General features: G+C 43.0%; 3 protein-coding genes across 6 annotated transcripts; 1 reads left to right on the top strand and 2 right to left on the bottom strand.

Annotated features, from left to right (window-relative positions):
* Positions 1-36,969: 36,969 nt before the first annotated feature.
* On the top strand, positions 36,970-41,779 carry LOC125545740 (putative auxin efflux carrier component 5a). The gene is made up of 5 exons (XM_048709771.2): positions 36,970-37,899; positions 38,171-38,256; positions 38,749-38,906; positions 41,236-41,312; positions 41,415-41,779. The coding sequence occupies exons 1-5, from the start codon at positions 37,160-37,162 to the stop codon at positions 41,485-41,487; spliced, it is 1,134 nt and encodes a 377-aa protein (XP_048565728.1). The 5' UTR covers positions 36,970-37,159; the 3' UTR covers positions 41,488-41,779.
* On the bottom strand, positions 39,883-45,044 carry LOC125545741 (alpha/beta-Hydrolases superfamily protein). Of its 3 annotated transcripts, XM_048709772.2 has the most exons (15): positions 44,873-45,043; positions 44,744-44,792; positions 44,581-44,642; positions 44,042-44,142; positions 43,867-43,936; positions 43,722-43,791; positions 43,265-43,321; positions 43,117-43,184; positions 42,960-43,040; positions 42,712-42,789; positions 42,474-42,629; positions 42,187-42,339; positions 41,886-41,950; positions 40,278-40,327; positions 39,883-40,166 (listed from the first exon to the last, which is right to left on the bottom strand). In XM_048709772.2, exons 1-14 carry the CDS (start codon positions 44,984-44,986, stop codon positions 40,321-40,323), a joined length of 1,131 nt encoding a protein of 376 aa, XP_048565729.2. In that variant the 5' UTR covers positions 44,987-45,043; the 3' UTR covers positions 39,883-40,166; positions 40,278-40,320. The 3 variants fall into 3 exon arrangements, with proteins under 3 accessions (XP_048565729.2, XP_048565730.2, XP_087369910.1); XM_048709773.2 differs by lacking the exons at positions 39,883-40,166; positions 40,278-40,327 and adding an exon at positions 40,363-40,723 and having other exon boundaries at positions 44,873-45,044; XM_087513784.1 differs by lacking the exons at positions 39,883-40,166; positions 40,278-40,327 and having other exon boundaries at positions 41,882-41,950; positions 44,873-45,044.
* Positions 45,045-48,177: 3,133 nt separating this feature from the next.
* LOC125545739 (uncharacterized) lies at positions 48,178-51,311 on the bottom strand. 2 transcript variants are annotated; one of them, XM_048709770.2, is made up of 5 exons: positions 51,087-51,311; positions 49,884-49,997; positions 49,494-49,748; positions 49,237-49,428; positions 48,178-49,148 (listed from the first exon to the last, which is right to left on the bottom strand). In XM_048709770.2, the coding sequence occupies exons 1-5, from the start codon at positions 51,087-51,089 to the stop codon at positions 48,357-48,359; spliced, it is 1,356 nt and encodes a 451-aa protein (XP_048565727.2). In that variant the 5' UTR covers positions 51,090-51,311; the 3' UTR covers positions 48,178-48,356. The 2 variants fall into 2 exon arrangements, with proteins under 2 accessions (XP_048565727.2, XP_048565726.2); XM_048709769.2 differs by having other exon boundaries at positions 49,884-50,279; positions 51,087-51,300.
* Between the last annotated feature and the right edge of the window lie 20,778 nt (positions 51,312-72,089).

The raw sequence follows: 72,089 nt of genomic DNA, 5'->3' as shown, positions 1-72,089 counted from the left end.
GGCACAACCAAAATGATGTGTGTGAGTCACATCAAAGCACTTGAGAAGACTAGTATAAGGATGAGAATTAAGCATCAACATAGTCTTGAGTAAATGAGGTACAAGGTGCAAGACATGTACTTCCCACACACACGAAGTTAAGAAGGTCACGCACACATCAAACAAATGGGTTCACAAGCTCACTAATAGCAAATTAAAAAAATCAAAGCTTGTGACAACCCATGTGAAGATAGGAAATAATGGGCTTGTCAAGACAAGCATGAGGACAACAATCTTCACCAAACATGAGTGCACTAAGATGCAAAGAGGTAAGACATACACTCATACAACAAATGCTTCCATGGAGCCACCAAAGATATAAAAAGTGATTGAAATGGTGGACATGAAAGAATAGGGATATCAACTAGAGATGTAACTTCTCTCACGTGTATAAGATTCTAGGTAGATGATATCCACAAAGAAGGATGTACACATAAAATAGTTACAAAAGGAAAGAATAAGATATCCAAACGGGAGTCATAAAATATACCAATGAGGTCTTTGCTTGAAAGCATAGCACATGGCTTAATATAATCTTATTATATATTAATGAACTCCAAACACACAACCATCAAAGACATCACAACTAGCAACAAGAGATCATTGAGATCATTGTTGGGATGCTTTGAGAAAGGAAACAAGTATCACAGGAATGAGTCAAGAAATTCATGCCATGATGCAACCTACACAAGGTTGACCCCATTTCTATATATATGAATGAAGTAAATACTTGTTACCGAGATAGCATTGGTATGAAGTCGTAGATCAATAAATTGTCCAAGCTTGGCTCTAATTTCCTCATAGTGCCACCACCTTCATGAATAAGCCAAGCACCCAATGCTTCTCAAATGTACCTAAAACATTTTAAGTACAATATGGTCCCCAAACTTATTGGGTCCGAAGTAGTTAGCATAACTACAACACATAGGGTAAAACCACTTAAATATGTGCATATTGATATGAATTTGAATTTCATGCACATCTTAGCTATTAAGAATTTGATGGATTTACCATATATATATTGGATTAAATAAAGCAAACAAGGCATGTGAATTTACACATAGTAAATATGCATGCACAAGCCTACCAAAATCCAGGGATATACAAATTGGACAAATGAACACATAACCGTTAATACTTCCAATAGCATCACTGGTCATTCATGTTGTCCAAAATGAATCAAAGTGACAAATCAACATATGATAGCACACAACGTTCAACATATGAACCAAGGAAAACCCAATGAGCATATAAGATATGCATTGCACACATACTCATAGGAATATCTTACTCAAGTAGATATAGGGCACTATAAACAATGAGATAACAAACTCTCATATAGAGCAATAAGATGAATATGAACAAAATGGTATTTCGGGTTATCATTCGGTGTAGAAACCGAATAAGTACATGATCATCTATACTAACACAAGCATAACATGAGAGTTTAGAAATAAACACAATGCTTGGATAGCATATTATTAACATTCCAACTAGATAGATCATCATGCAAAGCAACAATTGGAATGGCGTTAATCAAACGATTTTCCAAATAAGATTTTAAAGATAATCATGGGCAAAACTGCACAAGAATGCCATACGTAAACAAGGAATTGCATGCCACAGAGATATAAGATAATCTCAAATATAAATTCTAAGTGGCATCCCTGAATTGTTCATATTAACAAGGATTATGATATGCACAAAGCATATCACTCCCCCATAATGTGATGATCCATGTATTATACATAAGAGGCATATGAAATCCAGCCAAAGATAATCAATGGATGAGAATTTGAGTTTCGAATGAACTTGACATACCACATAGTGACTAGATAATTAATCTTGCACTATAAATACTAGGTGGTATCCCATATATATACACATTTTAGGTTTGTGATGTGCGTAGAGCATAACACTCCCCCATAATGTGATAATCCATTAATATCTCAAAAAAAAGCCAAGGAAGATTCAACTAATGAAGCAATAAAGGCTGGAGACTACACACACAAATATATGACATGCATTGCAACCTACACATGCTAGATAACACAAATCAAGCATATTAGGAGACACAACATATAAAAACACATGCTAGGTACAAAACTTAAACATGCATGGGGCTAGTAACTTTCAATGTAGATAATACAAATACAAGTTACCGCCACGAGGAGCATTGGAATGACAAATATGATGATAATTCACTTGACTTGGTTTGAACCATAATGAATGGTGAGAATAATTTTTCTTCATGAACAAGCCACGTCTCCAATGCCCTCCACACACCTATTGATCAAGTTTGAGCTCGATGGTCCCCAACCACGTTGGGTCCTAAGAAGTTAGTAACAATAGGCTTGGCAACCCAAATGGTCTTATCCACTTTCAAACCACTTTGGGCACCAACATACTTGGCAAACGTATTACCATCAACATACTTCCTAAGTGAATAACGATCATTGATAATTGGAGGCTTAGACACATTACCGTTGGGACATGATGAAGATATGTGTCCCTTGTCACGACAAATATATCAACATGTGCTCCCCTTTCTCTTCTTCTTTACTTTCTCAACTTGGAGAACATTATCTTGGTTAAGCATGGGGAGAGGCCTTTCATTATCTTGAGATTGAACTTGAGGCCACTTCCTTTGATGCTTCACACTTGAAGCCTTCTTCTTCAATGGACAAGATCTCACATGGTGTCCAACATTCTTGCACTTGAAGCAAATAATGTTGGCCGGATTCTTGACTTGATCTTGTCCCTTCTTCTTGTTCTTGGACTTCATCTTGTTGGAGATGAAATCAAGTCCTTGTCTTGAGGGTCCTTTTGCACACTCAAGGTATTATCAGAACATTTTTCCAAGTCTTTCTTCAAACTAGTGACTTGGGCCTTGAGCTCTTTATTTTCCTCACAAGGTTAGTATTAACAAAAGAACTAGAGGAAATAGAAGCTTCATTGTTAGAGCAACAAGGCATGGTGAGCAATTCATCACAAGATGTATCAATATCATGTAGAGAGGAATTGCAAGGACTAGCACATGGCAATAAGGTATTTCGAGTAGAAGGTGTGATAATATCCACATGAGGCTCACACGATTTTACCTTGGTGACCATAGCCTCATGAGCTAACTTTAGCTCATCATGAGAGATTAGAAGATCCTCGTGAGTGCCCTAGAGCTTTTCACGACTTTCTTCCAATTTCCCATAATTGCTAGTTAGCAAATCAAGTTGAGTCCTAAGCTCAACATTTTCTTTTAATATCGATGCTTCACACAAGATAGAGCTAGTAGCACAAGCATAATTATCAATATGAGATGAGGATGTAGAAACTAGAGACTCCGCATGAGTAGCTTGAAGTTCCCCATGAGACTTACAAAGTTTGGTGAGCTCTCCTTTGACATTCTTGTAGCCAAGGTCAAGGTGCTCAAAATCCTCTTTAAGTTTACAATGAGTAACTTCAATCTCTTCTTTTAAAGACCTCAAATAACTAAGACATTGATGAGCCTTAGCAAGTTCATGTTCAAGTTGTTCACTTTTTGCTTGCTCATTAAGAAATAAGTCATTACGTTTTTGAAAGCAAGCAAGAACATCTTGGAACCTTTTATAAGTGTTATTTTTAGCTCTATGAAGAGTTTTCCCAATCTCATAGAGATTTTGAGTCAAGCCATCATCATCATCCTCATTACAACTATCATCATTATCACTAAGAGAAGATGATACCTCGTCATTACCTCTTGCCATTAGGCACATGTGAACAAAGGGGGTTGATGATGATTCTTTTGGAGAAGAGGGTTCTTCATCAATCAATCATGCCTCATCTTTCTTGATTTCCTCTACATGGTTAGTCATAGGACAACTAGAGGAAACCAAAGCATTTCTATCATGGCAACATGGGAGATCAAGCATATCATCACACGATATTTCTTCACTCACCCTGTCGTTACCTTGTGCCATGCCACATGTTGGTGAAGTGGAAGATATTGAAGTGTCCAAGTAATTGGAGGTGGAAGCAATAGAGAGTTCTTCATGATTTAAAAATGTGGAGAACTCCTCCATTAACTCCCCGAAAAGAATATTGTCTTCGTCAAGATTGGACCCACCATATATATCTTTAAGTTTGGTCCAAGCCTCATGAGCCAACTTGCAATTTGACATTTCCTTAAACACTTCGAACGATATAGCTTGGTCAATGGCACTCAAAACTTGACTATCAAGATGCATATCCTCAAGTGATGGAGATTGTCCATACTTTAGATTTGAATCCCCTATAACAACAATCCGCAAAGCATTTGGACCCATGGCCCGAAAGTGACAAAGCATGCGCAATCTCCACATAATGTAATTTGTGCCATTAAAACAAAATGTGCCATCGTGCACTAGTTCACTAGTCGACATCGTTACTCTCTAGGCGGTGAAGCCTGATAAGGAGAGATCGGGCTCTGATACCAATTAAAAGGACCACGGTGTCGCCTAGAGAGGGGTGAATAGGCGTTTTAAAATCTTTTATGAATTTGGCTATATCCTAATGCGGAAATAAACTAAGCGGATACTTTTCAAGCACAAATCCTAAATATACTAGGCTCACTAAGTGCACCAACAACTTAGCATAAACAAGATGAGACTAACGAGGATATGAGTAAGCACAAGTAAGTCACACAAACTTACTCAATGTATATCACGAGATATGGAAATGAATAATACACACAACCACCAGTAAGCAAGACAAGCTTACACAAATTGTATCACAATATATGGAATTTAATGATACAAGCAAACTCAAGTAAGTTACACAAATTTACTTGAGCAATATCACAATATATGGAAGTGTATGACACAAGTTAGTAATTCACACTAATCACAAAGTATATCAATAGTAGCAAGTATGAATTGCGGAATATGAAGTGTAGGCCTAAATAATCTCTACAAGGAAATGGCCAACACAATACAATAAACCACCACAATATAATGATGATGACAATATATAGTGAATGCACGGTCAAATGACCAAAGTAAACCACAAGTGAGGAGTTAGGGTTAGGGATAACCAAAGTCACGGAGACGAGGATGTATCCCAATGTTCACTTCCTTGGAGGGAAGCTAGTCACCGTTAGAGAGGTGGATGTTACCACGAAGGCACACCAACGCCACGAAGGCTCACCCTATTCTCCTTGAGATATCACCACGAAGGTGATTCCCAACCACTGGTGGTAGACCTTGAGGCGGCCTCCAAACCTTCACAAACTTTCCGGGGGACAAATCACAAGTTTATTCCTCACCGGAGCACTCCTACCGCCTAGGAGTCTCCAACCTCCAAGAGTAACAAGATAAAGGGGGAAATGCTCAAGACTTGCTCAAATCACAAATTGCTTTGGTCAAAAGAGAGAGGAGGAGTGGGTGTATGCTGAAGGAAATATGCCCTAGAGGCAATAATAAAGTTATTATTTATTTCCTTATAATCATGATAAATGTTTATTATTCATGCTAGAATTGTATTAACCAGAAACATAATACATGTGTGAATACATAGACAAACAAAGTGTCACTAGTATGCCTCTACTTGACTAGCTCATTAATCAAAGATGGTTATGTTTCCTGACCATGAACAATGAGTTGTTATTTGATTAACGAGGTCACATCGTTAGTTGAATGATCTGATTGACATGACCCATTCCATTAGCTTAGCACCCGATCGTTTAGTATGTTGCTATTGCTTTCTTCATGACTTATACATGTTCCTATGACTATGAGATTATGCAACTCCCGTTTGCCGGAGGAACACTTTGGGTGCTACCAAACGTCACAACGTAACTGGGTGATTATAAAGGAGCATTACAGGTGTCTCCAAAGGTAGATGTTGGGTTGGCGTATTTCGAGATTAGGATTTGTCACTCCGATTGTCGGAGAGGTATCTCTGGGCCCTCTCGGTAATACACATCACATAAGCCTTGCAAGCATTACAACCAATATGTTAGTTGTGAGATGATGTATTACGGAACGAGTAAAGAGACTTGCCGGTAACGAGATTGAACTAGGTATTGGATACCGACGATCGAAACTCGGGCAAGTAACATACCGATGACAAAGGGAACAACGTATGTTGTTATGCGGTCTGACCGATAAAGATCTTCGTAGAATATGTAGGAGCCAATATGGGCATCCAGGTCCCGCTATTGGTTATTGACCAGAGACGTGTCTCGGTCATGTCTACATTGTTCTCGAACCGTAGGGTCCGCACGCTTAACGTTACGATGACAGTTATTATGAGTTTATGCATTTTGATGTACCGAAGGTTGTTCGGAGTCCCGGATGTGATCACGGACATGACGAGGAGTCTCGAAATGGTCGAGACATAAAGATTGATATATTGGAAGCCTATGTTTGGACATCGGAAGTGTTCCGGGTGAAATCGGGATTTTACCGGAGTACCGGGAGGTTACCGGAACCCCCCGAGAATCATATGGGCCTTAGTGGAAAGGTGAAAGGGCTTCCCATAAGGGCTGCGCGCCTCCCCCCCTCCCCTAGTCCTATTAGGACTAGGAGAGGTGGCCGGCCACCCCTCTCCCTCTTTCCCCCTTGGGAATCCTAGTTGGAATAGGATTGGGGGGGGAGTGCTACTCCCGGTAGGAGTAGGACTCCTCCTGCGCCTCCATAGGGCTGGCCGCACCCCTCCCCCTTGGCTCCTTTATATACGGAGGCAGGGGGCACCTCTAGACAAACACAAGTTGATCATTGAGATCGTTCCTTAGCTGTGTGCGGTGCCCCTTGCCACCATATTCCACCTCGATCATATCGTTGTAGTGCTTAGACGAAGCCCTGCGTCGGTACAACATCAAGATCGTCACCACGCCGTCGTGCTGACGGAACTCCTCCCTGAAGCTTTGCTGGATCGGAGCCCGGGGATCGTCATCGAGCTGTACGTGTGCTAAGAACTCGGAGGTGACGGAGTAACGGTGCTTGGATCAATCGGATCGGGAAGAAGACGTACGACTACTTCCTCTACGTTGTGTCAACGCTTCCGTTGCAATCTACAAGGGTATGTAGATCAGACTCTCCCCCTCGTTGCTATGCATCACCATGATCTTGCGTGTGCATAGGAAATTTTTTGAAATTACTACGTTCACCCAACAGTGGCATCCGAGCCTAGGTTTTATGGTTTGATGTTATTTGCACGAGTAGAACACAAGTGAGTTGTGGGCGATACAAGTCATACTGCCTACCGGCATGTCATACTTTGGTTCGGCGGTATTGTTGGACGAGACGACCCGGACCAACCTTACGTGTACGCTTACGCGAGACCGGTTCCCCCGACGTGCTTTGCACACAGGTGGCTTGCGGGCGACTGTCTCTCCAACTTTAGTTGAACCGAGTGTGGCTACGCCCGGTCCTTGCGAAGGTTAAAACGGAGTCTATTTGACGAACTATCGTTGTGGTTTTGATGCGTAGGTGAGATTGGTTCTTACTTAAGCCCGTAGCAGCCACGTAAAACTTGCAACAACAAAGTAGAGGACGTCTAACTTGTTTTTGCAGGGCATGTTGTGATGTGATATGGTCAAGGCATGATGCTGAATTTTATTGTATGAGATTATCATGTTTTGTAACCGAGTTATCAGCAACTGGCAGGAGCCATATGGTTGTCGCTTTATTGTATGCAATGAAATCGCGATGTAATGCTTTACTTTATTACTAAGCGGTAGTGATAGTCGTGGAAGCATAAGATTGGCGAGACGACAACGATGCTACGATGGAGATCAAGGTGTCGCGCCGGTGACGATGGTGATCATAACGGTGCTTCGGAGATGGAGATCACAAGCACAAGATGATGATGGCCATATCATATCACTTATATTGATTGCATGTGATGTTTATCTTTTTATGCATCTTATCTTGCTTTGATTGACGGTAGCATTATAAGATGATCTCTCACTAAATTATCAAGAAGTGTTCTCCCTGAGTATGCACCGTTGCCAAAGTTCGTCGTGCCCAGACACCACGTGATGATCGGGTGTGATAAGCTCTACGTCCATCTACAACGGGTGCAAGGCAGTTTTGCACAAGCAGAATACTCAGGTTAAACTTGACGAGCCTAGCATATGCAGATATGGCCTCGGAACACGGAGACCGAAAGGTCGAGCGTGAATCATATAGTAGATATGATCAACATAAACGATGTTCACCATTGAAAACTACTCCATCTCACGTGATGATCGGTTATGGTTTAGTTGATTTGGATCACGTAATCACTTAGAAGATTAGAGGGATGTCTATCTAAGTGGGAGTTCTTTAGTAATATGATTAATTGAACTTAAATTCATCATGAACTTAGTCCCTGATAGTATCTTGCTTGTTTATGTTGATTGTAGATAGATGGCTCGTGCTGTTGTTTCGTTGAATTTTAATGCGTTCCTTGAGAAAGCAAAGTTGAAAGATGATGGTAGCAATTACACGGACTGGGTCCGTAACTTGAGGATTATCCTCATTGCTGCTCAGAAGAATTATGTCCTGGAAGCACCGCTGGGTGCCAGGCCTGCTGCTGGAGCAACACCAGATGTTATGAACGTCTGGCAGAGCAAAGCTGATGACTACTCGATAGTTCAGTGTGCCATGCTTTATGGCTTAGAATCGGGACTTCAACGACGTTTTGAACGTCATGGAGCATATGAGATGTTCCAGGAGTTGAAGTTAATATTTCAAGCAAATGCCCGGATTGAGAGATATGAAGTCTCCAATAAGTTCTATAGCTGCAAGATGGAGGAGAACAGTTCTGTCAGTGAGCATATACTCAAAATGTCTAGGTATAATAATCACTTGATTCAATTGGGAGTTAATCTTCCGGATGATTGCGTCATTGACAGAATTCTCCAATCACTGCCACCAAGCTACAAGAGCTTCGTGATGAACTATAATATGCAAGGGATGAACAAGACTATTCCCGAGCTCTTCGCAATGCTGAAAGCTGCGGAGGTAGAAATCAAGAAGGAGCATCAAGTGTTGATGGTTAACAAGACCACTAGTTTCAAGAAAAAGGGCAAAGGGAAGAAGAAGGGGAACTTCAAGAAGAATGGCAAGCAAGTTGCTGCTCAGGAGAAGATACCCAAGTCTGGACCTAAGCCTGAAACTGAGTGCTTCTACTGCAAGCAGACTGGTCACTGGAAGCGGAACTGCCCCAAGTATTTGGCGGATAAGAAGGATGGCAAGGTGAACAAAGGTATATGTGATATACATGTTATTGATGTGTACCTTACTAGAGCTCGCAGTAGCACCTGGGTATTTGATACTGGTTCTGTTGCTAATATTTGCAACTCGAAACAGGGACTACGGAATAAGCGGGCACTGGCAAAGGACGAGGTGACGATGCGCGTGGGAAACGGTTCCAAAGTCGATGTGATCGCGGTCGGCACGCTACCTCTACATCTACCTTCGGGATTAATATTAGACCTAAATAATTGTTATTTGGTGCCAGTGTTGAGCATGAACATTATATCTGGATCTTGTTTAATGCGAGACTGTTATTCATTTAAATCAGAGAATAATGGTTGTTCTATTTATATGAGTAATATCTTTTATGGTCATGCACCCTTGAAGAGTGGTCTATTTTTATTGAATCTCGATAGTAGTAATACACATATTCATAATGTTGAAGCCAAAAGATGCAAAGTTGATAATGAAAGTGCAACTTATTTGTGGCAATGTCGTTTAGGTCATATCGGTGTAAAGCGCATGAAGAAACTCCATACTGATGGACTTTTGGAACCACTTGATTATGAATCACTTGGTACTTGCGAACCGTGCCTCATGGGCAAGATGACTAAAACACCGTTCTCCGGTACTATGGAGAGAGCAAAAGATTTGTTGGAAATCATACATACCGATGTATGTGGTCCGATGAATATTGAGGCTCCTGGCGGATATCGTTATTTTCTCACCTTCACAGATGATTTAAGCAGATATGGATATATCTACTTAATGAAACATAAGTCTGAAACATTTGAAAAGTTCAAAGAATTTCAGAGTGAAGTTGAAAATCATCGTAACAAGAAAATAAAGTTTCTACGATCTGATCGTGGAGGAGAATATTTGAGTTACGAGTTTGGTGTATATTTGAAAAACTGTGGAATAGTTTCGCAACTCACACCACCCGGAACACCACAGCGTAATGGTGTGTCCAAACGTCGTAATCGTACTTTACTAGATATGGTGCGATCTATGATGTCTCTTACTGATTTACCGCTATCGTTTTGGGGTTATGCTCTAGAGACGGCTGCATTCACGTTAAATAGGGCACCATCAAAATCCGTTGAGACGACGCCTTATGAACTGTGGTTTGGCAAGAAACCAAAGTTGTCGTTTCTTAAAGTTTGGGGCTGCGATGCTTATGTGAAAAAGCTTCAACCTGATAAGCTCGTACCCAAATCGGAGAAATGTGTCTTCATAGGATACCCAAAGGAAACTGTTGGGTACACCTTCTATCACAGATCCGAAGGCAAGACATTCGTTGCTAAGAATGGATCCTTTCTAGAGAAGGAGTTTCTCTCGAAAGAAGTGAGTGGGAGGAAAGTAGAACTTGACGAGGTAACTATACCTGCTCCCTTACTGGAAAGTAGTTCATCACAGAAAGCTGTTTCAGTGACACCTACACCAGTTAGTGAGGAAGCCAATGATAATGATCATGAAACTTCAGATCAAGATACTACTGAACCTCGTAGATCAACCAGAGTAAGATCCGCACCAGAGTGGTACGGTAATCCTGTTCTGGAAGTCATGCTACTAGATCATGATGAACCTACGAACTATGAAGAAGCGATGGTGAGCCCAGATTCCGCAAAGTGGCTTGAAGCCATGAAATCTGAGATGGGATCCATGTATGAGAACAAAGTATGGACTTTGGTTGAATTGCCCAATGATCGGCAAGCAATTGAGAATAAATGGATCTTTAAGAAGAAGACTGACGCTGATGGTAATGTTACTGTCTGCAAAGCTCGACTTGTCGCAAAAGGTTTTTGGCAAGTTCAAGGGATTGACTACGATGAGACCTTCTCACCCGTAGCGATGCTTAAGTCCGTCCGAATCATGTTAGCAATTGCCGCATTTTATGATTATGAAATTTGGCAGATGGATGTCAAAACTGCATTCCTGAATGGATTTCTGGAAGAAGAGTTGTATATGATGCAACCGGAAGGTTTTGTCGATCCAAAGGGAGCTAACAAAGTGTGCAAGCTCCAGCGATCCATTTATGGACTGGTGCAAGCCTCTCGGAGTTGGAATAAACGTTTTGATAGTGTGATCAAAGCATTTGGTTTTATACAGACTTTCGGAGAAGCCTGTATTTACAAGAAAGTGAGTGGGAGCTCTGTAGCATTTCTAATATTATATGTGGATGACATATTGGAAATGATATAGAATTTCTGGATAGTATAAAGGGATACTTGAATAAAAGTTTTTCAATGAAAGACCTCGGTGAAGCTGCTTACATATTAGGCATTATGATCTATAGAGATAGATCAAGACGCTTAATTGGACTTTCACAAAGCACATACCTTGACAAAATTTTGAAGAAGTTCAAAATGGATCAAGCAAAGAAAGGGTTCCTGCCTGTGTTACAAGGTGTGAAGTTGAGTAAGACTCAATGCCCGACCACTGCAGAAGATAGAGAGAATATGAAAGATGTTCCCTATGCATCAGCCATAGGATCTATCATGTATGCAATGCTGTGTACCAGACCTGATGTGTGCCTTGCTATAAGTTTAGCAGGGAGGTACCAAAGTAATCCAGGAGTGGATCACTGGACAGCGGTCAAGAACATCCTGAAATACCTAAAAAGGACTAAGGATATGTTTCTCGTATATGGAGGTGACAAAGAGCTCACCGTAAAAGGTTACGTTGATGCAAGCTTTGACACTGATCCGGACGATTCTAAATCACAAACCAGATACGTGTTTACATTAAACGGTGGAGCTGTCAGTTGGTGCAGTTCTAAACAAAGCGTCGTAGCGGGATCTACATGTGAAGCGGAGTACATAGCTGCTTCGGAAGCAGCGAACGAAGGAGTCTGGATGAAGGAGTTCATATCCGATCTAGGTGTCATACCTAATGCATCGGGTCCAATGAAAATCTTTTGTGACAATACTGGTGCAATTGCCTTGGCAAAGGAATCCAGATTTCACAAAAGGACCAAACACATCAAGAGACGCTTCAACTCCATCCGGGATCTAGTCCAGGTGGGAGACATAGAGATTTGCAAGATACATACGGATCTGAATGTTGCAGACCCGTTGACTAAGCCTCTTCCACGAGCAAAACATGATCAGCACCAAGGCTCCATGGGTGTTAGAATCATTACAGTGTAATCTAGATTATTGACTCTAGTGCAAGTGGGAGACTGAAGGGAATATGCCCTAGAGGCAATAATAATGTTATTATTTATTTCCTTATAATCATGATAAATGTTTATTATTCATGCTAGAATTGTATTAACCGGAAACATAATACATGTGTGAATACATAGACAAACAAAGTGTCACTAGTATGCCTCTACTTGACTAGCTCGTTAATCAAAGATGGTTATGTTTCCTGACCATGAACAATGAGTTGTTATTTGATTAACGAGGTCACATCATTAGTTGAATGATCTGATTGACATGACCCATTCCATTAGCTTAGCACCCGATCGTTTAGTATGTTGCTATTGCTTTCTTCATGCCTTATACATGTTCCTATGACTATGAGATTATGCAACTCCCGTTTGCCGGAGGAACACTTTGGGTGCTACCAAACGTCACAACGTAACTGGGTGATTATAAAGGAGCATTACAGGTGTCTCCAAAGGTAGATGTTGGGTTGGCGTATTTCGAGATTAGGATTTGTCACTCCGATTGTCGGAGAGGTATCTCTGGGCCCTCTCGGTAATACACATCACATAAGCCTTGCAAGCATTACAACCAATATGTTAGTCGTGAGATGATGTATTACGGAACGAGTAAAGAGACTTGCCGGTAATGAGATTGAACTAGGTATTGGATACCGACGATCGAAACTCGGGCAAGTAACATACCGATGACAAAGGGAACAACGTATGTTGTTATGCGGTCTGACCGATAAAGATCTTCGTAGAATATGTAGGAGCCAATATGGGCATCCAGGTCCCGCTATTGGTTATTGACCGGAGACGTGTCTCGGTCATGTCTACATTGTTCTCGAACCATAGGGTCCGCACGCTTAATGTTACGATGACAGTTATTATGAGTTTATGCATTTTGATGTACCGAAGGTTGTTCGGAGTCCCGGATGTGATCACGGACATGACGAGGAGTCTCGAAATGGTCGAGACATAAAGATTGATATATTGGAAGCCTATGTTTGGACATCGGAAGTGTTCCGGGTGAAATCGGGATTTTACCGGAGTACTGGGAGGTTACCGGAACCCCCCGAGAATCATATGGGCCTTAGTGGGCCTTAGTGGAAAGGTGAAAGGGCTGCCCATAAGGGCTGCGCGCCTCCCCCCCTCCCCTAGTCCTATTAGGACTAGGAGAGGTGGCCGGCCACCCCTCTCCCTCTTTCCCCCTTGGGAATCCTAGTTGGAATAGGATTGGGGGGGGGAGTCCTACTCCCGGTAGGAGTAGGACTCCTCCTGCGCCTCCATAGGGCTGGCCGCACCCCTCCCCCTTGGCTCCTTTATATACGGAGGCAGGGGGCACCTCTAGACAAACACAAGTTGATCATTGAGATCGTTCCTTAGCCGTGTGCGGTGCCCCTTGCCACCATATTCCACCTCGATCATATCGTTGTAGTGCTTAGACGAAGCCCTGCGTCGGTAGAACATCAAGATCGTCACCACGCCGTCGTGCTGACGGAACTCCTCCCCGAAGCTTTGCTGGATCGGAGCCCGGGGATCGTAATCGAGCTGTACGTGTGCTAAGAACTCGGAGGTGCCGGAGTAACGGTGCTTGGATCGGTCGGATCGGGAAGAAGACGTACGACTACTTCCTCTACGTTGTGTCAACGCTTCCGTTGCAATCTACAAGGGTATGTAGATCAGACTCTCCCCCTCGTTGCTATGCATCACCATGATCTTGCGTGTGCGTAGGAAATTTTTTGAAATTACTACGTTCACCCAACATATGCTTGGATGAAATCTCTCTCAGGAACTCTCACAAATCTCTTCGGGGTCTAGCACGAGAAGGCTTAAATCCCTCTCTCTCTCAAATCCCACCAAAAGCAACTAATGATATGGAGGGCTGGGAGAGGAGAGGAACAATGGAGGAGGTCAACAAATGAACCCTAGATCCATGGGATAGTTTTCCCTCAAATGGATTGGAGTTTTGAGGCTCGGGGGAGGAGGATAGAGCTCAAAAGAATGGGGAAATCTCAGATCGAAAAGCCCTAACTCGATGGGGAAGAAGGGTGCCTTATATAGTGCCCCATCAAATCTGCCCGTTACGCACAGAAAAACGCAACCCGGAACTTCTGGGCAAGCCCCGAACTTCCGGGCTCCCTTTGGAACAGATATGTGCAAACTCTCTGGTTAACCCGGAGCTTTCCCGGAACTTGCCCGGAACTTCCGGCCCCCGAAACTTCCGGGCTGCCCGGAACTTCCGTCCCCGCAGAAAACAGCCAGCATGCCGAAAGTAAAACATGCATAACTTTTTCATACGAACTCCGATTTTGATGATCTTGGGCTCATTTTGAAGCTATGAAAAAACCCCAGGTCCTCACATAGAGAACCATCCAAGATCAACCAAAATGGAGGATGCCAAATATGCATAGGTGTTATCATATATTTGGGAAACCTATTTGGCTTTGGATTTTGTTTGGTATATAGGATAGGAGTGGAATTGTGTAGAGAAGATGTTGACTTGAGAAAATCCATCACAAACCCCTTTGATCCCTCTTAATAGTGCGGGATCCCTATAACTCAAGAATCATAAAAGAGCTACACTACATAGCTATCGAGAATCCATTCTTGAGTGTATATGTTTCTTTGGTGGTCATCACTCCACAACACTAACGTCAAAGGAACTAATACCTTTGACACGAGCCATTCACTTGAGATTGATGTTGATGTTTCTTCTTGGCTAAAGATGAAGGCAAGACATTGGTGAAGTCTTCAAGACTCTCCCCCATACACAATGTGGGAAGCTTTTCTTTGTATTCATCTTCACTTGTCCATCATGTGATCATCCACAAGCTTCAAGCATGTAATCCTTTGGGATGGTTATCTTGAACTTGCCCTTAACAACCATGATCACCAACACTTGTTGTCATCCTCTCATAGACATTTGAAATCTCTCTCTCGATGCGAGCCCATGAGAATCACCTAACCCTTAAAAATATAGACAACACATAGTATGGGTTAGTACACAGAGTGTAATTGATAATTTCTTATCATACCACAAGATCCTATGTGGTGCATCGTTTGCGCTCATGTGTTGACCATTTAGAGTTCGATCTTTGAGCTTCATCTTGGTCAACCTATATCTCTACTCCATGTTTAATCTTGACGTCTTGAAGGGTATATTGAATTCTTCACTTGAATAGCTTGCTTGAATACTTGATAAATCATGACACAACACATGACTCCATTATGATCATATCTTTGAGCCACTCCTAGAATTCATCATTCAAATCATCCTTTTAAGATCTTGATCCATTATGGCTCAAACCATAGCTCTAAGCATGGCAACCCTTAATATACTCCAATGAACTTCATTTTGATCATCTCAATGTAATTGTTGCTTCAAAGGAGTTGTCTTCCATTATTCTTCAATCATTTCCAATGGGACTAACCTTCAAATGTATATCTCAATGCAAACATTAGTCCATAATGATTGTCATTAATTACCAAAACCACACATGGGGACTACATGTACTTTCAAGTAGGGGCAGCAAGGCACGTATTGTATTGTTGCCATCGAGGATAACAAGATGGGGTTTTCAACATATTGCATGAGTTTATCCCTCTACATCATGTCATATTGCTTAAGGCGTTACTCTGTTTTCATTAACTTAATACTCTAGATGCATGCTGGATAGCGGGCGATGAGTGGAGTAATAGTAGTAGATGCAGGCAGGAGTCGGTCTACTTGTCTCGGACGTGATGCCTATATACATGATCATACCTAGATATTCTCATAACTATGCTCAATTCTATCAATTGCTCAACAGTAATTCGTTCACCCACCGTAGAATACTTATGCTCTTGAGAGAAGCCACTAGTGAAACCTATGGCCCCCGGGTCTATCTTCATCATATTAATCTTCCAATACTTAGTTATTTCCTTTGCTTTCTACTTTGCTTTTATTTTACTTTGCATATTTATCATAAATATACCAAAAATATTATCTTATCATATCTATCAGATCTCACTCTCGTAAGTGGCCGTGTAGGGATTGACAACCCCTTATCGCGTTGGTTGCGATGATTTATTTGTTTTGTGCAGGTACGAGGGACTCGCGCTTAGCCTCCTACTGGATTAATACCTTGGTTCTCAAAAACTGAGGGAAATACTTCCGCTATTTTTCTGCATCATCCCTTCCTCTTCGGGGAAAAACCAACGCAGTGCTCAAGAGGTAGCAAGCAGGATTTCTAGCGCCGTTGCCAGGGAGTCTACGCAAAAGTCAACATACCAAGTACCCATCACAATCCCTATCTCCCGCATTACATTATTTGCCATTGCCTCTCGTTTTCCTCTCCCCCACTTCACCCTTGCCGTTTTATTCGCCCTCTCTCTCTATCCTCCCTCTCTTTCTCTATTTGCCTCTTTTTGCCCGCTTGCTTTTTGTTTGCTTGTGTGTTAGTTTGCTTGCTTGTCATTATGGCTAGTCCCTTATCTTCTCCGTTGTCTCCCGAGAATGAAATTCTAAATTTTAAGCAAAGTGAGGGAGAAAATCTAAAAGATGCTTAGTATAGAATTTGCAATTCTCAAAATAGATCTACCAGGAAGCAATCTACTTCCGTTCTTCTTCGCAATTTTTATGTAGGCATAACTCCCTGGCACAGATATATCCTTGATACTATTACCAGAGGGAACTTCTTGGGTAGCCATACTTTTGATTCTTATAATGCTATGATAGATTTGTTTGGCTCACCCCCTCTTTTGGTTAACGGAACTGTATTAACTTTGGAGCATGTAATGCAAAGGCTTGAAATTATTGAAAATAAGGTTGCTACCATAGAGTTAATTGAAAAATTGGATAAAAAGATCCACAACCGAATCTCTCAATATAGATCTAAAGTAGGAGTCACTTTGAAAAATATTAAAGAAGAGGAACCCATAGTTAATGAGAAATTAAATCACGATTCCACTAGGATCGGTAAACTTGAGGATATTATTACCAACTTGGGAACCGCTTTTTATTATGTAAAGAATACTCCAAGTCCTCCCACTAAAATTACCAAGCTTATGTATGTTCCTAAAAATAAGGGTGAATCCTCTAATAAGGAAACTGCGGATCTCAAATCTATAAGTATTCATCCCAATCTTTTTGCTATCATTAAGGAACCATTTGTTACAAATGAATTTTTCGATCTTGTACCTAAAATTTTGATAATAAGTAAAAAGAAAGAAATTCCTAAAGATGGTAGATGCCTCATTGAAGAATTACCATCCAAAGATGGCAATACCTAGATCTATCCTTGCTTTTTATGCCTAGCTAGGGGCGTTAAACGATAGCGCTTGTTGGGAGGCAACCCAATTTTATTTTTATTCCTTGATTTTTGCTACTGTTTAGTAATAAATAATTTATCTAGCCTCTGTTTTGGTTGTGTTTTTTGTGTGTTTAATTAGTGTTTGTGCCAAGTAGAACCGTTGGGAAGACTTGGGGAAAGTATTGTTAATCTTACTGTAAAAACAGAAACTTTAGCGCACACGAGAACTGCTGCCATTTTTATTTGGAAAGTGATATTTAGTTAATTATTTTTTCAGATGATTAATAGATATATTACTCACGTCCAGAAATTTATTTTAGAATTTTTGGGGTTCCAGATCTTGCGCTAGATACAGATTACTACAGACTGTTCTGTTTTTGACAGATTCTGTTTTTCGTGTGTTGTTTGCTTATTTTGATGAATCTATGGCTAGTAAAATAGTTTATAAACCATAGAGAAGTTGGAATACAGTAGGTTTAACACCAATATAAATAAAGAATGAGTTCATTATAGTACCTTGAAGTGGTCTTTTATTTTCTTTCGCTAACGGAGCTCACGAGATTTTCTACTTTAAGTTTTGTGTTGTGAAGTTTTCAAGTTTTGGATAAAGATTTGATGGATTATGGAACAAGGAGTGGCAAGAGCCTAAGCATGGGGATTCCCATGGCACCCCCAAGATAATATAAGGACACCTAAAAGCCAAAGCTTGGGGATGCCCCGGAAGGCATCCCCTCTTTTCGTCTACTTCTATCGGTAACTTTACTTGGAGCTATATTTTTATCCACCGCATGATATGCGTTTTGCTTGGAGCGTCTTGTATGATTTGAGTCTTTATTTTTTAGTTTACCACAATCATCCTTGCTGTACACACCTTTTGAGAGAGCCATACATGATTTGGAATTTGTTAGAATACTCTATGTGCTTCACTTATATCATTTGAGTTATATAGTTTTGCTCTAGTACTTCACTTATATCTTTTTAGAGCACGGTGGTGGATTTGTTTTATAGAAACTATTGATCTCTCATGATCCACTCAGATTATTTTGGGAGTCTTAAATAGCATGGTAATTTACTTAAATAATCCCAATATGCTTGGTATACAAGAATAATAAAAGAACTTCCTTATGAGTGTGTTGAATGTTATGAGAAGTTTGATACTTGATAATTGTTTTGAGATATGAAGATGGTGATATTAAAGTTATGCTAGTTGAGTAGTTGTGAATTTGAGAAATACTTGTGTTAAAGTTTGTGATTCCCGTAGCATGCACGTATGGTGAACCGTTATGTGATGAAGTCGGAGCATGATTTATTTTTTGATTGTCTTCCTTATGAGTGGCGGTCGGGGACGAGCGATGGTCTTTTCCTACCAATCTATCCCCCTAGGAGCATGTGCGTAATACTTTGCTTTGATAACTTGTAGATTTTTGCAATAAGTATATGAGTTCTTTATGACTAATGTTGAGTCCATGGATTATACGCACTTTTCTCACCCTTCCACCTTTGCTAGCCTCTCTAATACCGCGCACCTTTCGCCGGTATAATACACCCACCATATACCTTCCTCAAAATAGCCACCATACCTACCTATTATGGCATTTCCATAACCATTCCGAGATATATTTCCATGCAACTTTCCACTGTTCCGTGTATTATGACACACTCCATCATTGTCATATTGCTTAGCATGATCATGTAGTTGACATCGTATTTGTGGCAAAGCCACCATTCATAATTCTTTCATACGTGTCACTCTTGATTCATTGCATATCCCGGTACACCGCCGAAGGCATTCATATAGAGTCATATTTTATTCTACGTATCGAGTTGTAATTGTTGAGTTGTAAGAAAAATAAAAGTGTGATGATCATCATTATTAGAGCATTGTCTCAGTGAGGAAAGGATGATGGAGACTATGATTCCCCCACAAGTCGGGATGAGACTCTGGATGAAAAAAAAGAGAAAGAAAAGAGGCCATAAAAAAAGAAGAGAAAAGGCCCAAATAAAAAAAGAGAAAAAGAGAGAAGGGACAATGTTACTATCCTTTTACCACACTTGTGCTTCAAAGTAGCACCATGATATTCATGATAGAGAGTCTCCTATGTTATCACTTTCATATACTAGTGGGAATTTTTCATTATAGAACTTAGCTTGTATATTCCAATGATGGGCTTCCTCAAAATGCCCTAGGTCTTCATTAGCAAGCAAGTTGGATGCACACCCACTTAGTTTCTTTTGTTGAGCTTTCATATACTTATAGCTCTAGTGCATCCGTTGCATGGCAATCCCTACTCACTCACATTGATATCTATTGATGGGCATCTCCATAGCCCGTTGATACGCCTAGTTGATGTGAGACTATCTTCTCCCTTTTTGTCTTCCCCACAACCACCATTCTATTCCACTTATAGTGCTATATCCATGGCTCACACTCATGTATTGCGTGAAGATTGAAAAAATTTGAGAACACCAAAAGTATGAAATAATTGCTTGGCTTGTCATCAGGGTTGTGCATGATTTAAATATTTTGTGTGGTGAAGATAGAGCATAGCCAGACTGTATGATTTTGTAGGGATAACTTTCTTTAGCCATGTTATTTTGAGAAGACATGATTGCTTTATTAGTATGCTTGAAGTATTATTATTTTTATGTCAATATTAAACTTTTATCTTGAATCTTTCGGATCTGAATATTCATACCATAATTAAGAAGAATTACATTAAAATTATGCCAAGCAGCACTCCGCATCAAAAATTCTGTTTTTGTCATTTACCTACTCGAGGACGAGGAGGAATTAAGCTTGGGGATGCTTGGTACGTATCCAACGTATCTATAATTTTTGATTGCTCCATGCTATATTATCTACTGTTTTGGACATTATTGGGCTTTATTATCCACTTTTATATTATTTTTGGGACTAACCTATTAACCGGAGGCCCAACCCAGAATTGCTGTTTTTTGCCTGTTTTAGGGTTTCGAAGAAGAGGAATATCAAACGGAGTCCAAACGGAATGAAACCTTCGGGAACGTGATTTTCTTAACGAACAAGACCCGGGAGACTTGGACCCTACGTCAAGACACAAAAGAGGAGGCCACAAGGTAGGGGGTGCGCCTACTGTTGGCGAACGTAGTAATTTCAAAAAAATTCCTACGCACACGCAAGATCATGGTGATGCATAGCAACGAGGGGGAGAGTCTGATCTACATACCCTTGTAGATCGCAACGGAAGCATTGACACAACGTAGAGGAAGTATTCGTACGTCTTCTTCCCGATCCGACCGATCCAAGCACCGTTACTCCGGCACCTCCGAGTTCTTAGCACACGTACAGCTCGATGACTATCCCCGAGCTCCGATCCAGCAAAGCTTCGGGGAGGAGTTCCGTCAGCACGACGGCGTGGTGACGATCTTGATGTTCTACCGACGCAGGGCTTCGCCTAAGCACTACAACGATATAATCGAGGTGGAATATGGTGGCAAGGGGCACCGCACACGGCTAAGGAACGATCTCAATGATCAACTTGTGTGTCTAGAGGTGCCCCCTGCCTCCGTATATAAAGGAGCCAAGGGGGAGAGGTGCGCCGGCCAGGAGGAGGGCGCAGGAGCAGTCCTACTCCTACCGGGAGTAGGACCCCCCCCCCCCCCCCCCCCGCAATCCTATTCCAACTAGGATTCCCAAGGGGGAAAGAGGGAGAGGGGTGGCCGGCCACCTCTCCTAGTCCTAATAGGACTAGGGGAGGGGGGAGGCGCACAGCCCTTATGGGCAGCCCTTTCACCTTTTCCACTAAGGCCCATATGATTCCCGGGGGGTTCCGGTAACCTCCCGGTACTCCGGTAAAATCCCGATTTCACCCGGAACACTTTCGATGTCCAAACATAGGCTTCCAATATATCAATCTTTATGTCTCGACCATTTCGAGACTCCTCGTCATGTCCGTGATCACATCCGGGACTCCTAACAACCTTCGGTACATCAAAATGCATAAACTCATAATAACTGTCATCGTAACGTTAAGCGTGCGGACCCTACGGTTCGAGAACAATGTAGACATGACCGAGACACGTATTCGGTCAATAACCAATAGCGGGACCTGGATGCCCATATTGGCTCCTACATATTCTACGAAGATCTTTATCGGTCAGACCGCATAACAACATACGTTGTTCCCTTTGTCATCGGTATGTTACTTGCCCGAGATTCGATCGTCGGTATCCAATACTTAGTTCAATCTCGTTACCGGCAAGTCTCTTTACTCGTTCCGTAATTCATCATCCCGCAACTAACTCATTAGTTGCAATGCTTGCAAGGCTTTAAGTGATGTGCATTACCGAGAGGGCCCAGAGATACCTCTCCGACAATCGGAGTGACAAATCCTAATCTCGAAATACGCCAACCCAACATCTACCTTTGGAGACACCTGTAATGCTCCTTTATAATCACCCAGTTACATTGTGACGTTTGGTAGCACCCAAAGTGTTCCTCCGGCAAACGGGAGTTGCATAATCTCATAGTCATAGGAACATGTATAAGTCATGAAGAAAGCAATAGCAACATACTAAACGATCGGGTGCTAAGCTAATGGAATGGGTCATGTCAATCAGATCATTCAACTAATGATGTGACCTCGTTAATCAAATAACAACTCATTGTTCATGGTCAGGAAACATAACCATCTTTGATTAACGAGCTAGTCAAGTAGAGGCATACTAGTGACACTTTGTTTGTCTATGTATTCACACATGTATTATGTTTCCGGTTAATACAATTCTAGCATGAATAATAAACATTTATCATGATTATAAGGAAATAAATAATAACTTTATTATTGCCTCTAGGGCATATTTCCTTCACCTACCCCCCCCCAGGCGCACCCTCCACCCTCGTGGGCCTCCTGTTGCTCCACCGACGTACTCCTTCCTCCTATATATATACCTACGTACCCCCAAACGATCAGATACGGAGCCAAAACCCTAATTTCACCGCTGCAACTTTCTGTATCCACGAGATCCCATCTTGGGGCTTGTTCCAGAGCTCCGCCGGAGGGGGCATCGATCACGGAGGGCTTCTACATCATCACCATAGACCCTCCGATGAAGTGTGAGTAGTTTACCTCAGACCTAAGGGTCCATAGTTATTAGCTAGATGGCTTCTTCTCTCTTTTTGGATCTCAATACAATGTTCTCCCCCTCTCTTGTGGAGAACTATTCGATGTAATCTTCTTTTTTCGGTGTGTTTGTTGAGAACGATGAATTGTGGGTTTATGATCAAGTCTATCTATGAATAATATTTGAATCTTCTCTGAATTCTTTTATGTATGATTGGTTATCTTTTCAAGTCTCTTCAAACTATCAGTTTGGTTTGGCCTAGTAGATTGATCTTTCTTGCAATGGGAGAAGTGCTTAGCTTTGGGTTCAATCTTGCGGTGTCCTTTCCCAGTGACAGTAGGGGCAGCAAGGCACGTATTGTATTGTTGCCATCGAGGATAACAAGATGGGGTTTTCATCATATTGCATGAGTTTATCCCTCTACATCATGTCATCTTGCTTAAGGCGTTACTCTGTTTTCATTAACTTAATACTCTAGATGCATGCTGGATAGCTGTCGATGAGTGGAGTAATAGTAGTAGATGCAGGCAGGAGTCAGTCTACTTGTCTCGGACGTGATGCATATATACATGATCATACCTAGATATTCTCATAACTATTCTCAATCATGTCAATTGCTCAACAGTAATTCGTTCACCCACCGTAGAATACTTACGCTCTTGAGAGAAGCCACTAGTGAAACCTATGGCCCCCGGGTCTGTCTTCATCATATTAATCTTCCAATACTTAGTTATTTCCTTTGCTTTCTACTTTGCTTTTATTTTACTTTGCATCTTTATCATAAAAATACCAAAAATATTATCTTATCATATCTATCAGATCTCACTCTCGTAAGTGGCCGTGTAGGGATTGACAACCCCTTATCGCGTTGGTTGCGAGGATTTATTTGTTTTGTGCAGGTACGAGGGACTCGCACGTAGCCTCCTACTGGATTGATACCTTGGTTCTCAAAAACTGAGGGAAATACTTACGCTACATTGCTGCATCATCCCTTCCTCTTCGGGGAAAAACCAACACATTGCTCAAGAGGTAGCAAGGGTTTGTACCGGTAGCTATGTGTTTTATCTCTCTCTCTCTCTCTCGTGATCTATATCATGGGATTTGTTAATATAGTCGGATCATATGATGGTTCTCCCCTCTATACTCTCGTTGTGATGAATTGAATCTTTACCCTTTGAAGTTTTGTCATGTCGGATTGAATATTCAGAGATGAGAACACATGGTATATGTCTTGCGGTATGAATACTTGAGGTGACAATTGGGGTATCTTATTGATTCACTTGATATATGTTATGGCATTCAACTCGCGGATTCCCGCGGTGATATTGGGGTAATCTACGCATAGGGGTTGATGCATGTTTTTCTCCGACGGAAACTTTGGGGTCTCTTTATAGTTCTTTGTGTGGATTGAGTATTATGAATATGAATATGGTTTGGTGTTATTCTAGTACGAACTCTAGGATATTTCAAACAGAAACAATAGCTTTGTGTTATTTTAGTATGAATTCTTGAATAGATCGATCGGAAAGAATAGCTTTGAGGTGGCTTCGCACCCTACAAATAATTCCTACCTTTTGTTCTCCGCTAATAGGAACTCGGGAGTGATTCTTTGTTGTACTTTGAGGGATAATCATATGATCCAACTATGTTAGCATTGTTGAGAGATTGCACTAGCGAAAGTACGGACCCTAGGCCTTGTTTTTAAGCATTGAAACACCGTTTTGTGCCCGTTTACTATTTGCTACCTTGCTGTTTTTATTTATTCAGATTATTAAAATATATTTCTACCATCAATATTACACTTTTATCACCATCTCTTCGCTGAACTAGTGCACCTATACAATTTGCCATTGTATTGGGTGTGTTGGGGACACAAGAGATTTCTTGTATTTGGTTGCAGGGTTGTTTGAGAGAGACCATCTTCATCCTACACCTCTCACGGATTGATAAACCTTAGGTCATCAACTTGAGGGGAAATTGCTACTGTCCTACAAAACTCTACGCTTGGAGGCCCAACACGTGTCTACAAGAATAAAGTTGCGTAGTAGACATCAAGCTCTTTTCTGGCGCCGTTGCCGGGGAGGTGAGTGCTTGAAGGTATATCTTTAGATCTTGCATTTGAATCTTTTAGTTCTTGTTTTATCACTAGTTTGGTTTATAAAAGAAAACTACATAAAAAATTGAATTGAGGTTGCATCGTATTATTGATCATCTTTATAATATCTTTCTTGAAAATGATGGATCGGAAAATTGTGCTCAATTGTTAGAAGAAGAAGTCAACAAAATGTTCGGCACAAAATATTTGAATGATGAGCATGATTGCAATGTTGTTAATATGAACCATGATGCTAATGATATGCAAAGCCATAAGCTTGGGGATGCTATGTTTGATGAAGATGATATTTTTAGTCCCCCAAGTTTTGATGAGAAAATTTATTATGATGATTGCACATCCCCTATTTATGATGATTATATTGATGAAAGTGGATTCGGAGAGGACTTGACTTTATTTAATGATGAATCCATTATTTTGGAAGAGGTTGCAATTGATTATGACAACAAAGTTGCTACCTATGATGATTATGGTGATGACATGTATGCTATATTTAATAATGATAACGATGAAACTTGTCATCATGATTTTAAGTTTCAATCGCATGGTAGTTATTTTATTGAGTTTGCTCCCACTACTATTCATGAGAATAAATTTGCTTATGTGGAGAGTAACAAATTTTCTATGCTTGTGGATCATGAAAAGAATGCTTTATGTGATGGTTATATTGTTGAATTTCTTCATGATGCTACTGAAAATTATTACGAGGGAGGAACACATTCTTGTAGGAATTGCAATAATATTAAGTTTTCTCTCTTTATGTTGAAAGTTTTGAAGTTATGCATGTTTTGCCTTCCTATGCTAGTTGATTCTTGTTCCCAAAAGTTGTTTGCTCACAAAATCCCTATGCATAGGAAGTGGGTTAGACTTAAATGTCCTAGTCATATGCTTCATGATGCTCTCTTTGTGTTTCAATTCTTATCTTTTATGTGAGCATCATTGAAATCATCACGCGTAGCTTAAAAGGCATAAAAGAAAAGCGCTTGTTGGGAGACAACCCAACACTTTTACCTATTGTTTTTGTGTGTTCACATGCTTATGCTAGTGTAGTAATCGTGTTTTATTTCTTTTGTTTCAATAAGGTGCCAAATAAAGCCTTTAGGATCTTGTTGGGTGATAGTTGCTTTGATCTTGCTGAAAAACAGAAACTTTTGCGCTCACGAAAATAATTCTAGTTTTTAACATATGCGTGATAAAATGCTGATTATTTTTTGTAGAAGATCAATAGAAAAATTTCTCAGGTTGTCCTAATTTTTCAAAAAAATTGGAGTAGCAGAAGTATGGTTTGAGTACAGATTACTACAGACTGTTCTGTTTTTGACAGATTCTGTTTTCAATGCATACTTTGCTTGTTTTCTAGTTTATATGGCTTATATTGCTCAATATAAATTGTAGAGATGATATGATACAGTAGGAATTGTGTGAGAACAATTATGAATTTTGTCTTTGGCAGTACCAAAAGTGGAATGGTTTGCTCTTTATCATACTAACCTGTCTCACAAAGTTTCGTTAAGTTTTGTGTGATTGAAGTTTTCAAGTTTTGGGTGAGATATCGATATGAGGAGAATAAGGAGTGACAAGAACCTAAACTTGGGGATGCCCAAGGCACCCCCAAGGAAATATTCAAGGAAGATCCAAGCAACTAAGCTTGGGGATGCCTCGGAAGGCATCCCCTCTTTCGTCTCCAACATTATCGGTAACCTCACTTGGAGCTATGTTTTCATTCGTCACATGATATGTGTTTTGCTTGGAGTGTTAATTCATTTTGTTAGGATTTGATTGTTGTTATTTATAATAATGTTTTGCATCTTTTATTTCAATAAATGTGCATTGATAGCCTTTGCCATGCTTATTTTGTAAGTATACATGTTGCTATTTGAAAACAGAAAGTTTACCACTGTTGCAAAAATTCCCTAGAAAATTATAATGTGATAAAATGTTGAAATTTTTTGCAAAATGAGCTCTGAGAAATTTTCTACAGTGTGGTAAATTTTCATAATGTTTGGAGTTGAATAAGTATTGATACTCTTGCATTCTTTACAGACTGTACTATTTTGGCAGATTGCTGTTATGTTTGCTTGTTTAATGATCTTATTTGAGGATAGGAGTATTAAATATGCAGAGGAATTTAGTATGAAATATTGAATAATAATTTTAGTGATTTTCTACAGTAGAGGATGATAAGGTTTTTGCATTGATTTATACTAACTTATCTCGCGAGTTCTTGTTGAGTTTTGTCTGGATGAAGCTTTCGAGATTTAGGAAAACTGTGATATGAGAGGAATTAAGGAGACACAAAAGCTCAAGCTTGGGGATGCCCAAGGCATCCCAAGATAATATTTCAAGAATTCTCAAGCATCTAAGCTTGGGGATGCCCCGGTAGGCATCCCACATTTCTTCTTCAACAATTATTGGTTAGTATCGGTTGAGTCTAAGTTTTTGCTTCTTCACATGAGTTGTGCTATTGTTGGAATGTCATTTTATTTTGTTTTGCTTGTTGTTTTAATAAAATACTTAGATCTGAAAGTTTTTAAATAAAATAGAGTCCTCAAATAGTTGCCAGGGAGGCTAAGTAAGCGGCATTCACATCCCGTCAATGAAGCTCTGTTCTATGTCATTTACTCTTGTGCTTCACTTATATCCTATGAGTAAATTGTTGAATAAATTGAATGTCATGAAGTTGAAATCATATCATGATTAGTGGTAGCTTCATATTGGGTTTAGAAAGTGAAATCTTTTGAGGCTTGACAATCACAATATTGGTCATACAAGCAATTCATGAATAATTAGTATAAGGAAGAGAACTTTCACATATAAATACATCATGGAAATCTTTTGTGATTGTGAGCCTCCATCAAAATATTATATGCCAAAATTGTTGAAGTTGGACAAGGAAGATAACGTCATGGTTTATGTTTGTTCATATTCACATAGAAGTTATATTGTCATAGATCCTACAACATGTGGTGCTTGCTCCCCATCTTTGCTAGCCAAAAATCCCACACCAGGTAGAGATACTACTTGTGCATCCAAAAACCCTTAAACCCAAATCTTATTTTCAAGTGTCCACCATACCTACCTAAGGATTGAGATAGATCCTTCAAGTAAGTTGTCATCGGTGCAATAAGGCAATAAAAATTGCTTCTAAAAGTGTAAGATCATTTAGTGTAAGAGAAAATTGAGCGTTGTACGAACTTGTGATGGTAAAGCAATAAAAGCGACAGAGTGCATAATAAAGGTTGCTATCACAAGGGGCAATATAACGTGATGTTCTTTTGCACTAAGGGATTGAGCATACAAACAAATAAGCGCATGGCAACCTCTGCTTCCCTCTGCGAAGGGCCTATCTTTTACTTTTCAGTATTTACTTTTATGCAAGAGTCAAAGTTTTTCCCTCTATTCCTTTTCATTTTTCTCTTTTGGCAAGCATCATGTGGTGAGGAAAGATCTAGGCACATATGTCCAGTTGAATATGGGTAGCACGAGTTATTATTGTTGACATCACCCTTGAGGTGAATACGTTGGGAGGCGAAATTATAAGCCTCTATCTTTCTATGTGTCTGGTTGAAATGTTTTGCTCATGTGTACAAGGTGAGTGTTAGCAACCATAGAAGACCATATGATGGTTGAGTATGTGGAGCTCTTACTTAAACTCTGTTGAATAAGTTGAATTGCAATTGCTTGGTGACTAAGAACATAGGTTGTTGAGTTTCAAGAGAATTCATTGTTTGAACCTTAACATGTGAATGGTTGCCACTATAACATGAGAAGTTTCATAAGAAAGAATTGATGTTATGATGCTAGGAAAAGTGATTGAAATTATCATTTATCAAACTTGTGCACTTTGCTAGCATTCACACTTCATAAATTATTCCTTTTATCATTTACCTACTCGAGGATGAGTAGGAATTAAGCTTGGCGATGCTGATACGTCTCCAACGTATCTATAATTTATAAAGTATTCATGCCAATATATTATCATTCTTGGGTGTTTTACAATCATTTTATAGCAACTTTATATCATTTTTTGGGACTAACCTATTGACCCAGTGCCCAGTGCCAGTTGCTGTCTTTTGCTTGTTTTTTACATCGCGGAGAATCAATATCAAACGAGTCCAAACACCGCGAAACTTTTTGTGGATTTTTATGGGCCAGAAGGCCCAATGGGCCAGAGCTGCACCTGGGGGGTGCCCTGAGGGGGGCACAACCCACCAGGGCGCGCCAGGGCCCCCTGGTGCGCCCAGGTGGGTTGTGCCCACCTCGGTGGCCTCCCGCACCCCTCTTTGCACTATAAATTCCCAAATATTCCGAAACCCTTCGGGGTTAACCTAGATCAGAAGTTCCGCCGCCACAGGGCTCCGTAGCCACCGAAAACCAATCTAGACCCGTTCCGGCACCCTGCCGGAGGGGGAATCATCTCCGGTGGCCATCTTCATCATTCCGGCGGCCACCATGATGAGGAGGGAGTAGTCCACCCTCGGGGCTGAGGGTTTGTACCAGTAGTTATGTGTTTTATCTCTCTCTCATGATCTATATCATGGGCTTTGTTAATATAGTCGGATCATATGATGTTTCTCCCCTCTATACTCTCGTTGTGATGAACTGAATCTTTACCCTTTGAAGTTTTGTCATGTCGGATTGAATACTCAGAGATGAGAACACATGATATATGTCTTGCAGTATGAATACTTGAGGTGACAATTGGGGTATCTTATTGATTCACTTGATATATGTTATGGCATTCAACTTGCGGATTCCAGCGATGATATTGGGGTAATCTATGCATAGGGATTGATGCACATTTTTCTTCGACGGAAACTTCGGGGTATCTTTATAGTTCTTTGTGTGGATTGAGTATTATGAATATGAATATGCTTTGGTGTTATTCTAGTACGAACTCTAGGATAGATCGAATGGAAACAATAGCTTTATGTTATTTTAGTACGAATTCTTGAATAGATTGATCGAAAAGAATAGCTTTGAGGTGGCTTCGCGCCCTACAAACAGTTCCTACCTTTTGTTCTCCGCTAATAGAAACTCGGGAGTGATTCTTTGTTGTACTTCGAGGGATAATCATATGATCCAACTATGTTAGCATTGTTGAGAGATTGCACTAGCGAAAGTACGGACCCTAGGACTTGTTTTTAAGCATTGAAACACCATTTTTGTGCCCGTTTACTATTTGCTACCTTGCTGTTTTTATTTATTCAGATTATCAAAATATATTTCTACCATCAATATTACACTTTTATCACCATCTCTTCACCGAACTAGTGCACCTATACAATTTACCATTGTATTGGGTGTGTTGGGGACACAAGAGATTTCTTGTATTTGGTTGCAGGGTCATTTGAGAGAGACCATCTTCATCCTACACCTCTCACGGATTGATAAACCTTAGGTCATCCACTTGAGGGAAAATTGCTACTGTCCTACAAAACTCTGCGCTTGGAGGCCCAACACATGTCTACAAGAATAAAGTTGCGTAGTAGACATCACTTAGTGATAAAGTAAAGCAATTACATGGCGATTGCATTTCATACAATAAAGAGACAACCATATGGCTCCCGCCAGTTTCCGATAACTGGTACAAAACATGATCATCTCATACAACAATCTATATCATCACGTCTTGACCATGTCATATCACAACATGCCCTGCAAAAACAAGTTAGACGTCCTCTACTTTGTTGTTGCAAGTTTTACGTGGCTGCTATGGGCTTCTAGCAAGAACCGTTCTTACCTATGCATCAAAACCACAACGATTTTTCATCAAGTATGCTGTTTTAACCTTCAATAAGGACCGGGCGTAGTCAAACTCGATTCAACTAAAGCTGGAGAAACGGACACCCGCTAGCCACCTGTGTGCGAAGCACGTCGGTAGAACCAGTCTCATGAACGTGGTCATGTAATGTCGGTCCGGGCCGCTTCATCCAACAATACCGCCAAATCAAAGTAAGACATTGCTGGTAAGCAGTATGACTATTATCGCCCACAACTCTTTGTGTTCTACTCGTGCATATAACATCTACGCATAGACCTGGCTCGGATGCTACTATTGGGGAACACAGTATTTCAAAAAAATTCCTACGACCATGCAAGATCTATCTAGGAGATGCATAGCAACGAGAGGGGAGAGTGTGTCTACATACCCTTGTAGACCAAAAGCAGAAGTGTTTAGTAACACGGTTGATGTAGTCGAACATCTTCGCGATCCAACCGATCCAAGTACCGAACGTACGACACCTCCGCGATCAGCACACGTTCAGGTCGATGACGTCCCTTGATCTCTTGGTCCAGTTGAGGACAAGGGAGAGTTTCGTCAGCATGACAGCATGGCGACGGTGATGATGAAGTTACCGGCGCAGGGCTTCGCCTAAGCACTACGATGATATGACCGAGGTGTGTAACTGTGGAAGGGGGCACCGCACACGGCTAAGACAATTGATCTTGTGTGTTCTAGGGTGCCCCCTGCCCCCCGTATATAAAGGAGGGGAGGGGAGGCCGGCCGGCCCTCCTAGGACGCGCCAGGAGAGGGGAATCCTACTAGGACTCCAAGTCCTAATAGGTTTCCACATAAGGAAGTGGGGGAAGAAGGAAGGAAGAGGGGGAAGGGAAGGAAATTGGGCGCCGCCCCCTTCCCCTAGTCCAATTCGTACCCAAGGGGGGGCAGCCCCTCCTGTCCCTTCCTCTCTTCCCACTAAGGCCCATCGAGGCCAATTAGTTCCCCCGGGGGGTTCCGATAACCCTTTGGCACTCCAATAATTATCCAGTACCTCTCGAAACTCATCCGGTGTCCGAATAAAATCGTCCAATATATCAATCTTTATGTCTCGACCATTTCGAGACTCCTCGTCCTGTCGGTGATCTCATCCAGGACTCCGAACAAACTTCAGTCATCAAATCACATAACTCATAATACAAATCGTCATTGAACGTTAAGCGTGCGGACCCTACGGGTTTGTGAACTATGTAGACATGACCAAGACACATCTCCGGTCGATAACCAATAGCGGAACCTGGATGCTCATATTGGATCCTACATATTCTACGAAGATTTTTATCGGTCAAACCGCATAACAACATACGTTGTTCCCTTTGTCATCGGTATGTTACTTGCCTGAGATTCGATCGTCGGTATCATCATACCTAGTTCAATCTTGTTACCGGTAAGTCTCTTTACTCGTTCCGTAATGCATCATCCCGTGACTAACTCATTAGTCACATTGCTTGCAAGGCTCATAGTGATGTGCATTACCGAGAGGGCCCAGAGATACCTCTCCGATACACGGAGTGACAAATCCTAATCTTGATCTATGCCAACTCAACAAACACCATCGGAGACACCTGTGGAGCATCTTTATAATCACCCAGTTACGTTATGATGTTTGATAGCACACAAGGTGTTCCTCGGGTATTCGGGAGTTGCATAATCTCATAGTCTGAGTAACATGTATAAGTCATGAAGAAAGCAATAGCAGAAAAACTAAACGATCATTATGCTAAGCTAACGGATGGGTCTTGTCCATCACATCATTCCCTAATGATGTGATCCCGTTCATCAAATGACAACACATGTCTATGGCTAGGAAACTTAACCATCTTTGATTAACGAGCTAGTCAAGTAGAGGCATACTAGGGACCTCTGTTTGTCTATGTATCCACACATGTACTAAGTTTCCAGTTAATACAATTCTAGCATGAATAATAAACATTTATCACGATATAATGAAAATATAAATAACAACTTTATTATTGCCTCTAGGGCATATTTCCTTCAATCCGAGCCCCACCCTCAAGCAGGACACACCAAACAGATGCGGCCGACCGGAACAAAGCGGAAGCTCGCCTTCCACCCCAAAGCCGACACCTTGGCATGGTCGATGACCTCGGCGACCAGATCAGGGCCAGGGGAACTCTGTCGGCCACCCGTAGTAGCCGCCAGAAGCAACGGAGGGGGCACCCTACCCCTTCCCGAAGTCCCCTGCCACCACCAGCAGGCCTCACGTGCATCACCACACCATGGCACCACCTCGGCCTGATGAACCCGTCGCTGAGTCTAAAGAAGAGGGAGGGAGCTCACTCGAGTCCGACGCAGATGAACCGCCGCCGGAGAGACCCGCCGTTGTCGCGCGCAAATCAGACAACCATCAGGTAGCAGCAGCGCCGCTGCAGACCACCCCACTCTGAGGTCAAGACCGACCTCGGCCACCGCCCCACGCCGCCCGCCACCATCCAGGAGCCGGATCTAGGAGGATCGGGCCGGATCTGTGCCAGCACGCTACCGCCCAGATCGGGAACCCCCACGGCTGTCGCGCCACAAACGAGCCCGCTGCTCGACGTCGTGTCCCCACCAGGCAACCCCACCGCCGAACTCCAAGCACGCAGCCGTGCCGCCGGCCCTGCCAAAGCCAGGCGCCCCCACTCGACGGTCATCTCACGCCAACCTGGAGCACGAGGGGGGAGGAAGAAGAGGCCCCGCCATCGCCCCCACCGGCCGGGCTTCGTCCGACGGCATATCTGGGCGGCGGCGAGGGAGGAGAGGGAGGTCGGGTCGCGGCGGCTAGGGTTCCCCCCGGTCGCTCGCGAGAGCGACACGGGAGGAGAGGGGAGCGCTGCTCCTTTGAAATGGTTTAGGGTTTAGGGTTAGCTAAAAGGCTTAAAGGCTAGGTAATGAACATCACTTCTTGGTTGTTTGGCCTGTAGTAGGAATCTGGTCCACTATTAAAGAAACCAAACACATTATAGAAAATAAATATATGAAAAGAGAAAGAAGTCGAGCTAGAAGAAAAATTCCCTCAACAGGGAGAGGCGGGAATTCATTCAAGAAAAAGGAAGAGGCGAGATTATAGCTTCAGAATCTCGCTTAACTGAATCTCCTGCTCCAAGTATAATTTCGAGGTGTTGCATATATGAATATCTTCAAACATGCCTTATTGCTCTCCACTCTCCAAGGAGAGAACAAAGTCAAGAACGTTGCCACCATCCGATTCAATCTATGTTTTTGCTTGAAGTATGAGACCCAAATGTTAGTGAGGGTGGGGGGGGGGGGGGGTGACGATGGCCCCACAAAGGAAGCGGCAGTGGCGGAGACAGGGGTGCCAGCCAGGGCCCGGGCCGGGTCAACATGCAAATATTTTCAATAGAACATTGAGTATTTCTGCTACAACAGTGTATTAGCTTTGTATTCCTTTGGTCTGGCCCTCCACAAGCTAGCTTAGCAGCTCTTGGCCCCGCCCATTCAGTTTTCCTGGCTCCGCCACTGGGAAGCGGTGCATAGGAGTGCCGGGATCGTTGTCACCAACATAAGCCAGGCAACACTTTCACCTAAAGCAGCACCACCGCACCCTCAATGACATGCTACAAGGACATTCTCCCGTGGCACGCAAATAACGTCACCAAAGAGCCGACAACCACGTATTAGGAGCACCCTAGGCCATGCACGGTTCACCGCCACCCACCCAACCAATATAGCACGCCACCAAAACTAAAATGACACAGAGCCACCACTTTGGCTTCCGCACGTTGACAAACACACCTCACACCTAAAATTGCTGCCGTGACACTCTGTAACTGCGGTTCGTCGCCCCATGTCCAAGACAGCCAACCAAATTACCTACATAGTTACTTTAACTAGGGTTTCTACTGCTGCCCCACTCGGTTTTTATCCTGTGGAGTAAAGAAATGGACGGCTCCAATTTTTTGGGAGGGAGACAGAACAACGGTAAAAACCCAAATTGGTGAGAAGCCCCACAATGTGTTAAGGGCCTCTTTGATTTGTAGGATTCCAAAAACATAAGATTGCAATGTCATGTCCATTTAAATCCTAGAGGACTTTGGCTTGTTTGATTACATCATAAATTTTTTATTTTTAAGAAAAGGATCCTTAAATTTGTTTTTTCTCCGTAGGATTTGATCCTATGAATCAGACGACCATCGTAAGAAAAAATCCTAATGATTTCAATCCTCCAAAATTGCTATAAAAATCCTTTGAATAAAGAGTCCAGTAGATAATGATGAAGATCATGAATATTGCATACGGCTTCAAGCGCCGAGGCATAACTTCAAAAAAATCCTAAGAATTCCAATACCTCAAAATTCACATAAAATCGTTTGAATCAAAGAGGCTCTACAAACTGCGTACCTCGCTTCTTCAAGGGACGAGACCGGACTTTAGTTTTCTTTTGTCGCATGCATTTGCCGACAACAAATCAATGTCTACGAGGATTACCCCTTCAAAACCAAAATCAAAATCGATACGCAAGGCATTAATGCAAGGTATATATCCCAGTCACTCTCCATTCCAACTTATTTGTGCACGACATGCACCAATTCTCTCCACATTATCCTTCCGAACAAACTAAAAAATTCGCCGCGTATCTTTGTTCTTTGTGCATACATGATACATCTCGCTGTTTCAAGGTCGACCAGAGATATATTTGCATACGGAGCTACTACTAGCTAAGCATTGTTAAGTGATAATAACAATAATTTGGACAACATGCATGGGATGGGGCCGGGCTAGAATTTCGAACAAATCACTATACTGCGCACCGTATTCCCTCATGCAGACATATATGCTTGATTGATCGATCCACTTACCACGTACACGATACGTCTCTCTCTCTCTCTCTCTCTCTCTCTCTCTCTCTCTCTCTCTCTCTCTCTCTCTCTCTCTCTCTCTCTCTCTCTCTCTCTCGTCCCCCTCAGGTACGTAGGCCCCCAGGCAGGAGATGCTAGGTGGCTAGCGGTGCACTTTTGAAGCAACGTACTGGCCTGAGAGGCTGAGACCACTAGCATGCATGGGTAGTAGCATCATGCTAGCATTTCACCATAGCTTCATTCTCTTTCAACGCTTTACATGTAGTTATGTATCGTCATCTAGCTTGCTAGTTGCGCAAGTGCCTGTTATTCCCAGCTTTTTATTGCATCGATCGGTTGAGCATATATCCATTTTACTTTTTTTGTGTGCAAAATACATGTCCATTTTACTTGTACGAGTATGTAACAAATGGCAAGTGGTAGAGTTAAGTACTCCCTCCTTACCAAATTATAGTGCGTGGATATTTTTCATAAGTAAGACACTCAAAACTTTATAAAAGTTGATTAAGTTTGTAAAAATATTATCAACGTTTTTACGATATTAAATTAATACCACAAGATTCGAGATGAAATGTGTTTTCATTTCAGAAACGATAAGTACCTGGCGTCATGTACGAGCACATGGCAAATCGAACGTTTTCGATGGCGATTCTAATGATGCAAGGATGGCAAATTAGTTAACACACACGGCAATTTTCCATCCAAAAAATAAACCGAAACGCGAAATTGCCATGCTTGCCAACTAAAGTTGACATTCCCACGTCACTAAACTTGCCGTCGAACACGTTCGATTTGCCATGTGCCCGTACCCGATGTCCGGGCATCGGGCGTTATCAAATTCCTTTCATTTTGAGATGGTCAAAGCTCATGGTTTTTCTCCTTCTAAAAACCTGGTCAAAGTTTATAAACTTCAACTTCTTCAAAATACTATACGTGCAACCAGCTGACGATGTGAACAGCTGAGCACTGACCATAAGCGTACGCACGCACGCACGCACGCCGACCGGGCTCGATCGAGCCGAAAGCATGGGAATTGGGGTGTACTGTACGTCCATTTCAGTCTCCTCGATCGCATGGACTTGGCGCTCTGCTTTCGGCCACATCCCACGTACTGTTGCACGCACCTGAACGCACGCGCACCGCGCGTATGTGTGTGTCCATGTCAGCCGCCTCTCCTCTCGTCGAAGCAAAGCAAACGAAGCTACTGCATGTCCATGTCAGCCGCCTCACCTCAAGTAGTTCACTCTCGCTGCTGCATGCGCGCGCGCGTCCGTGCATGCGCGCACAGATTCGAAAGCCAAAATTAAAGCGCGCGAACAAGATCCCCCCTCCTCCCCTAAACCTAACCGTCCCTTCAACCGGCCACTAGCTAGCTTGCCAGAGCTTCCGTGACATGTCCAACACCTGGCCACACACTCGTCTCTTCCACCTCGCCCCCAGCCCCCTATAAAACTCGCCACCCCGGCTCACCTAGCCTCTCACACACTATAGCTCTCACTCCACCGGGCACACACACACTCTTGCACGCTCGATCGATCGATCTCTAGCTTGCACGAGATCACAAGGTCACGAGTTAGTTTCGACAGCAAGAGGAAGAAGAAGCGGGTCACCGGCGCCGCCTGAGACCGAGGAGGAAGAAGGGGGCCACACGTACTAGTCGAGGATGATCGGGTGGGGGGACGTGTACAAGGTGGTGGCGGCGACGGCGCCGCTCTACTTCGCGCTGTTCCTGGGCTACGGCTCGGTGCGGTGGTGGCGCATCTTCACGCGGGAGCAGTGCGACGCCGTGAACCGCCTCGTCGCCTTCTTCGCGCTGCCCTTCTTCACTTTCGAGTTCACGCTGCACACCGACCCGTTCCAGGTCAACTACCGGGCCGTCGCCGCCGACGTCATCTCCAAGGCCGTCATCGTCGCCGTCATCGCCGTCTGGGCCAGGCTCCTCGGCCGGAACGGCAACGGCAAGGGCGCCGCGGGGTGGTCCATCACCGGCTTCTCCCTCTCCACGCTCACCAACTCGCTCGTCGTCGGCGTGCCCATGGCGCGCGCCATGTACGGCGAGTGGGCGCAGCAGCTCGTCGTGCAGCTCTCCGTGTTCCAGGCCATCGTCTGGCTCACGCTCCTCCTCTTCGTGCTCGAGGTCCGGAAGGCCGCCATCGGCATGTACGTCGACGTCGGCAGGAAGAACGTCGTCCACGACGCCACGATGCCCGAGTCACCGGTCAAGGCCGACGTCGAGGCTGCGCCCACCGGCGCCGTGGCCGTGCTGGTGGTCGGCGGCGTCGAGGAGGTGGGCGGCAAGCCGTCGGTGTGGAGGCTGGTGAAGACGGTGGCGCACAAGCTGGCGCGCAACCCCAACACCTACGCCAGCTTCGTGGGCATCACCTGGGCCTGTGTTGCCAACAGGTATGGTGCTACGTGCATTCCGACGTGTCGCTCACCATGCAGCACTGCATGCGTATGCATATGCATGCTGCTTTAATGCTATCTCCTCTCCACAAGCCCTAGACTAGAGCTAGCCATATAATTTGTTTAGAATTTATTTTCTGCTCCCCAAATGCATATGCATGCACGGTAGATATGCAATGGGACGAACTATTTTACTGCCCATCTTTTGCACCCCATGTTAACAAGTTTCAATAAGTTTGTGCTAGCTGAACATGAAATTAATATGCAGGCTACACATGGAGCTGCCAAGTGTCCTGGAGAACTCGGTGCTCATCATGTCCAAGTCGGGCACGGGGATGGCCATGTTCAGCATGGGTGAGTCACCAATCCATTACTTATATATGAATATGATGCAAACATGCGCATGTTTTATCCAGATTTACGTACGTGCATGCACTGCTGGTGCATAGTGGTTAATCTTAATCGCAGAGGTATCGCATAGCTATCACTTCCATAGCTTTGCATCGCTACTTGTTCCAATCCGGATCTAATACCCCATCATCTAGTAGTAATACATATTCCATTTGGTTATTAGTAATAATTACCTAAAAGAAATGAAATAGTACAAAGAATCATATATAGCAAAAGCAATAGAATATTTGCAGAGGAATCCATCCACCAAAAGGCACAGGTTCTGCTTTCACGTTGCATGCATGCTGTCTGTGGTCGACAGCAACCTAAAACAGGAGTGAAAGGCAACAAAAAATATTACTCTACTAGAGAAACTTACAAGATTATTCTAGAGTTGTTCGGTTAACTCATGTAGTACGGGGTAGTACTAGCTAGCTAATTTTTGTGTGCATGCAGGACTGTTCATGGCGCAGCAAGAGAGGATCCTGGCGTGCGGGCCGGGGTATGCGGCCCTGGGCCTGGCCCTCAAGTTCGGTCTCGGCCCGGTCGCCATGGCCATCGGCTCCATCGCCGTCGGCCTCCGCGGCGACGTCCTCCGCGTCGCCATCATACAGGCACGTACCGCTCCCTAATCACCTCATCACCTCATCTCCTTATGCTATTCTACATGCGTCCAACAAAATTTCACTAATCTGAATACTTCAGTTCTGCTTCTGAATCCCCTTATTAAGCAACTGAGAAATAACCTTTTTACAGTTACCACTAAAAACTATCTGGCCTAAACACGTGGTGATTCGTGTAAGTACAAAAAAGATATACCCTCCATTCCTAAATATAAGACGTTTTGGCAGTTCATGTATAGACAGAGATAGCACAAGATTTTGATCGGTCGGCTATCCATGTCTAGTCGGTCCCTTTTTACCGACATGTTTATAAGATTAAAGATCAAATTTGTGTTTACGAAACCGTTTCAAAGCCAACACGCTCAAAGGGGCTGTGTATTACTGAACATCTAGTCTCTGTTTCCTGACACCTGAGAATTTTCACTTGGTTAATGCTACGCGAGTTGATGCTATGCTGATGTCAACCCACCCAGCATCTGCCTTCCTAGGCATGCATGCAAGAAAACCAATGAAGAGTTTTTACCACTTTATAGCAAAGTCCCGTGGCTTCACTTTTGACCAGAAAAGAAAACCAGCTTAAGCCGAGCACTTCGGTCCTTACTGTGCATTTTAAACAAAAGCTTTCACAAAGTCATCTACCATGATTGGATTTCACCGACATTAGATCGCATCCGCGGAGAAAACATTACCACAAGAACACAAAGCCGCCCGAAGGTTTTCTTTAGTCGATGTAGATTAGGTATAATTTCCTCAAGACCACACACACAAATGTGCGATCCCAATCTGAGATTCGAGTCCTAGTTTGTCAGCACCACTAACCTCGCCACTTTGGGCTTTTGAGACCAACGCTGCCTGCAGAGCCACAAACATGGAGCCTAATGCTTAAAAGCTAAGCATGCACCACAGGAGCAATAACAGACTCATTATAGTTTAATCACATCGTTACGTGGCATGGGACACGTACGCGTTCCAAACAGTATAGTTGTGTGATTGCAGTTAGCAGAATTATCATCTTGGTCATCTGTGTTGATATTGTTTAAGAACATTATAAATCATGCACAACGCACACTGAAAAACGCATCCAATAACATGGAACACAGACCGGTAATTGCCGTTTGTTTGTGTCCGTACACACTCAAAATCACTCTAGAGCGCTGTCTTGACCATGGAGTTGGGGCGGCGCAGCTTCTCTTTTTCATACCAAGAAGAGTGCATGTCCTTATTTGCTATTGTTGTGCCACATTTTGACCCCTGGCGAGGACGAGAGGAGATCGTTGAAATCGGTCGGGGATCGAAACTGTGCTTAAATTAAAGGAAAAGGAAAAGAAAGGCTTAGAGAAAGTGCAAGCAAGGGCACACCACCTGTTTTTGGCATGTTGTAGAGCCTGGCCCCATATGACTATAGTCATCCTCTGATGAAAAAAGGCCATGTCCAAAACAGCAAGACATTAACAACCACTCATTAGATGCTTGTCATACAGTCGCATAGGCATGAACCACACTAAACTGTTGGTTAAACACTAGCATCCATATAGTAATATGTAAAGTTTGACAACATAATCATGTTAAGGGTTTTTTTAAACCAGTAGCTGCTATTGTGGAGTCAGCACTTAGACGATGCACCAGGGTAGTCCTACTCCTCATCATGTCAGCTAATGCGCATTTCACTGGGGATGAGTTGGCCTCATATGAACCAATAAATATTTTGATGTGGATCATGGTTAAAGAATAGTCTGCCCTCTTTGATGCCTGACTGATGTCCATGCCTCGTCATCCTTTCATAATACCCCATGTTGGCACTTCAAACCCTATATATAACATCATAAAAGATGCAAAGCGGTGCCAGTTTTGCTTTGGTGAAACAATCACTACTTATTGTCAAGGTAAAGGACTGCCACAATTTAACAAACTGGAGGTAAAAGGGAGAATGTTACTCTGGAGGCGGTGCTTGGAACAGGTGTGAACTCAATCCTGGACTCCAAGAATTTGTGGTCTAAAAAGAGGGGGGAATTGGCCTCCAGCCAGATAGTGGGAAAGTTATCATCTGGGTGATGGTAGGGTTATGAAGGTCCGATCTCATATACCAAGAAGATGTTCCTCTCTACAGCTCAACCTTACTAAAATGAGTGTACACGAGGTTCTACATATTGTTGTTAAGAAATTTCAAATAAAAAATTGGTACCTCTTTATAATACTTTCTATATTTAATTCTTGAAATATATTGGACTGTAATTAAAAACAACGGGGGTAATGCATTATAATGCTGTTGACATTTTCCTGTGCCTATAGCCTGACTAAGCTTTGTTTGAACATTCTGCAGGCTGCACTACCTCAATCGATCACGTCGTTCATATTTGCAAAAGAATACGGGCTGCATGCAGACGTCCTTAGTACTGCGTAAGTCTTTGGAACTAACTATAAACTACAATTAGATGAGGGCAAATTCTTATGCAGACAACAATTTCTTAGTCTTACACCGTTTGTTGCTCAATTTTGCAGGGTGATTTTTGGGATGCTTGTCTCCCTGCCATTGCTAGTAGGACTTTATATAGTCTTAGAGCTAATTAGGTAGACGCAGAGCCTTGGATACATCAGGAAAACAGATTTTCCCCCTGAAGCTGCCCAAACATAAACGCTGACAAGAAATGTTATGACATATCTCATAACTACATTCCTCATCACATAAAACTCCAGTGGGAGTTATCTGAGTGCTATGGAATCCTTTTAACACACCTTGTGTTAGACCAGCCCAGGCCATTAGGCCCATTACGTACTCTAACACCTTGTAACAACAAGGCTTACTTATTCTGTTACTCAAAAGAATGTATTACATGAATGCTTGATATTGAGTCTGACTTCTCTGAGCCAGTCAGTTTTGCAGTGGTGTAAACAGTTAAAAACGACATTTGTGGCGGACAATGTCAAAAATTCAACTGTGAAAGGAAGTAAATAAAGTTTCAACAGCATTACCTCAGTATACGTTTTAGTATATTCCCTAGCTCTTCACCACGATCCTCCTGAGCATGGTGCCCTGCCTGTATGATAAGTCATGAAACCAAATTAGTAACACGTGAAGTGAAGAGAACAAGATCCAGGCATCCAAATTAGTTGCGCAAGAAAAAGAAGATGTATCAGCCACCTATTCCTAATACAAGGAACCATGAAAATAATCTAGACCTGCAGTAACTTTACTTTGATTTCATTTAATTTCCATTTAAGTACTTTGAACATAATGTTTTAAAAAAATTGGGAGAAGTGTACAGAAACAAACCATTGGCAGCTGCACAACGTTGTGTTTTAGGCCATCACAAAAATCTTCAACCCCATCATAAGTGAGCCAACGATCTCTCAAGCCCCAACATATTGTTGTCTTCGTATTCCATGAATCACTCGCTAATATGCTCCTCATGGACTCAATGTAAGCCTGTATTAAAACAACCAATTTAGAGCATTTAAATTAACATAGCAATAGCAAGGTGATAGATCAGCTGTCTGCATCAATAGACAGGGGTTACCCTCTTTTTGAAACAAAAGCCAGGCAATAGATGAGCATACTACCTTAAGATCCTTTCCCATAGCTCTTGTTATTGCATTCAGTGCAAAACCAGATGCACCTGAGACAAGGTATGGCCTTCTATATACAGTAGCATCTTCCTCCTTCATCATGTATGGCCCACTACTAGTCAAGGCCTTATCACTAGCTCTAAGAGGATCCTGAAAGATTTAAGACAGTTGTTTTTAACCAAAATGGTTATATAACATAAGTCTAGGCAAAGTTGGCACAATAGCTGCTAACCTGAGAAAATACTTCGCCCAACAAAAAGTTGCTGAAACATGCAAGGGTGGATGGAAGCTTTGCATGTTTGTCGGTTATCTATAATATGAGATATCCCGTGATCAGCCTATAACTCTTGAAACATAATGAAGCCTTTAACTCATAAATTAGATTCAGCCTGCAACTCTTAATGTATAATGAAGCTTTAGAGGGAAAACTTGCTTATCTCACCAAAATGCCTGTGCAAAATACACGATAAAAAAACTTACCGGTGGATTAACTAGTATAAGGTGGTTCAACTTGTCCTGATGTTCTTTAGCATATTTGACTACAGTTGGAGCGAAGTACCCCTGCAAGATTTTACATTCTTGCATTAAAACACACACACAATGATACATTAACCAACATCCATATGATGAGAAGCACCTGAACAACAATGGAGAGCTTATCAGGAGCAACAGCATCTATTAATGATTCCAGGGCTGAAGTATATTCTGGAACATGGTAGTTCATATTAGTATGCAGTTCAACACGATTGTTTGGAACAAAAGGAATAATATGAAGATCACATTACCATCCAGAGTATAGTCAAAACCATATTTAGGTTGAGGCTTGTCTGAGAATCCAAAACCTGCAAATACAAACTTCTTTGTTCTAGAGTTACAGATAAATATCTAATTGTTCTAACTTCTGGGGACTGAGCGGGAACACCAAACAGAAACACAACCAGTTATTTACTAGTCCGTAGAGCGCTGAGGAGATTTTTACAAAAGGGGAAAAAGTTTTGTGGGTGGTAAGTTGGTAACTGGTAAGCTAGTCAAATCTGTCCCTTCTGTTCTTGATTTCTGACATCAGAGGTTGATAACTTGTACCAGTGATGACTTTCTATGTTGCTCCATATACTCTTTGAGACTAATGACCAGTAATTTTTCAGAATGTGTTTTGCCATCATATGAATGACATAGCTTTTCTCTGCCAATTTATTCGATTATTCTACATTTATCAAGCACCAAAAAATGTACATAACTCACCAAGCCAGTCAAAAGCAATGGAACGATACTTGTCTGATAGTACAGGTAGCACATTTCGGTAAGAGTATGCCTGTAACCCAAAAAAGCCTCAGCACAGCCATTGTCAGTGTAATGCGAAGAAATTGGAAGCCATCTAAAAACTGACCTGAGATGGAAACCCATGAATTAGAAGGACAGTAGGATTAGAAGAGCTCCCCGCTTCCACACAAAACCAACTGAAACACAATAAAGAAGTACACAGAAAAACTATGATCTTCTTTGCTATATTAACATACTTGTCCTATATATTAGCAGACAACATATGGTTCAATTCAACTCACTTAAAAACATCACCCGAAGATTGTGATCCTGAACCCATGGTGAGCCCAAAAAAGGGATCCTTTGCCTTTTCTTTGTTCCCATATAATGCATGAGCTTTTACCTGCAACAGTTTGGGTAATTCATCAAAAACTAACCAGCATATACAATGTAACTAATTGGCACCACACCACAAAAAAAAAATCCCTTATCAGCACAAGTGTACACTCATTGCCATGCTTGGTCAGACAACTGATAAGTCAAAAATTTACGGCAACATTGGCACAACACGATGTTAGCAGACGAAAGGCGCAAACATTCAAACATTTGCTCAAACAAAATAAAGGAAACTACCTATCAGCACAAGTGCACACTCGTTAGCATCCCTAGCTCAAATTACAGTGGTCACACGATTGATAAGTCAAAAGTTCATGACACGGCACTGAATTAGCAGGGAAAAGGTGTAAACATCCAAACATTTGCTCAAAACTAGAGAGATTGTGAGTATCCATCAGCGCAAAACAAGAGATCGGAACAGAGTGAATGAGTGACCGCATCGTACCATTCTCCCCTGAGCGAACCACTCGTCCGACCTACTCGGGCCTTCGGCTTCCGCATACTTCCCTGCACCAATCCCCACGTTAGCAAGCATCAGAGCAGAGAGGAACCCACCCAAACTTTTGCACCCTGCGATTCCGCAAGCATGCACACAGATCCTCACTCACCCCCGCTGAACGAGAAGCCGTCTCCGATGTCGTCGTCGACGTACAGATCCTGCAACAGACACCAAATCAAACCCAAACCGAGCAAGAAACCACCAAATGCGGGCGCGGGCGCGGGCGCGTGGGATGGACCTGGTCGTCCGGGCGAGCGGCGCGGCGCCAGGTGGGGAGGGGCTTCCGGGGGCGGAGGAGGAGGCCGCGGGGGAGGGCGGCGTGGAAGCGCGGGGCGGCGAGCGGCGGCGCCATGGGAGGGCTGGCGGGGCGGGTGCCATGGGGGATCGGATTCCGTTGGGGTTTTGGAGGGAGACCGTGGCGGGGCCTGGAGGGGATAGGGTTTGGTTGGTTCGCGCCCACCTGCTCCTCCCGCCACAGTTCCAACGGCCGTGATCCGGAAACATGAACTTCTGTGGGTCCGGCTTGTCAGTGGCTGCTGCTCACGGCTATGCGCGCATCGTTTCTTCTTTGTGTGTTTTTCTCAACACTTCTCAGCGCGGTTCATGTATTGTTGAGAGTGTGCCTTGTCTCCCGGCGGCCAGATCCGCGATGGGGATCGACAAATTGTATCGATCGGTACGGGAATTTACTCAAAATCTGAGTATAAGAGGATGGCAGTGCGACGGCGCCGCACTTGGAGGTGGGAGCGGAGCTGCCATGGCGGCATGTGGGGTTGTGGTGGTGTTGCCGGACGTGTTGGTGGTGGTGGGTGGCGTCGCGGCGGTGAGTTGACCAGTGCTCTTGGTTGCTACAGGTGGCGGTTGGCTAGATTGACTATGCTGGCAATGGGTTTGATGAGCTCCAGGTGAAAACCATAGTTGATGCCAGCATCGGCGGTCTCCTAGGACGTCGTTCTTTCCTTGGAGGTGGCATCGTGGAGCCCCTTCACCTCCCGCATCTTCTCAGTCTCAGATTCTTTGGGTGAAAACCCAAGCTTCGCCCTTGGTCGAAGCGGACGATGGCGATGGTCCCCATTGCTTCCCTCTTGGAGGCTACGCCTTGGAGGTTTGGTCTCGTCAGTTGGTGGTGGATCATGTGGCTTGGTTAGCTTTGTCGTCTGCTAGGCGAGTGTGTGGCCTCGGGGCCGGCGTGGAAGTCGGAGCAACGACTCTGGAAGTCTCCTCCACATGGTGTTGATTTTGGTCGCTTGGGCGGCAATGTTTTCGACTAGGCTAGTTCGTGGCCTCGGGGCCAGTGTGGAAGTCAGAGCAGCGGCTCCGGAGATCTCCTACGCGAGGGTGTTGCCTTTGGTTGCTTAGGCGACAGAGCCATCGAAGTTGGGTCGCGGTCTTAGGTTGGTGTGGATGTCGGAGTGGCAACTGTGTTAGGTTGTTGGGTGTCATCTGTTATCATCTCGGTGGCGGTGTTGTTGGGTCGGTTGGGTGTTAGTTTGTTATTAGGGTCTTCTGTATAAGTTACTACACTGCTTTGATTAAAATGCAGTATTGGGTCCTTTTGGACCATCCTTTGTTAAAAAACATGGTTGATGGATCTATGAGTCTTTAAATCCAATTTCACACTTGAAGTCAACTATCCAAAAATTAGAAAGTTCATGACTATTTGGATCCAAAGAGATTCTGAAAATTAGTTCAAATATTTCGATTTTCTGAGGATATTATTCGTGTTGTGAAGCCTTTCAATCCCTCGGTTAAAGGAAAGGAAGGACAATGATACTTTATAGGCTACTTTGATGTTTTGATAGGGCTATCTGCTAGAAGGTATATAGCTGAGGGGTTAATGATATAACTATTGTGTCAGATACAAAAGGTAAATAATCCAGTGGATGTAGAGGATTTTCGTACTATCAGTCTTCTTTATTAGATTTATAAAATCTTCTCAAAGTGTCCGGCGAACCGCTGAAGGCCATTGTTGTATGATATGATTCTCCTACTCACGGTGCTTTCATTCCTGGTCGTTTGATCATAGATACTGCTCATTTTTGTGTTCAAGTATGTGCACTCCATGAGCACTCCGATGGATTTGACGAAAGACTATGAATGAGTGGATTGGACCTTCTTGACAGTTATGCTTCCGCCTCTGGGATTCTCATCTATTTGGACTAGTTGGATTATGACTTGTGGACCTATTATTACATATTCTATATGCTTCAATGGACAATGAATGACGTCCTTTTCCCAACCCAAGGCCTCCGACAAGGCGATCCCCTATTGTCTTATTCATTTCTTTTGCTGGTTGACGCACTCTCTGTTCTTTTGATCGATGCCATTTATAGGAGAGCGTTCCAGGAGTTTGGCATGGTAGGCAAGCACTGGGGATGTCATGTTTGCTTTTTTCTGATGATTGTATGATGTTATTTCAAGTGAATATTGACCGGTCTTTGAGTATTAATAATTTTTTCGTTTGAGTGTGAGAGGGAACATGTTAGCAGCTGAACACATCTGAGTGTTCCCTTATGTTTGATAAGAAGTGTGGTATTGAGAAGCTTCTGCTATAGAAACTATGGAGGTGGTTTCATAAAGTTTTGAGGATGCAAATTTGGTACTCCGGCTCTAAGAAAGGCGTACGGAAGTCCAGGTTTTGGTCTGCGGGAGGATAAACTGTAAAGTGTCTACGAGATTGGGCTGAAAAAATATACTCCCTCTGTTCCTTGATATAAGGTGTATAGATTTTTGAGAAAAACTCCGAAATATAAGGTGTATTGCGTTGCACCACTCGTTTGGATTTTATTTTTTTAGGGATTTGATTACATTTCCTTATAGCAAGCAAGCTCCTTTATTTTATCATATCAATTAAACGGGCTAAAGAGATTTTGATTAAGTCTATTATACAAGCATTGCCTACATATTCCATGGGGGTTTCAAATTCCACGTTGGTTTGCGTGATGATTTAACTCATATTGTTTGGGACTTCTAGTAAGGAACGAAGGAAAATGCATTGGTTGACGCGGGAAAAAAAACTATTACACTAGGGGCATGGAGGCATGTGCTTTCGTGATCTCCATTTATTTTACATGCTCCTTTGGCCAAGCAAGCTTGAGATTGTTGGAAAACGGCGAATTGCCTTTGTGATAGACCTCTAAATGCACGTCATCTTCGATTCTAGTTTTGTTTATTCCCAAAGAGAAACAGAGATATGTATTGTCACATTGTATTTGAAGCTCCAAGCTCCCTAACCAGGCCTGCAATTTTGATGTTTCTATATCGTCTAAGAGAATGTCAGTGCAACAACAAGTTGCTAACTGCCATTTGTTCTTCGGACGCCTCATCACCATGGCCGGATCTGATTTTCTGGGACTTGAGACCATCAAATTCTGAAAGCTTGATTCAGTTTTCTGGAAGTTGAGCCGAACAATTTTGGAAAGCCTGCTAAGTTTTTTTTTAAAGTTGAGTCCATCAGTTATCCAATTCGGTATTCTGAAAGTTATGATAAAACTGACATGTCAAAAACTCAAAACTTGGGTCTTTCAAAAAAAAACTCAAAACTTCATTAATCCACCTTTTTACCGAAAATTATGATAATTACATCGTCTTTGAACCTATCTTATTGGCCGGGGAGAAAGAGATCTGTACATGACATGTTATCCGAAGCTCTCTAGACCTGTAAATTTTGATGTATCTTCTATGTCATCTACTCAACCGCAAAGGCCATCGCCGGCGGCGGGTCATCCCTTGGGCGTCGCCGTCGGCGGCTGCGGGTAGGGGTCCGTCCAGCACATGTCCTCCGCCACCGCCTCCTTCCACCTCTTGTTGAATATCTGCAGCTCCTTATACGATCGCAGCCGCACTGCGTACCTGTCCGCCGACGTCGCCGACGACGCCTTCGCCTTCGGCGCCGGCCCCTTGCCGCCGCCGTCATCGCCGAGCGTGGGGATGCCGCGGTGGAGGACGTACTCGCTGTCGACGATGCCGACGTTCGCGCTCCGGTCGCCCTGTGCGCAGTACCCGAGCTTGAAGTCGAGCCCCCAGGCGAAGACGAGGTCGTTCTGGATCATCCGCCACGCGCACCGCCACGCCGCGCGCGAGAACACCGGCACCATCATCTCCACCCACCCCGTGCACGGCGGCCCCGTGCTGTTGCCGTAGCACCTCCCGCCCCCGGCCGTCTTGTAGAACCGCCGGTGCACCGTCCCGCCGCGGCGCGAGCGGGCCGTGAGCCGGTGGTGGATCTGCGACCGGTGGTCCAGCGCCGGCTGCGAGATCTCCAGCCCCTCCTTCCTGACGATCCTGAGGTACCTCATGGGGTCGAAGCCGTCCACCTCGATGTCCTCGTCCCAGAGGAAGATGTAGTCGTAGTCGGCGACGAGGTCCGGGTGCAGGAACCGCTTGCCGAACCACCACTTGGTCTGGTCCACCGCCGCCACGTGCACCGCGCGGCGCGACCACGGCAGGTCGCTCCACCCGTCCACCGCGCCGTCGTAGTGGAACAGCATCACCGCGAAGTTCGCCGCCGGGAACTGCACGACCATGATCACGGCGAACAGTTAAGCATCGAGAATTAAGCTGATCAGGAAAACTGAGTGATCGTGCATGCATGGCGCGCACCTTGGAGACGAGCTTGTCGACGACGGCCTTCTGCTTGATGCCTACGGGGATCGCCAGGAGGCTCTTCGCCGGCCGGCCGGCGGCGACCCCCTTCCGCCCAGGGTTGCCGCCCAGCGACTCGAACTCAAAGTTGGACTTGTCCTGCACGATGCCCCTCGGCAGCGCCTCGCTGCCCGGAGCCCTGCACTGGTTCTGCAAGCAACAGTTGTTCAGCAGGTGTTCTGAAACTGAAAACAATGTGTCTCTGACTGACTGACCTCGCAGATGTCAGGGGCTTCTTCCACCGGCGGCGTCGTTTGCTCCACCGGCGTCGTCGCCTGTTCCACCGGCGGCGTCGCCTGTTCTTCTTCCACCGGCGTCGTCGTTTGTTCCACCGGGGGCGTCGCCTGTTCCACTGACGGCGTCTCAGCCACGTCGCTCGCGACGCGCAGATCGCTGGCCGGAGGCAGGGGCCTGAACGAGTCCTCGTTAGCGGCCAGCTCTCGTGGCTGCACCTGCAGTATCGACAGGTTCTGCAGGGGAACAACCGAGCAGCTCAGGCGTGACACTTCTGCAGCATCGCGGCGCCTCATTCGTGTGACGCGAAATGTGATCACCATCAACATGTCATGTTCAGTTATCTACAATACACAGCAAACAGCACGCACCTCCTTGTGATGGAGCGTGACGATGGCGCCGGCGACGAACACCAGCGCCAGGAAGACGAGCGCGGCCGGCGGCACCACGCCGGAGAACCGCTTCGCGTCGCCGGGCGCCGGACCCTGCGGGTGTGGGGACGAGCCGTCAGAACCAGCAGCGAGCGAGCGCATCATCATACATGTGTCAGGGTTTCAGGGAGGGCAGAGGCAGGATTGAACGAGGTAAAGCAATGTGAACTTCGCTCGGATTAACCAAGCCGGCCTTGATCGGGAAGCAAAGAGACGGAGGTTTACGCGGCGGAGGGGAAACCCAAGGGAGGACGGTGAAGCAATGCCAAGGCGCGCCCTGAAATCTACTGCAAGTGTGGCCGCCAAGCAAAGAAACCTTCACCGGGGTTAAGAACTCTGCAACAGCAGCAATCAACCTCTGTGGCACTCCAAGAAAAAACAACTGAAAAAACAGCAAAACGTGCGCGGGGAGATAAAAAAAATTCAGAGAGAATTTTGCTGTTCCAGTCCAGTTAACACGGCCACAGCCTACGAAATGGAAAGAGATTTCAAATTATGGATTCACATGCAATGCATCAGAGCTAATAAAATGGAACCAAAATTCTAAAATTTCAAATTATGGAACCAGAGTAACCCCTGTCTGAATTCTGATTCACTCGAGCCTCGCAAGCAGAGCACCTGCCATAGCTACAGAATTTTATAAAAATGGAAAGCGCGTCGCCGGAGAATTGCCGGAGCGCCGGCCTGGCTGCTGAAATTCCTCGCGAGAAAGGCGATAAAACACCCTACAAAAGTTTCTTCCGGGAATTCCAAAAATCCGATCTTGAACGCAATTCAGTGAATCCCAAGCAAGCAGACGACACAAAAATTCTCCGCGGATCATCATCACCTCGTCACGGGCAGTTCTGCGGGCGGATTCCGGCAAAAGAATTCAGCGGCGGGAACCCACGAGCTCGGAGAGATTCGATTTTCTGAACCGCCGTCCGTGCACTGAATGAACCCAACGACTCGGCAAAAAGGCGGCGGAGAGCAGCGCGAATTCAGGGGGGAAGCGTTACGCATCTCCTCCCAGGAAAAAAAAAAGCACCGAAACGTAACGGAACTCCATCCACGTTGCCTGGAACTGGAATGGATAAAGCTCCAACTCCGGCGAGGAATTACGACCGGAGAAAAAAAAAACAGAGGAGATCAAGAACGGCTTACCATGGCGATCTTCTCACGAGTCCGTCGGGGGCTTGCTCCAGCCGCCGGCGACCATTGACGGGGCCGAGCTCGTGATCGGAGGCGAGCGGGGAGCGGCGGGAATCGGCGGCGCGAGGAAGAAGAACTGAACAAGTCGGAAGTGGAGACGAAGGGGGAGGAGAAGTTGGGAGGGAGATGGAAGAGAGGAGTAATGATAATGGAGGGATATTTTTAATGCTTTCGCCCCTCATGAATCATAGCCTTCGGTTCCGTTTCTGGGCGGTATTGCGTCCTTGCGAATATACCCCTGATATTTTATTTATTTGGAGATAGATCCCTAAAAAGGGTTTAAGGATTCCCATGATCATGGTTTATTGGTCCTTACTATTCATTTTTTTTGGGTTAAAAGGAGATGTAATGAGGTGTCAAGTTATTATGTATTGGGATATAAAAACACCTCATCATTAGGCGTGGCATCGCGGCGACGTGTACACGCATTGTGTATATATCTCTCTAGATTATTAAAAGACATCGACTTGAATATACTAGTTTACATGATAGTACTCTAAACATCAGCCAACTCATCAATCATTGCTGAGATGGCTGGTTTAGCTTCTTGTCAAACATGTAATGTATTGAACACCTACAACTGCAATACACCTCTTCTTCACTGTTATGCATTCAAGGTATAAAGGTCATAGACATTATGGGTCTTCTAAACACATGATAATAGTTAGCAAAGTGGACTTGCTCCAAACTAATATCGTGCGAAATTTATATTTAGATATATATACATGCTTTCCTAAAAAAAGATATACACAAATGTGTATTTTTGTATATTTAGACATATATAAACACATGTTCAAAAAAAGGCATATATAAACACTTCCCTAATATATATATATATATATATATATATATATATATATATAAATGTGGAATGGTGTCTGCTAAAAACGGTGAAATGTAAGGGCTTGCGCCGAAAGATGCTGGAATAATACTTGTGGAAGTCAAGATTGATGACCATACGTCACAAGAGGGGGGACTTGCCTTTTCGGTGTCCACCCACCAGCTAAGCTAAAAAATGTGCTCATTTATTTTTGTCGATTTCCCCTACTAATATTTTTCTTTGGGAGAAAATTATTCTACTGCTTCAATGAGTACAAGCAGAAAATAATCACCATTCGTCGTATTAAAAAAGTTTTTTTCTTTGCGAAAACTAGGAAAAAAGATTTCGTCATCATGTAATTTCTACTGATAGAGCGAGGGATACGGTGGCTGAATGGCATTCGGCGGAGCTGATAAAATTCACCCGCTACGAGACGATATGCGGCGGAGGGAATGAATGAACAGGAGCCGCCGTGTCTGATAAGTGGGGCCAGATGAAGTTTGTTTGAGCCGGTTCGCGTGTACCCCACGAGGGGCTTTCAAACACGTGGGGGCCATTGTTCATTTCGCACGCTGCGCATGAAAAAACTTCACTGCATATGTATCCTAGCGTGCTCGGGATCTTCTGTGGTCTTAGCTTTTTGCACCTCATGTTTTCCGAGAGGAATATGGGCTTTGTTACGCATGCATCGTTGCATGAACAAAACAAGGTTAAATCCAGCGTTTCTTCAGTCGGGTTTGGCGTGCAGTACTGCATGCAAGATACGCTCTGAACGCCACGACACAAACACGCTACTTTTAAACAGCCATGCTATGCTGACATTTTCATGAAAAATATGATGTCATTGTTTATTCTCATGAAAAAAGAGTATGATTTTTACACGCGCAAAGCACCAAACTCAGGCGCACACACACTGAAACGCGTTTATCGGAGATTGGAGTCGTGGAGTTTGAACGTTAGTGAAGACACTGTAAGATGTCTTCTTGCTCGACGGACATGATGTCTCACCGTGGAGACATGCGGGACCTTAAATCGGAGATTTCAGGAGATTTCATCTCTGGTAGGTTGAGTGTATAACCACCACCATGATGAAATGGTTAGAGAAGTTTGACCGTGATACACTTCTAGACAGAAGTATTAAGAACAGTAACATGTCTTCAGATATAAAAAGAAGAAGAAGAGAAATGACACCATTCTAATCAAGTAATCATGCGCGGGGTGAATTTCTTGTTGCAAATGATAGTGCCTAATGACCTTAATGGATAATAAAATGCTCGATTAGAAAGGCATTCATCCACCATCCACAAAGTTGTGATCCTTTCAAGTTGAAGCTAGAAGAGCATAAAGGGAAGAAATGCATATACATTATACTGGACCCACACCAGAAAGCAATGTCCACCACTGAGATCGATGAAGTAGTCACTAAACCATAATCATCCATTGTGGTCATTTTTAAACATTTTTCTAAATCATATAAGATGTTTAAACATTTTTCTAAATCATATATACACACGTTTTAGTGTGTTTTGTTCACTCATTTCAGTCCCTAATAGTTTATATTAAAATATCTAAAACATCTTATAACAGTGATGGAGGGAGTAGAAAATACCGCCACAGAAACACGACCTCCAGTGCATCCTTCGTCGTCAAACACAAAGAACAGACACATAGCTCCTCATCCATCAGCTATCAACTACAATCCCTTTTCTTTTTTTTATGGAACGGGAGACCTGACCGCGTGCACCGAAGTCGCTCCTCCTCCTCCAAGAAAGAAAGGTAGGGTTTCTGCCTCTCGTCGGCGCCGTCGCACGTCCGCCTCGTCTCCGGTGGCCCTAGAGCCATGGAGGCGCGGTGGATCCTGCCAAGGGCCGGCGGGAGGGCTCCATTTTTAGTCGTTTTTTCCTGTCTTGTTAGGGTTTGTGTCCTGTTCAGGAAGACGATACGGCGGCGGCTCCCTGAAGATGAAATAAAGGTCTCCCCGCCTAACCCTCGTTCCGGCGGTGTGGAGGTGTGCTCCGGCGGATCTATCTTTGGTGGATTTGCTCGGATCTCGTCGTTGTTCGTCTACGTTCGTGTGTCTTCGGGTTGAATCCTTCCGACCTACGTTATTCTTCATCTGCGGCGGTTGCTGTTCTGATGCGCTGGTCCTATGAAGCCTTAACACGACGACTTCCCGACTGTCTACTACAACAAGTTGTATCCGGCTCCGACGATGGAGGGGTGATGACGACGGCGCGTCTTCGGCTCGCTTCAGTTCTTGTAGTCGTCGCTAGGTGGTCTACGAATCTGGATGTAATATTTATTTCTGGTAGTTCGTTGTACTGCCATGATTGAAGATGAATAGATTGAAAGTTTTTCGAAAAAAAACTACCATCCCATTTTTATTTTTATGTTTATTTTCTTGTTTCTTTATACTAGCACACTTTGGCCCAGTCCCTTCTAGAGGATGAAGACAATGTCTCTATCTATCAAGAAAAATAAAGAAAAAAAAAATTAATAAAGAACAGTAATAAGAGCCAAGGTGTGACAAAATTGGGAATCTATATTTTGAGAAAAGGACGCCTTAATTTTGCCGATGTGTGCCTTCAACAAACATTTTCGTTCAAAAATAATGGATGGATGGAGGGAGGGAAGCTGTTGCAACAAAATATGCCTCGTGCTCGTGGCAACAGTCCCTGAAAATGCTATATCACCAACAAATATTTGCCGTACCAAAAAAATAAAGAAAGCTGTTGCAAATAGTCTCTTTCCTTCTGAGATTCTCGTGATGCATGGCGAAGTTTGTTAGGAGGTCGTTAGGCCAAAGTACACGCTGAAATTTTGGTCCACCATGGCTAGAAATCGTGTCATGTTGCACCCTCGTACCTGATCATCTCGCCTTCTCGGAGCAGTGAGCGTGCATGCATGGTGACAGAGTGACAGTCCAACCAACAAAGGGTACACAAGGAAACTCTGCAAATCTGTTTTAGAGTTTGTGTTATATACTCCTACAGAACAAGAATGACGTTTTGGCACTGGCGTAACCTTTATGTTTTAGCACTGATATTTGTGCTTACACAGCAGCCTAATTTGTAAAACCTAACTTAGTGCACTATGAATGCATTTTTGAAGACAAATCCATTACATATGAATTGCACACATCCAAATGACAGTACTGCCTATACAAATACGAATGCTCAGTCATAAAAGTTGAAGCTAGAAAGAGCAAAAAAGAAAAGAAATGCATCTATCATACTGGACCAGAAAGCTATCTCCACCACTGAGATGAAGTAGTCACTAAAGATAGGCGCATGCTTGTCAAACACAGAAGAAATGTGCCACTGCATCCGCCAACAAAAGCCGTTTTCACTTCGTCGTCAAACACCAGAGAACGGCCGCATAGTTCCTAATCCGTCAGCTTTCACCTACGTACCATCCCATTCTCATCTTTATTTTCTTTTTTCTTTTTTTAAACTTAATTAACGGTGGTATGTTCAATTTGGCCGGTCGCTTCTGGATAAATTAAGTCGCCGTCTTTATCATGTAAAATCAATAAATATAGAGAGTAGAGAAAAGAAAACAGTATCTTTCTTTCTGAAATCTGTCACCCTCAAGCAAGGCTGCACTGACAAAAATATGCCGCGGCAAAAGTCTCTTTCCTTCTAACAAAATACTCTCCTGATGCATGGCGAAGTTTGTTAGGAGGTCGTTAAGCGAAAGTACACGTTGAATTTTGGCCTGCCATGGCTACAGAATGGTGTCATGTCGCACCCTCTTAACTGATCGTCTCGCCGTCTCGGAGGAGCAGTATACATGCAAGCATGGTGACAGAGTGACAGTCCAACCAACAAAGGGTACACAAGGAAACTCTGCAGCAAATCTGTTTAGAATTTTGTGTCACACAGTACAAAATAAGAATGACGTTTGGCACTGGCATAATTAACCTTTATGTTTTACCACTGAAATTGGTGCTTACAAGTGCAGCGTACTTTGCAAAATCTGACTCACTACCTCCGTCCTGGTTTACCAGTTCTCCTCGTATTTTGGGTCATAATTTGACTGTAGTTTAACTAATTAAATACTCCCTCCGTATCTAAATATAAGGCCTTTGAAATATTTCAACAAGGGCTGCATATGGATGAATATAGACGTATTTTAGAGTGTAGATTCACTCATTTTGCTTCATATGTAGTCCGCATTGAAATATATAAAAATCCTTATATTTAGAAACGGAGGGAGTATAAGTTATACCTAGCAAACAATAAGTTTTCTTGTTTTCCCCACCATCTTAGCCATGATGCACAACCTAAGATGACTAATGCACGGGTATGGAAAGAGTAGGAATGTTCAGTCATAAAAATTGAAGCTAGGAAGAGCGAAAAAGAAAAGAAATGCATCTATCATACTTGACCAGAAAGCTATCCAGTATATATCCACCACTGAGATGAAGTGACTAAAGATAAGTGTATATGCTTGTCAAACACAAAAGAAATGTGCCACTGCATCCGCCAACCAAGCCATATTCACTTCATCGTCAAACACCAGAGAAAATCCAGTTCCTAATCCATCATCTTTCATCTACGTATCATCCCATTCTCATCATTATTTTATTTTTGTTTTCTCATATAACTTAGTTAACAGTGGTATGTTTAATTTGGCCGGTCGCTTCTGGATAAATTAAGTCACCATCTTTGTCAAGAAAAAATCAATAAAGAACCCTAAACTTGTTATTCTTAAAAAAAAACAGTGTCTTTCTTTTTGAAATCTGTCACCCTCAAACCACGCTGCACTGACAAAAACAAGCTGGTGGATCCTTATTATGCATGACAAAGTTGGTTAAGGAATAAGGAGTCATTAAACGGAAGTACACACTGGATTCTTGAAATTTTGTTCTACCAAAGCTAAGGTCATCCTGCCATGAACTGCCTTCAACGCCATCGTTCACTGGGTCAGCGAGATCAGGATATATGCATGCGGAGTTGGTGACAGAGTGACGGCTCAATGAACGAAGGATGCAAAAGGAGACTTTGCGGCTAATTTGTTTTAGAATTTTGTGCTATATACAAAACACTACTTTCAATCTTCACAAAAAGTGAAATTTTTTAACATTGACACAATTGCTGCAAAAAAATATTGACACAAATTTTAAATAGAACTTGCCTATTAAAGTTTACCGTACCAGCGTAAGAGATATGTGGTTGCCTCTTAGCCTGTTGTTTCTAATAAAATTAATATTCATCACAATGTGGTTTTTAAAACCTAATAGATTTTCATATTGTGACAGTATAATCAATATAAATCTGTACATACGACCTTCACACATCCAATGCAAGTATTTGACAAAATATTCACCATGGCCAAAAATTAAAGGATTTTGAATTTTGCATAAAAAAATCAGCACATAACTCAATCGTTCGGATAGGGTGAGCTCTCCAAGATGAGCGGGGAACCACCACAGTTGCCGCCATCTGTTTGTAACCTGAAGTCTCAAGACCCCGAGAAGGCCATGATAGAAGTGGGTCCGTCTCTTCTGAGCTTTGAAGTCCCGTTTCCATTTTCGTAATTCCTCTACGACAAAATCCCCTGCTAATCCCCTAGCATGCAGTTGTCCAACCTGGATTTTTAGATAGTGGTTGATTGCCCTGGATTCGTAACTACTACCCTCGCCCCCAACATCTTTTTATTACGATTCACTCATTTTGAAGGTTCGTACTGCTTTTGGTCTTCAAGAAATTCAGAATATTTCTGAATAGTTGGTACTTAACTATCTCCCCGTTCCCGGTGCTAGGACAACACACATTTTGACAATCTTGCCCTTGTGTCACTATGCCATGCCGTAGTTTTATGCCCATGCAATTCTATAGTATCAAATAGATATATAACACTTTAATCTAGTGTGTTATTTCTATTCCTGAGCTTTAGAAATCTACAGATCTAATATTCCCTCGACGACTCCAAAACAAAGAGGGCAAAAAGAGGTATATAACAACAACAACAACAACAACAACAACAACAACAACAACAACAACAACAACAACAACAACATGATTTCTAGTTAAGTTTTCTCCATTGAATGATGGAAAATAAGACAATTACTCACACTTTGCTCGTGTTTTATTTCATTACATCTTGCTGAGGCCCGTCTAACTCGCGGGGTTTATAAAACATGGAAATGAAGAAAAGGCAAAAGGAACATGATGTCATATACATGATTGCATTGGTGTTTGTTGATTGTGTACAAGATATCCATAAGAGTCTTCAAAGGAAGTTGGAGTGGATGTTTTTCTTTCCTATGAAGTGTATCATAACGAAAATTGCAAGAAAAAAAATTTATTGATCGCAATCTTATAAATCTAAAAATCCATGCAGGAAGAGTAATTATATGATTAAACGGAAGTACACACTGGATTCTTGGAATTTTGTTCTACCAAAAGCTAAGGTCATCCTGCCATGAACTGCCTTCAACGCCATCGTTCACCGGGTCAGCAAGATCAGGATATATGCATGCGGAGTTGGTGACAGAGTGACGGCTCAACGAACAAAGGATGCAAAAGGAGACTTTGCGGCTAATTTTTTTTACTACCTCCGTTCCTAAATATTTGTCTTTTTAGAGATTTCAACAAATGACTATATACGGAGCAAAGTGAGTGAATCTACACTCTAAAATATGTCTATATACATCCGTATGTGGTAGTCATTTGAAATCTCTAAAAAGACAAATATTTAGGAACAGAGGGAGTAGAATTTTGTGCTATATACAAAACACTACTTTCAATCTTCACAAAAGTGAAATTTTAAACATTGACACAATTGCTGCAAAAAAAATATTGACACAAATTTTAAATAGAACTTGCCCATTAAAGATTACCACGGTAAGAGATATGTGGTTGCCTCTTAGCCTATTGTTTCTAATAAAATTAATATTCATCACAATGTGATTCTTAAAACCTAATAAATTGTCATATTGTGAAAGTATAATCAATATAAATCTGTACATATGACCTTCACACATACAGTCCAAGTATTTGACAAAATATTCATCATGGCCAAAATTTTAAGATTTTTGATATTTGCATAAAAATATCAGCACATAACTCGGTCCTTCGAATAGGGTGAGCTCTCCAAGATGAGCGGGGGGAACCACCACAGTTCCTGCCATCTGTCTGTAACCTGAAGTCTCAAGACCCCGAGAAGGCCATGATAGAAGTGGGTCCGTCTCTTATGAGCTTTGAAGTCCCGTTTCCATTTTTGTAATTCCTCTACGACAAAATCCCCTGCTAATCCCCTAGCACGCAGTTGTCCAACCTGGATTTTTAGACAGTGGTTGATTGCCCTAGATTCGTAACTACTACCCTCGCCCCCCAACATCTTTTTATTACGATTCACTCATTTTGAAGGTTCGTACTGCTTTTGGTCTTCAAGAAATTCAGAATATTTCTGAAGGACAACACACATTTTGACAATCTTCGCCCTTGTGTCACTGTGCCATGCCGCAGTTGTATGCCCATGCAATTCTATAGTATCAAATAGATATATAACACTTTAATCTAGTGTGTTATTTCTATTCCTGAGCTTTATAAATCTACAGATCTAATATTCCCTCGACGACTTCAAAACAAATAAACGAGAGGGCAAAAAGAAGTATATAACAACAACAACAAAATCATGATTTCTAGTTAAGTTTTCTCCATTGAATGATGGAAAATAAGACAATTACTCACACTTTGCTCGGGTTTTACTTCATTACATCTTGCCGAGGCCCGTCTAACTCGCGGGGTTTATAAAACACGGAAATGAAGAAAAGGCAAAAGGACATGATGTCATATACATGATTGCATTGGTGTTTGATTGTGTACAAGATATCCATAAGAGTCTTCAAAGGAAGTTGGAGTGGATGCTTTTCTTTCCTATGAAGTGTATCATAACGAAAATTGCAAGAAAAAAGTTATTGATCGCAATCTTATAAATCTAAAAATCCATGCAGGAAGAGTAATTATATAATTATAATTTTCTCAATTTCTTGGAAAGTCCATTGAATCATAGAGGTCCTAAACCTGAAGTGTGAGAAGAGAGATCATGGGGTGTCTGGCCAAAAACATCTGGTGTGTAAGCAGAATTTAGGAGACAACCTGCTAAAGAGGGGAATGAACAGAAACTGCAGTGTGAGTGGAAGGCGGGCCCACGACCTGACAAGTGAGGAGATCAAATGAGGCAGGATATGAGTTTTGGGCAGTTCCAGTGAACCCCACGAGGGGCTTTCAAGAGCGGGTCCCATGCCTCCGTTTCGCACAAACACACCGTGCTCGGGATCTTCTGCGGCCTAAACTTTTAGCAAGATGCAGGGCACGTGTGCCCGTCAAGTGAAAAACATATCACTGTCCTCTGCGGCCAAGCTTTTACCTGAACAAAACAAGGTGAAAGCACTCGGCATGAAAGTGAAATCCAAGACACGGAGACATACTACGGCAAGATGGTGCCAAGACGTTGAGATCACGCCCACGCCCACTGCAATTAGTAGCAGGCTACATATATTTTTTTGTTCGAAAGGTGGTATCTATTGGCTATCCGTCAACCGTAAAGCTGTGCTCTCCTTTTCAAGATGAATCCATAGGGTGAACGAAAAGATGTGCATAAAATATGTTGGACCAGAAACCAGATAGCTACCTCCACCACTGGGATGAGGCCACCACTGGATGGGTGTACGAGAGCCAAAGAAAATTGTGTCATTGTGTGTGGAGAAAAACATGTCGAAGGAACGTGCCGCTGCATCGCCAACCGCCGTACTCAGGTCATGTTCGAGCAACGAGAATCACCCATGGTCTCTTACTTGATTATTTCGTTTTCCTTTATGATTAGTCTTCGCAACACCAGAATGGCTTGGTCGCTTCTGGAGAAGTTTGAGCCATGGTCTCCATCAACGAAACCGGTGGCAACCGGCACCAAGACGGACAGAGCTTTGGAATTTCCATGGAGAAAGAGAGAAGCGACCATTGTGGCCGTCCTTTGTATAAAAATGCCCCGATCGATGTATCACCAAAAAATTTAAAAAAGAACCTTGCGAATATATCCATCACTCCATGGTAACATATTCATTCTTGTAGGTCCAACTAAAAAAACATATTTTTGTAGGTGCATTGTCAAAATTGCATGGCAAACTGTAGGAGCTTGTCACGACTGACAGAGCGGCCCCACTGCCACCAGTGGGCCACGACGAACGCGGCAAGCCAGAGCATGAAGGACGTGCGGAGCAAGCCAAAAAAGAGTTGGCAAGTGGGGCCAAGGTCGAGGGTAGTGGGTGAGTGTGGCTGCGCCCGCGGGTATTAGTTCCCCACAGCTGTGTGTGGGAGGGCATCGAGAAATATCTAGCCCAGGAAACAAGGTTCTATTAGGCTTGCAGGGCTTAAAAAAGAATGAGCTAGATCGCAGGTATTTGGATACGAGGTAGTAGCGGGGTCTAGTCGAAGCGGTGCGCAAAGTGTACAAAGGCGAGTCTCACGGGCAGCGGCACGTGAGGGGTCTCCCGAACTTCATGGAAGACGCAGTTAGGGAGTTGGAAGATGCACTTTGGACTCCTGCACCAGTAAGAATGGAACTAGAATAAAAAGTCGGGGTAGCTAGTCACTCCGTTACTGAGGAAAGAGAGGATAGCATTTCCATAAGTAGACTCTCCTTCTTACTGAATCCTTATCCTGCCCTCTCTACTCGGGAACAATTCATTCTTAACTCGTACATAAGTTCCGGGCGTCGACAAGAGAGTGAGCGATCTACAGCTGGTTCGGTGGACTGGTGGTGACACGGGCGGGCCCTCTACTTTATTTGCCGAATCCAATCGATCATGGGCGGCCCTCTTCGTTCACAGTCTTTCTTTCCTTTCGAATCCAATTGTTCCAATCTGACCAAATAGACGTTGTTCTTCTCCTGGCCTCCTCTTCCTCCCCTCTCCGATCCCCAACTTTGTAATCCATCTCGCCCTAGATCGGAACCATTACAAGTGGTATCAGAGGTCCAGACGATCTGGAGACTGCCTACCCCAAGCCCTGTTACCAGACCAAGCAGGCGACGCAGGCGGCGGCGATGGAGGCGCAGTTGGCAGATCTGATCAGATCGGTCAACGAAGGGCGCGCGGCTGGAGACGATACAGACGTCACTCGAGTTATGGCGTCCCGCCATCACCAACCTGCAGCAGCAGCTCGACGAGCTGCACACCCAAGTGGGGCGAATCGCGCTTCACCTGGCGCTCGCGACTCCGGATCCACCGACGGAGGACGCGGTGGGGCGGACGGCGCCGCCTCCAGCGGTCGCCGACCTCACGCACCACGGGCCCGAAGGCCACGGCGACATCTACAACTCTGGGGGTCTGGCTCATGGGGTGGTTACCACTCTACAGCCGCCTTCGGTCGAGGGTGCGCGTCCTTCTCCACCTGAAATTTCAGCATCTAGGGGTTTGGAGTTAGATTGCACTGCTGGCTGGGGGTCACCGCATGACGCACAACACAACCATCACACACAGCAGGCGCACTGGGCGTTGCTGAAACTGGATTTTCCGCAGTTCGATGGCGAGAACCCGCAGTTCTGGAAGGCTAGATGCGAAACATACTTCGATGTGTATGGGGTTCAGAGGGATCTTTGGGTTCACGTGTCAGCGTTGCATTTCACAGGAGCCGTGGCACGCTGGCTCCAGTTGCACGAGTTGGACATCAAATCCTTTACCTGGGAGGGTCTCTGCACCGCTCTGAATGAGAAATTTGGTCGCGACCAATGCCAATTGCATCTCCATCAGTTTAATATGCTGAAACAAACTGGGTCGGTTGCGAAGTATATGAGTGTCTTTGAGGAGTTGATGCACAACATCCTAGCTCATAATCCCAGCTTCGATGCGGTTTACTTTACTACACAATTCCTTGATGGTTTACGTCCTGAGATACGTGCAGGCGTGGTTTTGCATCGCCCCCAAACCTTGGACTCTGCTTGTTCCTTGGCTGTCTTGCAGGAGGAGTTGGTGGCAGCATGGCCACGACGGGAGTACAAGCGTTATGATCTGGTGATGCCGCCCCCCAGCACGGCCGATGGTGGCTGCTGTGGCGCCACCCCCGCCTCGACTGACACAAGGGCACGAGTTTACCACTGATCTGCGTGTGCTATCGCTGGGATGTTACGACATGGTGATCGACATGGACTGGTTAGAGCAATGTGGGCCGATGAAAGTCGATTGGACAAAGAAAACGATGCGGTTTCATCACCAAGGAGTTGGCATACATCTCCAATGTCTGACGGGGGCACAGCAAACAGTCGAAGCAGTGTCAGCAGCAGAACTGCAGGAATTGGAGCGCACCAGATCGATAGCGCATATGGTGACGTTGTGTATCAGTGAAGATAAAGTGGAAGTCATGCCTGTACCGGAGTCAATTCAGCAAGTATTGGATGAGTTTCAGGAGATCTTTCAAGAGCTAGCCACACTACCTCAGCACAGAGAATGGGATCATGCTATCCAACTCCTGCCAGGGACAAAGCCAGTCAATATACGTCTGTACAGATACACACCGGAGCAGAAGAATGAGATTGAAGCGCAGGTCAAGGACATGCTGGAAAAAGGGTTCATCACAAGTAGTTTCAGCCCTTTCTCGTCGCCGGTTCTTCTGGTGAAGAAAATAGATCAGAGGTGGCGGTTCTGTGTGGACTTTCGACATCTCAATGCTATCACACTAAAGAGAACCTATCCAATGCCTATAATTGATGAGTTACTGGACGAACTAGCAGGAGCGTGTTGGTTCTCGAAGCTGGATCTGCGGGCGGGGTACCACCAGATTCGACTAGTGATGTCTACTACACAACCTTCTTCTTTTAGATGTTGTTGGGCCTTCAAGTGCAGAGGTTTGTAGGACAGTAGCAAATTTCCTCAAGTGGATGACCTAAGGTTTATCAATCCGTAGGAGGCGTAGGATGAAGATGGTCTCTCTCAAGCAACCCTGCAACCAAATAACAAAGAGTCTCTTGTGTACCCAACACACCCAATACAATGGTAAATTGTATAGGTGCACTAGTTCGGCGAAGAGATGGTGATACAAGTGGTATATGGATAGTAGATAATGGTTTTTGTAATCTGAAAATATAAAAACAGCAAGGTAACTAATGATAAAAGTGAGCGTAAATGGTATTGCAATGCGTTGAAACAAGGCCTAGGATTCATACTTTCACTAGTGCAAGTCCTCTTAACAATAATAGCATAATTGGATCATAAAACTATCCCTCAACATGCAACAAAGAGTCACTCCAAAGTCACTAATAGCGGAGAACAAACGAAGAGATTATGGTAGGGTACGAAACCACCTCAAAGTTATTCTTTCCAATCAATCCGTTGGGCTATTCATATAAGTGTCACAAACAGCCATAGAGTTCGTACTAGAATAACACCTTAAAACACAAATCAACCAAAACCCTAGTGTCACCTAGATAATACAATGTCACCTCAAGTATCCGTGGGTATGATTATACGATATGCATCACACAATCTCAGATTCATCTATTCAACCAACACATAGGACTGATGACCCACAAGTATAGGGGATCTATCGTAGTCCTTTCGATAAGTAAGAGTGTCGAACCCAACGAGGAGCAGAAGGAAATTATAAGCGATTTTCAGCAAGGTATTCTCTGCAAGCACTGAAATTATAGGTAGCATATAGTTTTGTGATAAGATAATTGGTAACGAGCAACAAGTAACAAAAGTAAATAAAGTGCAGTAAGGTGACCCAATCCTTTTTGTAGCAAAGGACAAGCCTAGAAAAACTCTTATATGATGTAAAGCGCTCCCGAGGACACATGGGAATATCGTCAAGCTAGTTTTCATCACATTCATATGATTCGCGTTCGGTACTTTGATAATTTGGTATGTGGGCGGACCGGTGCTTGGGTGTTGTTCTTACTTGGACAAGCATCCCACTTATGATTAACCTCTATTGCAAGCATCAGCAACTACAACAAAAGTATTAAGGTAAACCTAACCATAGCATGAAACATATGGATCCAAATCAGCCCCTTACGAAGCAACGCATAAACTAGGGTTTAAGCTTCTGTCACTCTAGCAACCCATCATCTACTTATTACTTCCCAATGCATTCCTCTAGGCCCAAATAATGGTGAAGTGTCACGTAGTCGACGTTCACATAACACCACTAGAGGAGAGACAACATACATCTCATCAAAATATCGAAGGAATACCAAATTCACATGACTACTAATAGCAAGACTTTTCCCATGTCCTCGGGAACAAACGTAACTACTCACAAAGCATATTCACGTTCATAATCAGAGGGGTATTAATATGCATATAGGATCTGAACATATGATCTTCCACCAAATAAACCAACAAGCATCAACTACAAGGAGTAATCAACACTACAAGCAACCCACAGGTACCAATCCCGGACTTAGAGACAAGAATTGAATACAAGAGATGAACTAGGGTTTGAGATGAGATGGTGCTGGTGAAGATGTTGATGGAAATTGACCCCCTCCCGATGAGAGGATCGTTGGTGATGACGATGGCGATGATTTCCCCCTCCCGGAGGGAAGTTTCCCCGGCAGAACAGCTCCGCCAGAGCCCTAGATTGGTTCCGCCAAGGTTCCGCCTCGTGGCGGTGGAGTCTTGTCCGGAAAGATGGCTTATGATTTTTTCCTTATCGAAAGACTCCATATAGCAGAAGATGGCCATCAGAGGGCCACCAGGGGGCCCACGAGGTAGGGGGGCACGCCCAAGGGGGTAGGGCGCGCCCCCACCCTCGTCGTCAGGGTGTGGCCCCCTGGTGAACTTCTTGCGCTCATTAATTTTTTTATTCTAAAAACGTCTTCCGTGAAGTTTCAGGACTTTGGGAGCTGTGTAGAATAGGTCTCTAATATTTGCTCCTTTTCCAGCCCAGAATCCCAGCTGCCGGCATTCTCCCTCTTTATGTAAACCTTGTAAAATAAGAGAGAATAGGCATAATTATTGTGACATAATGTGTAATAACAACCCATAATGCAATAAATATCGATATAAAAGCATGATGCAAAATGGACGTATCAAGGACCTCAAAGAGTGCCCCAAAGCTTGTACCGAAGAGTCAAGATGAAAACGTGTGCCAACCCCTATCCATAGGTTCATGGGAGGAACCGCAAGTTGATCACCAACACATACATCAAGTGGATCAATAGAATACCCCATTGTCACCACAGGTATCCCACACAAGACATACATCAAGTGTTCTCAAATCCTTAAAGACTCAATCCGATAAGATAACTTCAAAGGGAAAACTCAATCCATTACAAGAGAGTAGAGGGAGGAGAAAACATCATAAGATCCAACTATAATAGCAAAGCTTGCGATACATCAAGATCGTACCACCTCAAGAACACGAGAGAGAGAGAGATCAAACACATAGCTACTGGTACATACCCTCAGCCCCGAGGGAGAACTACTCCCTCCTCGTCATGGAGAGCGCCGGGATGATGAAGATGGCCACCGGTGAAGGATTGCCCCCTCCGGCAGGGTGCCGAAACGGGTCTAGATTGATTTTTGGTGGCTACGGAGGCTTCTGGCGGCAAAACTCCCGATCTATTCTCGTCTCTGATAGTTTTAGGGTATATGGATATATATATACAGGCGGAAGAAATATATTAGAGGAGCCACGAGGGGCCCATGAGGGTGGAGAGCGCGCCCAGGGGGGTGGGCGCGCCCCCCTGCCTCGTGCTCTCCTCGTTGATCCCCTAACGTGCACTTTCTTTCCAAAATAATTTTTCCGAAGGTTTCATTCCGTTTGGACTCCGTTTGATATTCCTTTTCTGCGAAACACTGAAACAAGGGGAAAACAGAAACTGACACTAGGCTCTGGGTTAATAGGTTAGTCCCAAAAATCATATAAAATAGCATATAAATGCATATAAAACATCCAAGGTTGATAATATAATAGCATGGAACAATAAAAAATGATAGATACATTGGAGACGTATCAGCATCCCCAAGCTTAATTCCTGCTCGTCCTCAAGTAGGTAAATGATAAAAATAGAATTTTTGATGTGGAATACTACCTAACCTATTTCTCTAAGTAATTCTTCTTTATTGTGGCAAGAATATTCAGATCCATAAGATTCAAGACAAAAGTCTAATATTGACATAGAAATAATAATACTTCAAGCATACTAACTAAGCAATTATGTCTCTTCAAAATAACGTGGCCAAAGAAAGTTATCCCTACAAAATCATATAGTCTGGCTATGCTCCATCTTCACCACACAACGTATTCAAATCACGCACAACCCCGATGACAAGCCAAGCATTTGTTTCATACTTCTGATGTTCTCAAACTTTTTCAATCTTAACGCAATACATGAGCGTGAGCCATGGACATAGCACTATAGGTGGAATAGAATGGTGGTTGTGGAGAAGACAAAAAGGAGAAGATAGTCTCACATCAACTAGGCGTATCAACGGGCTATGGAGATGCCCATCAATAAATATCAATGTGAGTGAGTAGGGATTGCCATGCAACGGATGCACTAGAGCTATAAATGTATGAAAGCTCAACAAAAAAAACTAGTGGGTGTGCATCCAACTCGCTTGCTCACGAAGACCTAGGGCATTTTGAGGAAGTCCATCATTGGAATATACAAGCCAAGTTCTATAATGAAAGATTCCCACTAGTATATGAAAGTGACAATATAGGAGACTCTCTATCATGAAGATCATGGTGCTACTTTGAAGCACACGTGTGGTAAAAGGATAGTAGCATTGTCCCTTCTCTCCTTTTCTCTCATATTTTTTTATATTTTGGCCTTTTTCTTTTTTTATGGCCTCTTTTTTATTTTTTTGTCCGGATCTCATCCCGACTTGTGGGGGAATCATAGTCTCCATCATCCTTTCCTCACTTGGGACAATGCTCTAATAATGATGACCATCACACTTTTATTTTCTTACAACTCAAGAATTACAACTTGATACTTAGAACAAGATATGACTCTATATGAATGCCTCCGGCGGTGTACCGAGATATGCAATGACTCATGAGTGACATGTATGAAAGAATTATGAACGATGGCTTTGCCACAAATACAATGTCAACTACATGATCATGCAAAGCAATATGACAATGATGGAGCGTGTCATAATAAACAGAACGGTGGAAAGTTGCATGGCAATATATCTCGGAATGGCTATGGAAATGCCATAATATGTAGATATGGTGACTGTTTTGAGGAAGGTATATGGTGGGTTTAAGGTACCGGCGAAAGTTGCGCGGTACTAGAGAGGCTAGCAATGATGGAAGGGTGAGAGTGCGTATAATCCATAGACTCAACATTAGTCATAAAGAACTCACATACTTATTGCAAAAATTTACTAGTTATCGAAATAAAGTATTACGCGCATGCTCCTAGGGGGATAAATTGGTAGGAAAAGACCATCGCTCATCCCCGACCGCCACTCATAAGGAAGACAATCAATAAATAAATCATGCTCCGACTTCATCACATAACGGTTCACCATACGCGCATGCTACGGGAATCACAAACTTCAACACAAGTATTTCTCAAATTCACAACTACTCAACTAGCATGACTCTAATATCACCATCTCCATATCTCAAAACAATTATCAAGTATCAAACTTCTCATAGTATTCAACACACTCATAAGAGAATTTTATTATTAATCTTGTATACCTAGCATATTAGGATTTTTTAAGCAAATTACCATGCTATTTAAGACTCTCAAAATAATCTAAGTGAAGCATGAGAGATCAATAGTTTCTATAAAACAAATCCACCACCGTGCTCTAAAAGATATAAGTGAAGTACTAGAGCAAAACTATATAACTCAAAAGATATAAGTGAAGCACATAGAGTATTCTAATAATTTCTGAATCATGTGTGTCTCTCTCAAAAGGTGTGTGCAGCAAAGATGATTGTGGTAAAATAAAAAATAAAGATTCAAATCATACAAGACGCTCCAAGCAAAACACATATCATGTGGTGAATAAAAATATAGCTGTAAGTAAAGTTACCGATGAACGAAGACGAAAGAGGGGATGCCATCCGGGGCATCCCCAAGCTTAGGCTTTTGGTTGTCCTTGAGTATTACCTTGGGATGCCTTGAACATCCCCAAGCTTAGGCTCTTGCCACTCCTTATTCCATAGTCCATCGAATCTTTACCCGAAACTTGAAAACTTCACAACACAAAACTTAAAGTAGAAAACTCGTGAGCTCCGTTAGCGAAAGAAAGCAAAACACCACTTCAAGGTACTGTAATGAACTCATTATTTATTTATATTGGTGTAATATATACTGTATTCTAACTCATCTATGGTTCATACCCTCCGATACTACTCATAGATTCATTAAAATAAGCAAACAACACACGAAAAACAGAATCTGTCAAAAACAGAACAATCTGTAATAATCTGTAACTAACGCAAACTTCTAGAACCCCAAAAATTCTAAAATAAATTGATAGACGTGAGGAATTTATCTATTAATCATATGCAAAAAGAATTAATTAAATAGCACTCTCCAATAAAAAATGGCAGCAATTTCCGTGAGCGCTAAAGTTTCTGTTTTTTACAGCAAGATCAACAAGACTTTCCCCAAGTCTTCCCAACGGTTCTACTTGGCACAAGCACTAATTAAAACATAAAAACTCAATCATAACAGAGGCTAGATAAATTATTTATTACTAAACAGGAGCAAAAATCAAGGAACAAAAATAAAGTTGGGTTGCCTCCCAACAAGCGCTAACGTTTAACGCCCCTAGCTAGGCATGATGATTTCAATGATGCTCACATATAAGATAAGAATTGACGCATAAATAGAGCATCATGAAGAATATGACTAGCACATTTAAGTCTAACCCACTTCCTATGCATAAGGATTTTGTGAGCAAACAACTTGTGAGAACAAGAATCAACTTGCATAGGAAGGTAAAACAAGCATAACTTCAAAATTTTAAGCACATAGAGAGGGAACTTGATATTATTGCAATTCCTACAAGAATATATTCCTCCCTCATAATAATTTTCAGTAGCATCATGAATGAATTCAACAATATAACCATCACATAGATCATTCTTTTCATGATCTACAAGCATAGAAAATTTACTACTCTCCACATAAGCAAAATTCTTCTCATTCGGGATAGTGGGAGTATCATAAGAGACTTGAATACTATAAATTGTTTTCACATTAAAAGAGTAATGTTCAGAAAAAGGGTAATCATAATCATGGCAAGTTTTATAAATATAATCATCACTACTTTTTATAGCATATGTATCATCACAATAATTATCATAAGTAGCAACTTTGTTCTCATCATAATCAATTGAAACCTTTTTCAAGATAGTGGAATCATTACTAAATAAAGTCATGACCTATCCAAATCCACTTTCATAATTATCACAATGAGATTCAACATCCTCCAAAATAGTGGGATTACTACTTCCTAAAGTTGACACTCTTCCAAAACCCACTTTCATCAATATAATCATCATAAATAGGAGGTATGCTATCATTATAACAAATTTGCATATCAAAACTTGGGAGACTACAAATATCATCTTCATCAAACATAGCTTCCCCAAGCTTGTGGCTTTGCATATCATTAGCATCATGGATATTCAAGGAATTCATACTAACAACATTGCAATCATGCTCATCATTCAAATATTTAGTGCCAAACATTCTAATGCATTCTTCTTCTAGCACTTGAGCACAATTATCGGAATCCTTATTTTCATGATAGATATTAAAAAGATGAAGCATATGAGGTACCCTCAATTCCATTTTTTTGTAATATTATTTTATAAACTAAACTAGTGATAAAGCAAGAAACAAAAAGATTCGATTGCAAGATCTAAAGATATACCTTCAAGTGCTAACCTCCCCGGCAACGGCGCCAGAAAAGAGCTTGATGTCTACTACACAACCTTCTTCTTGTAGACGTTGTTGGGCCTCCAAGTGCAGAGGTTTGTAGGACAGTAGCAAATTTCCCTCAAGTGGATGACCTAAGGTTTATCAATCCGTAGGAGGCGTAGGATGAAGATGGTCTCTCTCAAGCAACCCTGCAACCAAATAACAAAGAGTCTCTTGTGTCCCCAACACACCCAATACGATGATAAATTGTATAGGTGCACTAGTTAGGCGAAGAGATGGTGATACAAGTGGTATATGGATAGTAGATAATGGTTTTTGTAATCTGAAAATATAAAAACAGCAAGGTAACTAATGATAAAAGTGAGCGTAAACGGTATTGCAATGCGTCGAAACAAGGCCTAGGGTTCATACTTTCACTAGTGCAAGTCCTCTCAACTATAATAACATAATTGGATCATAAAACTATCCCTCAACATGCAACAAAGAGTCACTCCAAAGTCACTAATAGCGGAGACCAAACAAAGAGATTATGGTAGGGTACGAAACCACCTCAAAGTTATTATTTCCAATCAATCCGTTGGGCTATTCCTATAAGTGTCACAAACAGCCGTAGAGTTCGTACTAGAATAACACCTTAATACACAAATCAACCAAAACCCTAATGTCACCTAGATACTCCAATGTCACCTCAAGTATCCATGGGTATGATTATACGATATGCATCACACAATTTTAGATTCATCTATTCAACCAACACATAGGACCTCAAAGAGTTCCCCAAAGCTTCTATCAGAGAGTCAAGATGAAAACGTGTGCCAACCCCTATGCATAGGTTCATGGGAGGAACCCGCAAGTTGATCACCAAAACATACATCAAGTGGATCAATAGAATACCCCATTGTCACCAAAGGTATCCCACGCAAGACATACATCAAGTGTTCTCAAATCCTTAAAGACTCAATCCGATAAGATAACTTCAAGGGGAAAACTCAATCCATTACAAGAGAGTAGAGGGAGGAGAAAACATCATAAGATCCAACTATAATAGCAAAGCTTGCGATACATCAAGATCGTACCACCTCAAGAACACGAGAGAGAGAGAGATCAAACACATAGCTACTGGTACATACCCTCAGCCCCGAGGGAGAACTACTCCCTCCTCGTCATGGAGAGCGCCGGGATGATGAAGATGGCCACCGGTGAAGGATTGCCCCCTCCGGCAGGGTGCCGAAACGGGTCTAGATTGGTTTTTGGTGGCTACA

Source organism: Triticum urartu, chromosome 3A (genome assembly GCF_056163025.1).
Source record: "Triticum urartu cultivar PI428250 chromosome 3A, HENAU_Tu73, whole genome shotgun sequence".
In the NCBI taxonomy this organism is placed as follows: domain Eukaryota; kingdom Viridiplantae; phylum Streptophyta; class Magnoliopsida; order Poales; family Poaceae; genus Triticum; species Triticum urartu.
This window is presented reverse-complemented; position numbering and strand designations above follow the sequence as displayed.

Excerpts from the sequence above, each read along its gene's own strand:
- LOC125545740 (XM_048709771.2), top strand. The coding sequence starts at position 37,160 with ATGATCGGGTGGGGGGACGTGTACAAGGTGGTGGCGGCGACGGCGCCG. Across the intron at positions 38,907-41,235 it reads TCCGCGTCGCCATCATACAG|GCTGCACTACCTCAATCGAT; the intron begins GCACGTACCGCT and ends AACATTCTGCAG. Across the intron at positions 41,313-41,414 it reads GCAGACGTCCTTAGTACTGC|GGTGATTTTTGGGATGCTTG; the intron begins GTAAGTCTTTGG and ends TCAATTTTGCAG.
- LOC125545739 (XM_048709769.2), bottom strand. The coding sequence starts at position 50,051 with ATGATGATGCGCTCGCTCGCTGCTGGTTCTGACGGCTCGTCCCCACAC. Across the intron at positions 49,429-49,493 it reads AAGCCCCTGACATCTGCGAG|AACCAGTGCAGGGCTCCGGG; the intron begins GTCAGTCAGTCA and ends TGTTGCTTGCAG. Across the intron at positions 49,149-49,236 it reads TCGACAAGCTCGTCTCCAAG|TTCCCGGCGGCGAACTTCGC; the intron begins GTGCGCGCCATG and ends ATGGTCGTGCAG.
- LOC125545741 (XM_048709773.2), bottom strand. The coding sequence starts at position 44,986 with ATGGCGCCGCCGCTCGCCGCCCCGCGCTTCCACGCCGCCCTCCCCCGC. Across the intron at positions 44,143-44,580 it reads GGTTCGCTCAGGGGAGAATG|GTAAAAGCTCATGCATTATA; the intron begins GTACGATGCGGT and ends AAACTGTTGCAG. Across the intron at positions 42,340-42,473 it reads CTATGGGAAAGGATCTTAAG|GCTTACATTGAGTCCATGAG; the intron begins GTAGTATGCTCA and ends GTTTTAATACAG.